The sequence below is a fragment of the Triticum dicoccoides genome, chromosome 5B (assembly GCF_002162155.2).
Source record: "Triticum dicoccoides isolate Atlit2015 ecotype Zavitan chromosome 5B, WEW_v2.0, whole genome shotgun sequence".
Lineage (NCBI taxonomy): Eukaryota > Viridiplantae > Streptophyta > Magnoliopsida > Poales > Poaceae > Triticum > Triticum dicoccoides.
In genome coordinates, this window is record NC_041389.1 from 233,884,138 (window position 1) to 233,956,226 (window position 72,089).

Below are 72,089 nucleotides of genomic sequence, written 5' to 3' on the forward strand. Positions count from 1 at the left end.
CGACCTGTCCTGTGGCTGCGATATAGAGCAGCAGAGGCTCTTTGCTGATTGGAGCAGCAAGCACCGGCTGGGTGGAGAGCAGAGCTTTTAGCTCGGCAAACGCTGCATCAGCTTCTGGAGTCCACTCGAACTTGTCTGCCTTCTTCATCAGTCGGTAAAGAGGCAATGCCTTTTCACCGAGTCGTGAGATGAATCGACTTAATGCGGCCAAGTATCCAGTAAGCTTCTGGACATCGTGCACTCGCACAGGGCATTTCATTCGGAGAATAGTGCCGATCTTCTCTGGATTAGCATCGATTCCTCGCTCGGAAACGAGAAAACCGAGTAACTTGCCACCAGGAACTCCAAATGTGCACTTTGATGGATTGAGCTTGATATCATACCTTCTGAGGTTGGCAAATGTTTCGGCGAGGTCAGCGAGCAGGTCGGAACCTTTTCGTGACTTGACGACGATATCATCCATATACGCTTCCACATTCCGACTGATTTGAGTGAGAAGACACTTCTGAATCATTCGCATAAATGTGGCTCCGGCATTCTTGAGGCCGAATGGCATGGTGATATAGCAGAAGCACCTGAATGGAGTGATGAAAGCTGTTTTTACCTCGTCGGGTCCGTACAGACGGATCTGGTGGTACCCGGAGTAGGCGTCTAGAAAAGACAGTCTCTCGCATCCCGCAGTCGAGTCAACAATTTGATCTACGCGAGGGAGAGGAAAATGATCTTTCGGGCAGGCCCGGTTGATGTGCTTGAAATCAATGCACATTCGGAGCGATTTGTCCTTCTTAGGAACCATGACAACATTAGCGAGCCACTCGGAGTGGTATATCTCTCGGATAAATCCTGCCGCCAACAGTCGAGCCACTTCCTCACCAATGGCTTTTCTCTTCTGGACGGCGGACCGCCGAAGATGCTCTTTGACTGGTTTTGCAGATGAGTCGACTCTTAGGCGATGCTCAGCCAGTCCCCTGGGAACACCTGGCATGTCAGCGGGCTTCCATGCAAAAATGTCCCAGTTCTCACGGAGGAACTGGATGAGCGTTTCTTCCTATTTCGGGTCGAGTGTTGTGGAGATGTGGGTCGGAGCTGCATCGGGGTCGGTCGGGTGAATGTGAACAGGCTTTGTCTCACCGGACGACTGAAATGCAGATTCTGTGGCGGGTTTCTTGGATCGCAGTAAATCACTCGGATCTGCGTTTTGCTTGTATTCTTCGAACTCGACCGCTGTCACCTGGGAATCGGCAATCTTTGAGCCCTTCTGAAAGCACTCTTCTGCCTTTTTCCGATCACCGGTGACAGTGATCACTCCTTTGGGGCCGGGCATCTTCAATTTGAGGTACACGTAACATGGTCGAGCCATGAACCGTGCATAAGCTGGTCTCCCCAAAATGGCATGATATGCACTCTGAAAATCCACGACCTCAAACGTCAACTTCTCTTTGCGAAAATGTTTCGAATCACCAAACACCACGTCTAGAGCTATTTGGCCGAGTGACTCGGCTTTCTTCCCTGGTATAACTCCATGAAAGCTCATGTTACTGGTGCTCAGTCGGGACATCGGAATGCCCATTCCTTTCAGCGTGTCTGCATACAACAAATTCAGCCCACTACCACCGTCCATCAGCACTTTTGTCAGTGGAGTGCCTTCGACAACTGGATCGACCACCAAAGCTTGCCTCCCAGGGGTGGCAATATGAGTCGGGTGATCAGATTGGTCGAATGTGATGGGTGTTTGGGACCATCTCAGATAATTTGCTTTTGCTGGGGCGACCATGTTCACCTCTCGGTTAATGACTTTCAATCGACTCTTGCTTTCCACATCTGCAAAGATCATCAGAGTGGAGTTGATATGTGGATATCCTTCCTCACTGTCCTCCTTGTCTGCGGGCTTGTCCGACTCCTTCTCCTTGTCCTTAGACTGTTTTCCCTGAAACTGCTGGATCAGGAGTCGACATTGGCGAGTGGTATGCTTCGGGTAGATGATATTCCCCTCTTCGTCTTTCTTCGTGTGGATGTGACACGGCATATCCATCACGTTGTTCCCTTCCTTATCCTTTACCTTCTTAGGGTTCCAGGATCCTTTTGGTTTCCCTTTAAACTTTCCCTGAGTTACGGCCAGAGCCTCTCCAGGAGCTGCCGGTTCAGCCTTCCGCTTCTGTTTCCGACTGGTGTTTCCCTTTTCCGACTGACTCGGCTTGTGCTTGCCGCTTCGGAGTCGGTCTTCTTCTTCACCGTTGGCGTACTTGGTAGCAATCTCCATCATCCGACTCAAGGTCATGTCACCGGTTCGACCAAATTTCAAACTCAATTCTCTATTCTTGACACCATCCTTAAAGGCGCAGACTGCCTGATGATCAGACACATTCTCCACAGTATGGTGCAAAGTGATCCATCTCTGAATATACTCCCTGAGAGTCTCATTGTTCTTCTGCACGCAGACTTGCAGCTCCATCAATCCAGCCGGTCGCTTGCAAGTTCCTTCAAATGTTCTGATGAACACTCGGGACAGATCTTCCCAAGTGTAAATGCTGCTAGGAGGTAATTGAGTCAACCATGCCCTGGCAGAACCTTCCAGCATGAGGGGCAAATGCTTCATGGCCACCTCGTCGTTCCCACCACCAATCTGAACCGCCACTCGGTAGTCTTCAAGACAAGTTTCAGGCTTAGACTCACCAGTGAACTTGCTAACTCCTGTTGCCAACCTGAAATTGGGAGGGATAACTGCGGCTCTGATAGCTCTGCTGAAACATTCAGGACCAGAAACATGCACTCGACTGCTTGTGGGCGCATCTCTGTCGAGTCCACCTCGATGGGCTCTGTTCCGGTCGACTAAGCCTTGCACAATAATGGATCGCGCATCAAAGCCTGGTTCTCTGGGGTCGACTGGAACTCTTCGCCCCGCACTGAGCTGACGTCTGTCATCTTGCTGCCGAGGAGCATAAGACCCACCCCTCGGAGGGGAATTGGGCACTCGACGCCTATCATCTCGGTCGAGTCGGTCACCATATTGGTCTCGCCGATTCTCACGCCCTTCACGCCGCGGAGGTGATCTGGGGCTGTGAGCCGACTGAACCGTATTCGCAGCGACGGATCGACTGTGAATTCTGTTGCGCGACTGCGACACGGCCGAATTCTGATCTCCTGCTGCCCGGAGCAGATCCCTGATCTGCATCAAGCCTCTGCCAGCTTCCGACTGAGAGGGCTGGATGGACTCTGCTATACGGGTCGCAGCTGCTAAATTCTGGATTGGGGTTCGATATACCTGAGTCGGCGGGAAGAGTTGACGTCGACTGATGTCGGGAACTCGTTGCCGCGCGCGCTCGTCGAGTGCTCGCTGAAGATTCTCCAGTCGAGTGCGTTCGGCCAAATTGGCTAAACGAGCCTCCTCCAAGGCGCGAGCCTCGGGGGTTCCTCCTGCGATGGGAGTACGCAGGACATCCACGTTCCTGTGGCGAAGTTCCTCTCTTTGCAGAGAGTCGAGTGGCTCGGGTTGGTACTCTTCATGGTCTCGTGCGGGGTCGCCTCCGTCGCCTGCCCCACCATCACGGGCGAAGCCAGGGGGACTGCGAGGCCCATCGACCCTCAGGATTTCCGCCGCTGGATCACTGCTATCGCACTCGGATGCAGTCTCTACGGAGCCAGTCGACAGATCGAACAGGCCGTAGAGAGATTCGTCGGGCTCGATTGCCGCAACTTGGGTGGTGGCCGTCTGGCGAGCCACCGCGTGCCTCACCCACCGCTGAAGCCTCGACCGGCCCGAGTGCTTGCGCTGGCGGGAGACCGGGAGGGTGGTCGATGGGGGAGTCGACCGATACGGAGTCGACGGTTGCCGCAGCAGAACGCCGCGGACACATGCGCGAAAATGCGTCGCACCGCGGACGGGGAGCGCATCGACGTTGAGTGGAGCCTCCTGGAGCCAGGCGGAGTCGTCGGCGACGAAGGTGAGAGCACCGAGACGGATCTCTCGACCCTCAACCAAAACTCCAGCAGTCATCATGATGAAAGTACTCGGAAGAACCGCAACTTCTCCACAAAATCGCTAAAACACCTGCCCCACGGTGGGCGCCAACGGTCGTGGTTCTAAGTCTGACAGTAGAGTAGGGGTAGGTATGGAGAGGCAAGGTCCTAGCTATGGAGAGGTTGTAAACACAAGAGATGTACGAGTTCAGGCCCTTCTCGGAGGAAGTAAAAGCCCTACATCTCGGAGCCCGGAGGCGGTCGAGTGGATTATGTGTATATGAATTACAGGATGTCGAACCCTTCTGCCTGTGGAGGGGGGTGGCTTATATAGAGTGCGCCAGGACCCTAGCCAGCCCACGTAATGAAGGGTTTAAGGTGTATTTAGTCCGGGGCGTTACTGGTAACGTCCCACATAAAGTGTCTTAACTATCATAAAGTCTACTTAACTACAGGCCGTTGTAGTGCAGAGTGCCTTTTGACCTCCTGGTAGTCGAGTGAGTCTTCGTGGTCGAGTCCTTCAAGTCAGTCGAGTGAGTCCCTCGTTGGTCGACTGGAAGGTGACCTCTTCTAAGGGTGTCCTTGGGCAGGGTACTTAGATCAGGTCTGTGACCCTACCCTAGGTACACGACCCCATCACCTAGTATCCCGAACTTGTGCACGGGCAGTAGCAGCACCCCGTGGCAAGGCTTACCGGGCGACCGCCAAGGTCCTCCGTTGGTTCCCTTGGAGCCATTCAAGAACAAAGTGTTTAAGCCGAGAAGACAAGGCCCCGGCAAGAGGAGCTTGCCGGGAAGGACAGGGCCCCGGCGAGAGGAGCTTGCCGGGAAGGCCAACCAAGGCATTTCAAGGAACTTGCCGCGACGCGCCTCGCGTCCCGGCAAGGCTCGGCGAGCGACAAGCTTCCGGACACGACAAGATAACGACCGCGGCAAGGCGCTTGCCGCGGCAAAGCTACCACTTGGCACCCGCGCTTCAGCACATCCACCAACGTGTCGCCCTGGGGGCCTTTCCAGGCACGTGTGGCAAGAAGCTGTGCAGCTAGCGGTGCGAGGTGGCAAGCGGAGATACAAGATGGCCATCGTGGCAAGCGGTGGCGCCCCTAACGGTCGCTTTTCTGCACTGTTTGGGCGACGCGGACGGGCATTTAATGCCTTTGTCCCCTGCCATCAGAGTTAGATAGGGTACACTGTACAAGTAGTTGTACCAACCACATCTTTTACGTTTTTGCCCTTGCCTACGTTGCCACCTGTCGGTGACCCCTTTAGCGTATAAAAGGAGGCCCATGCGCAACGTAGAGGGGGTTCAAAGCATTCAAAACTAGAGAACACTCACGCTTTCAAGCAAGAAGAGAATACAATCACAAAGCAGCAGTAGGAGTTTTATCTCTCCGGAGAGCTCCGAAGCTGGGTAAAACCGCTCGCGTGCTTCACCTCGATCCGCTCTTCGTGCGATCTCCGCTCCCCACCGGACCAAAAAGGGGCCCTGCCCCATAGGTGTTCGTTCCCACGACATCTTTGGTGCGCCAGGTAGGGGGCGTCGAGGTTGCGTGAACCTGATCCGGCGTTCACGCGAGCTAGATCTTCGTCATCTTCATCGACATGCCACCGAAGAAGAAGACTTCGGAGGTGGCTGGTCTGTCCGCGTCGATCCCACCACCACCAGAGCAAACGGGTGGTGGGGTAGACGCCGGCGGAGGAATGGGCGCCGGCGAGGGAGCTCATGATGCTGCCAGGTCCAAGGACAAGGCTGCACAAACCTCGGCGTCCGTACACGCACCGCGCCCATCTCAGGAAGCGCGGGACCGATAGCGTCATGGTGCCCGCAGTACCATACGCGCGTTGGAACAAGGCCAAGCTGGTGGATCTCGGGACGCTCAAGGCCAGCGTGCATGCCAACATGCTGGCACGAGCGCGGCACGGTCGCCTGGACGGGATGCGGCTCCTTCTAACACAGTTAGAAGTTCGAGCATATCCCGCTCCTCGCACCGTTCGCCACCGCCACCCAAGACTCCAGAAGAAGCGTTGGCCCGAGCCCAACTGCTCCTGGATTACCCTCCAACGCCGGATAAGATCGACGATTGGAGGGCCACCATTCAGAGTCTCATCGGCTTCGCCAACGGCGACACTCCCCGGCAACCAAGCACATCGAAGCCGCGGCAAGACGCCCAGGCGCGAGCCGATGGCGACAGGACCGGAGGGGGTACAACTACCGTGCACTCTCCGCCCCGAAGGCCAAGATCGCCGACTCGTCGGGTCAACCTCGACAGCGACTCCACCGCATCGTCGGATCCGCGAGCTCGTCGCGATCAGCGCCAAGTTCTTCAAGAATGGCAGCAAGAGGACGCTCGTACCTGCATCGAGCGCCGAAGAGAAGCGCGGCGTCAATCAGACCAGCGCGCTGGGCCCGCTGTAGACATGCATGCGCCAGGGGAACCAGGCGACTTGCCGTACGCGGTAGGTTGCCCTGCGTTCACTCGTGAGCTGCGGCAAGTCCAGTGGCCCAGTACGAAGAAATTTAAGCCAGATGTACCAGAGAAGTACGACGACAGGTTGCATCCGTCGGAGTTCCTCAGCGTCTACACCATTGCGGTGCAAGCTGCCGGAGGGCGCGACGACAAGATCCTCGCCAACTACTTCCCGCTGGTACTCAAGCCCAACGTTAGGTCCTCGCTCATGCACTTGCCGGACAACTCCATATCCTCCTGGGCAGATTTGTGCCATCAGTTTGTCAGCGCCTTTACAGGCGGCCACAAGCCTCATGGCCAAGAGAGCGATCTTCATCTGCTCGCCCAGAAGGAAGGAGAGCCCCTGCGCAAATACATTCAGAGATTCAGCCAAGTGCAGCGCAACATCCCAGATGTCCACCCCGCCGCGGTCATTAGCGCGTTCCATCAGAACGTGCGAAACCGCAGGATGAGGGAGGAGATGGCGATGTGCAAGATCAGGGACGTCAGTGAGCTGTATGCCCTGGCCGACAGATGTGCGCGTGTGGAGGAGGGGAGGAAACTCCCCGGAGAGAACGCAGGAGCAGGAGGATCTGACAGTGAAGATGCCGCCCCGGCAAGGAAAAACCGGCGGCGGAACAACAAGAAGAGGAAAGGCAAAGATGTGCTAGTCGTTGAGCAGTCCGGCAACGGAGGTGGCGCCGACAAAGCCAAAGCCGCTAGCTCTGGCGAGGCTGTGGCGGCCGCCGACAAGCAGGACGGCTCCGGCAAGCAGTACTGCAAGATCCACCGCACCAAGGGCCATGATCTCCAGAGCTGCAAGAAGGTGGAGCAGCTTGTTGAGCAGCAAAAGGCTGAGTACGAGCGACGCGACAAGGAGAAGGCCCAAGAAGGTGCTGGAGGAGCCGGCAAGAAACGTCCCGGCCGGGGGGGACGCCGCGGCAAGGCCAAGCAACGGCAAGGAGATAGACCTCCCCGCGGCCGCGACAAGGACGAAGATGAAGACATGGATGATGATGAAGCCGATGAGCAGGAGTTTCAGAAAGCCACAGAGGTCTTGTGCGTCGACGGCGGTGCTTCTCTGCATACCTCGCACCGCCAGCTTAAACAGTGGGTGCGGGAAGTCAATGCGGAAGAACCGCCCATCGAGTCACGCAAGCCTCTGAAGTGGTCCAGCACGCCTATCATCTTTGATATTGAGGACCACCCTGATCGCATAACTGCAGTTGGGTGTTTGCCGATATTGGTTTCACCAACTATCCGCAACCTCATAGTCACAAAGATGCTAGTTGACGGCGGGGCCGGCTTGAACTTGATCTCCTTCGCGGTACTCCAGAAGCTCCAGATCCCTGACAGTGAGCTCGAAGAGACCGGTACATTCCAAGGAATCAACCCGGGAAGGAGCAAGCCGAAAGGGAAGATCACGTTGCCGGTAACATTTTGCAGCGAGCTGAACTTCAGGACTGAGAGGGTCACCTTTGACGTTGCTGATTTCCCGTTACCTTACAATGGGATACTCGGCCGTCCAGCACTCGCCAAGTTCATGGCCGCCTCTCACTATGCGTACAACGTGCTGAAGATGCCGGGTCTGATAAGTGTCATCTCTGTCCCTGGCGACAAGAAAGATGCCCTTATCTGCACCAACAAGATTTACCGGGAAGCAGCAGCCGCAGCAGATCGCAAGACACTTGCCGCTGAAGCTCCCGGGGGGAAGACGAAGACCAAGTCCGGCAAGAGCTCTGATGCCCACTCCGGCAAGCGCACCTCTTCGGAGTGCTGCGCTACCGTCGAGGACGCACCATCGAGCTCCACCGGCAAGTGTAAGAAGACAAAGACGGCTTCACCAGAGACCAAGAAGGTGTCCGCCAAGAAGGACGGAACTGGTGGTACCTTCACCATCAGTGCCACGCTTGACCCTAAATAGGAAAGCGCGCTCGTTGCTTTCCTGCGGGTGAATGTCGACGTGTTTGCGTGGCAACCGTCTGACATCCCCGGTGTTCCCAGGAAAGTAATTGAGCACCATCTTGCCATCTGTCCTCACGTGCGGCCCGTCAAGTAGAAAGTCAGGAAACAAGCAGTGGAGCGCCAAGAATTCATTGCGGAAGAAATCAAGAAGTTGGAAGCAGCAGGCCTTGTCAGAGGAGTGCTCCATCCTACGTGGTTGGCCAATCTTGTAGTCGTGCGCAAGGAAAACGGGAAATGGAGGCTTTGTATTAACTTTACTGGTGTTAATAAAGCTTGTCCCAAAGACCCATTTCCCTTGCCGCGCATTGACCAGATTGTTGACTCCACGGCCGGATGTGACTTGCTTTCATTTCTTGCATACTCAGGATATCATCAGATCTTCATGGCAGAAGAGGATGAGGAGAAGACTGCGTTCATTACTCCGTGTGGCACCTACTGTTTTGTACGGATGCCTTTCGGATTAAAGAATGCTGGTTCAACATTTGCAAGGGCAGTCCACGACGCTTTTGAGCCACAGTTGCACAGAAATGTGGAAGCCTACATGGATGACATAGTGGTCAAGAGGAAGGACAAAGCAACCCTGATTCAAGATTTAGATGAAACCTTCACAAATCTGCGCAAGATCAACCTCAAGCTTAACCCCGAGAAGTGTGTGTTTGGAGTCCCCTCCGGCAAGCTTCTCGGGTTCTTCGTGTCTCAGCGAGGGATAGAAGCCAATCCTGACAAGATCAAGGCCATTGAGCAGATTGAAGCACCAAAGCGCGTCAAGGATGTACGAAGGCTTGCCGGTTGCGTGGCTGCTCTCAGCAGGTTTATCTCTAAGTCTGCTGAGCGTGCCCTGCCATTTTTCAAAATATTGAAAAAGGCAGGTCCAATGAAATGGACTCGGGAAGCGGAGGCTGCGCTGCAGGACTTGAAGAGGTACCTGTCCTCCACTCCAATACTTGTCGCACCTAAGCCACAAGAGAAGTTGCTGCTGTATATAGCGGCAACCAATCAAGTGGTTAGTGTTGCGTTAGTAGCAGAGAGGGAGGCAGATGATGAGCCGGCAACCATGGCGGATACATCCAGCGACAAGCAGGGAGCTTCACCGGCAAGCTCTGGTCCCGACAAGAGTGGTTCTGCGCAAGCGCAAGAGGAGGTGCAGAAGAAAATGGTGCAGCGCCCATTTTACTTCGTCAGTTCCCTCCTGTAGGGGGCTAGGTCGAGGTACTCTGGTGTGCAGAAATTGCTTTTCGGCCTTCTCATGGCCTCGAGAAAGCTGCGCCATTACTTCCAAGCACATGATATCACAGTTGTCACTCGCTTTTCGCTGAAGAGGATACTGCAGAATCCAGAAGCAACAGGCAGGGTTGTCGAGTGGGCACTGGAACTGTCAAGCTTTGGCCTCAAGTTTCAAAGCACTTCAACTATCCAGAGCCGAGCATTGGCAGAATTTATAGCAGAATGGACGCCAACACCAGATGAAGAAATTCCAGAAACAAGCATCCCCGTCAAGGAGGCAAGCAAAGAGTGGCTCATGTACTTTGATGGTGCATTCTCGCTGCAAGGTGCCGGTGCAGGCGTGCTGCTTGTCGCACCCACCGGAGAGCACCTCAAGTACGTAGTCCAGATGCACTTTCCCAGGGAGCAAGCAACAAACAATACTGCAGAGTATGAAGGTTTGCTTGCCGGCCTCAGGATCGCGGCAGACCTTGGGATCAAAAAGCTCATAGTCAGGGGTGACTCGCAGCTTGTCGTCCGCCAAGTGAACAAGAATTATCAGAGTCCGTTGATGGAAGCTTATGTTGATGAAGTGAGAAAGTTGGAAGAGCACTTTGACGGCCTACAGATGGAGCATGTTCCAAGAGCTGAGAACGACATTGCCGATGGCCTGTCAAAGTGCGCCGCAACCGTTCGTGACGCCATCAACTGGAAAGAGCAAGAAGAGGAAGTTGATTTCTGGTGACTACTTTCCGGCCGAGCTCCCCGAAGCTGCCGCCGAGAAGGTCCCCAGGATCAACACCAAGAGTGCTAAGGAGCAGTCTGCTCCGACAAGCCCCAGGGTTTGTTTCGTTGAATTAGACGCTCCCGACAAGTTTTGCTCCGGCAAACTTGCCGGGGAACGTCAAGCTCCGGCTGAGCCACAAGTTCTTGCCGTAGAAGCTGATGTTCCCACAGCAGAAGATGTGCCTTTAGTCCTTGTTATCAAGCCGCAAGCTCCAGCATGGGCACAGCAGATTGTCCATTTCCTTCAGATAGGAGAACTTCCCGAAGAGCAAGAAGAAGCGGAAAGAGTAGCCCGGCAGTCAAATATGTACCAGTTTGTTGACAACGCACTATACAGAAGGAGACTCAACGGTGTGAAATTGAAGTGTGTTTGCCGGGAAGACGGACAAAAGCTGTTGGCAGAGATACATGGAGGCATATGTGGCCACCACATTGGCGCAAGAGCACTTGCCGGCAAAGCATTCCGGCAAGGTTTCTTTTGGCCGACGGCCCTCCAGGATGCAACTGCACAAGTAACCAAGTGTGAAGCGTGCCAGTTCCACTCCAAGCAAATACACCAGCCAGCTCAGGCTCTCCAGACGATCCCTTTATCCTAGCCATTTTCGGTCTGGGGGCTCGACATCCTCGGCCCCTTTCCCCGAGCTGTCGGGGGCTTTGAGTACTTGTACGTTGCAATCGACAAGTTCACAAAGTGGCTGGAAGTAGAAGCAGTGAGTAAGGTGACAACACAGTCAGCAGTCAAGTTCTTCAGGTCGATTGTTTGCCGTTTCAGGGTCCCTAACCGGATGATCACCGACAACGGTACACAATTCACGAGCCGCACCTTCATGCAGTACGTCCAAGATCTTGGCGCCAAGGTCTGCTTCACTTCTGTTGCTCATCCGAGAAGCAACGTCAAGCAGAGAGGGCAAATGCTGAAGTGCTGCGCGGGCTCAAGAACAGGACTTTTGACAGGCTGTACAAGTGCGGAAGAAACTGGATTGAAGAGCTACCGGTGGTTCTTTGGTCGATCAGGACGACGCCAAATCGAGCCACTGGCCAAACGCCTTTCGCTCTAGTCTATGGAGCAGAGGCAGTTCTCCCCACGGAACTCGTATACGGATCGCCTCGAGTGCTCGCTTATGATGAGCTTGAGCAAGAGCAACTGCGACAAAATGACGCGCTGCTCCTTGAGGAAGATCGTCTTCAGGCTGCTGTACGAGCTGCTCGATACCAGCAAGCTTTGCGCCGCTATCATAGCCGCAAAGTTAATGCCAGAAGTCTCGAGGAAGGCGACCTTGTTCTTCGGCGTGTTCAGTCCGCCAAGAATTCCAACAAGTTGACGCCGAAGTGGGAAGGCCCTTACCGGGTGAAACAAGTCACTAGGCCTGGCGCTGTCCGCCTTGAGACCGAAGATGGCACTCCGGTGAGCAACTCCTGGAATATCGAGCATCTTCGTAAGTTTTACCCATAAGGCGCGGTTGCCGGAACCTGTTCCGGCAACCACCTTTTGTACAAGTCTTGCTGCTGTTGCATGTAATCCTTTGTACAAAGCTAGGCGCAGACCCTGTGTATAAATAAAGCTCATGTGCTCCGCACATCCTGCCAAGTTCATGCTTTCTATTCTTTTGCATGTGTTATCTGACACTTTGTGCAGCACTTACCCCTAGTAAGCGATAACGAGCCATAAGGCTCCATATCTTTATTTTCTCTTCTTTCTTTTTCTCAAAGAGAAGGAAGGCTCCATCGCGCACAAGTTTGCCGGGGGGGAGAAGATAATGGTGTGGACCAGGCGTCGTTCAAGAAAATTTCGCCCTTACCGGGAAGCAAACGACAGAAAAGCTAAGTGGCCAAAGTTTGAGCAGTCAGTTTTAAAATTTTTAGTTATCTTCCTTGAATGACCGGGCTTTTTATGGAAAACATGTGCGTAGAGGAACCAACTCGTAGCTAGTTGCACCCTTACTTTGTTTCGAGTCCGCTCACCAATTTAAGTGTGTTGCGACTAGTTGCGACAAGGTTTGTTGTCGCCAGCGGCACCACCAGCAGGCTGCTGATGTTCCGCACTCAGCGCTCGCGACAAGGGTGCCTGCGCCGACAAGTCCCCTAAAAGCGTAGGGCAAAAACATACAAAGGAAGGAATCAAGTAAAGGAAATAACATAGTATTCGATACCCAGGATAAAGTTATATTACAAAATAGCTTGTCGCAGCTCTAAAGGAATGTTCTTGTAACATGGTCGGCAGCGACAAGAAAAGGGAAAAGCGGGCGGCCTAATCTACGCGACCGCCGTCAACCCTCTTGACCTCGTTCACCTTGTCCACAATGGGTGCGACAAGGGCCTTGAGCGTGTCCAGATCAGCGTCCGCCGGCAGCTTCTTGAGGACGTTGGTGAGGTTGAGGCCTGGGTTGCGGAAGGCCACCTTCACCAACACCTTCTCCAGAACTCTGGCGCAAATCGTGCGCGACTCGTCGGCCAGCTACTTTGGGATCTTCTCTCGGAGCCGCTGGAGAGCCGTCGCCACGCCCTTGAAGAACAGAGTGAGCTTGGCGCTGGGCTGAAGGTTCTCGTCGGAGGAGTACCCGACATCCTCCACCCCCAGCTGCACCAGCTCCTCGTCGATGACTGCAGCGATGTTCACGAGGCCCTCTGTCTAGAGCTCCACGGTCTCCCTGAAGGTGTTCTGGGTTTCGGCGGCCCTCGTCAGCAGCGCTTCGTTGCCCTTGATCTCCTCCTTCAGGGACACCTCCCGCTCCTTGGCGCTATCCAGTGTCTCGGTCAGGGTGGCCAGCTTCAATTCCAGATCAGCGTTGGAGTCCTTGGCGGCGCTCAGCTCCTTGCCCTTCTCGATGAGTTGACCCTGCAGCTCACCATGGGCGAGGGCGTCCTTCTCGCGCTCACGCTGGAGCGCGGCAAGCTCTTCATCCCTCGCCTTGAGATTGGCCTCCAGCCGCGCCACCTTCGTCTCCAGCTCCTTCTTGGCGGCCTCAGCAGCTGCAGCAGCGTCCTTCGCCTCCTTGAGAGCCCCGCTAAGTGCTTGCTCGCGCGCGGCAAGATCCTCCTCATGGCTGTCAAGATTGACCTTCCGTTGCGCCAGCTCACCCTCCTGCACAGACAGCTCCTCGGCGGCAAGCCGCTGTTGCTCTTCGGCTTCGGCCTTCTCAAGGATGAATGCCTTCCGCACCTCGATGAGCTGCGCCCGCTCCTCTGCAATGGACCGGAGAGCTTCCTGATTGCGTTCCCGGAGCTCCTCCGCACGCTTCTCAATGTCCGCTCCCGCCTGCGCGACAAGCGCTTCCCGGGACTCCACCTTAGCTTGTCGGGCGCGGTAGAGCGACACCAGCTTCCGGAGCAGTTGCTCCTCCTCGGACTCGCCGCTGCTGCTGCTTGGCGCATCAACCAGCGTCAGCCCGGCGGAGGCGAGCACTTCTCCGTCAAAAGTCTCTCCTTCAACCGGCACCCTGGAGCTCGACGCCCAGGGAAGCTTGATGAAGACACCGTCGCCGGCCTTCAAGTAGGCGCCGGGCTGGGGCTCTTCGGAGCCTGGCACTGCATCAGCGGCGGAGGGGTCGGCGGTCGGCGTAGCGCCTTGCGCTCCTGCGCCCTCAGGGTCGCCAGTGCGATCACCGGACCCCTCGCCAGCTCCTGCGCCAGCAGCCTTGGCGGCCTCTTCGTCGACGGGATCATCAGCGCCGGCCTCTTCTTCGGTGGCGGCGGCGTCGTCAGTGTTGCCGCGCACGTCCTCCTCGCCGGTGGCCTCGGTCTCCATCGGCTCCATGGAAGGCGGATCTGAGAGCCAGAAGAGGGAGAAAAGTCAAGCAGATAATCAAAAAGAAAATCAGAAGAAAAACTCAAGGGAAGTTTCGGGCAAGAAGGATTACCTGTGCTGGGATCCACAGTCATGGGCTCCACCACCTGGGTATCGTTGGCGATGTCCCTTGCCGGAGAACGCTCCCTTGCCAGGGAGTCCGCCCTTGGCGGCGTAGTCGAAGCAGATGACGAGTCGGAGGCGGTTTCCAGGCCCTCCTGGTGAAGTTGTTCTGCTCCTACACAAACAAATACTCAGTTGATAGCAAAGAAAGAGCACCCATGCACGGCTAACAGCAGAAAAGAAACCATGTACTTACGCTGGGGGCTGCGCTGGGGGCTGCTTTGCGGAGTAGTGGTCGGGTCCGGCAAGGTGGTCTCGGGCGCGCCTCCTGCTGTCGCGGTGGGCTCGTCCTCGATGACAACCACCGGAGCCTTGGCCCTCTTCGCCGCCCTCTGGGCCAGTGTCCTGAAACGGAATAAGTCCAGAGTAAATCAGATTAGATGCAAGACAAGAACAACAAATTGAAGAACTACAAGTACAACAAGAGGGTCTTACTCTTCTTCTTCTTCCTCGTCGGAGCTGAGTGCGGAGAGGTCGAAGTTCGGCCCACCTTCGGCGCCACGAGGTAGAGGAATAGGATCCCTTGGTCACTTGGCAGGGGCTGCGGCAGCGGCCCGGGACAACCCCGCTCCAGTTGCCGTAGCGACGTGAGGCGCTCCCGCGGCAACAGTGCTTGTCGCGCCGGAGCACGTCGCGCGGCGCTGCGGCTGTTGACCCGTCTGTCGTCCTGCTGTGTCCCCGGCCCTGTGGAGATGCCTTCTTGGTGGAGCTGGGGGCTCCGTTTGCGGCAAGTTGCCTGGAGACGGTGGACTGCTCGCACCCTCGGCGGGCTCGCTCGACTCGGTGTCAGGCGCGGCAAGCTCTTCTTTGCCATCGGGCCACTCTCGTTCAACAAGGCTTGCCGCCGCTGCCGCCTCTGCCTCATCCACGGTGAACCCAAACTCACCCACGGCTGTGGCTGCAGCCGCCTCTTCCGCCCTAGTGGCGATGCGCTGCATCTCCTGCTCAGTGGTGTCGCGGGTGAGGAGCTTATGTTCGTCGGCGTGGACCGCCACTTCCACCAGGCCGTCGAAGAACTGCTGCACAACGTCGTCCGCAGGCTCTTGCCAAGTTGGAACGATCCCGTGCGAATCGCACTGCGGCATCATGGCGCGGATACGATCGAGCGAAGAGTTGTTGCACAACGGAACGACGCCGGCCGGCAACCTGAACCACTCGGGATGTTGAGGGTCGTGCTTGAACAACTCCTTGAGCATCCCGTCCAATTCCAAGACAGTGAAATTGAAGTTGAGGCCCGGGCGCAGCCTCATGATGTCCGCCGGACCCCCAAACTCCCAGGCGGGTCTCCTCCTCTCTTGCAAGGGGCGATGCGGCGGCAAAGGAAATCTGCGCCAACAGCACCCACAGTCAACCCGGCAAGCCTGAGGCGTAAGATCCGAGTGACAGCGATCTTCAGCCTATCGTCTTCCGGGGCCAGGCTGCTCCAATCATTGCCGCGCACTGCTGGGGCTTGGCGTAGAGCGTAAACGGCTGCGGGTTCTCCTCTACGGTCCAGCACCAATCCGCTCTCCACTCCTCCCATTTGCTACGGAGCTCCCCCTCCAGATAGGCCTCCTTCTTGCCGGCTCGCGAGATCCAGGCGATCCCGCTGGCAAGAGGCTCCCCTCTCTCAACACGAGGCATAAAGAAATGGCGGAAGAGGGCTACGTTTGGGTGGACTCCGACAAAGTTTTCGCAGAGATGTGCGAAAACTGCCATGGTCAGAACGGCATTGGGGGTGAAGCCAAGGAGGTGAAACCCATAGGTGTTCATGATATCGCAGAAAAATTCAGAGAAGGGCGGGTAGAGCCCGCAATAGAAGAACAGAGCGAAGAACGGATATCCGGACGGAGCCTTCTTCGAAGCGGCGGCGGAGAGTACCTTTGTGCGCGGATGCGCCCGCGTCTCCGTCGACCAGAAGAGGTAGTACCACTCCCTCAGCTCCTGCGCGGAGAGCTCAGAGGGGAAAGTGGCCTGCTCCTTCCGCAGCGCCTCGAGCCGCTGCGCCTCGGTCGACTTCACGGCCTTCACGGCCTTCCCCTTTCCGGCTTTCGGAGCCATGGCGGGGGTGGTGGGGGAGATCGACGGCGTCGGTGGTGCCGGTGGCGATGGGGGGCGGAGCGCTGCTCTCTTTCAACTGTGGAAGCGGAGGGGAGCGGCGGAGATTTCCGAGATTGGAACAGCAAATGGCGAAGGTGGGGGAACTGCCCCTGTTTCCCCTGCTTATAAAGAGGGAGGAGGTGAACGTTACGCTTTTTCCGAATAAAGAACCACCCACGATCTCTCCCACGACGCCGCGTTCGACGCGTGCCGTTACGGGAGGGCGCGGTGGATACGGAGTTAGATTTGGCATAACCCAGGCCCGCGCATGCCCGTTCCCTGTTTTGGGCCTGGCCCAACAGCGCTCGGCACCGTGTGTGGCCCAGGCCCGGGGGCTCCTGTCGGTGTACTAGAGTAGGGGTACCCTAGTATCCCGAACTTATGCACGGGCAGTAGCAGCACCCCGCGGCAAGGCTTACTGGGCGACCGCCAAGGTCCTCCGTTGGTTCCCTTGGAGCCATTCAAGAACAAAGTGTTTAAGCCGAGAAGACAAGGCCCCGGCAAGAGGAGCTTGCCGGGAAGGACAGGGCCCCGGCGAGAGGAGCTTGCCGGGAAGGCCAACCAAGGCATTTCAAGGAACTTGCCGTGACGCGCCTCGCGTCCCGGCAAGGCCCGGCGAGCGACAAGCTTCCGGACACGACAAGATAACGACCGCGGCAAGGCGCTTGCCGCGGCAAAGCTACCACTTGGCACCCGCGCTTCAGCACATCCACCAACATGTCGCCCTGGGGGCCTTTCCAGGCACGCGTGGCAAGAAGCTGTGCAGCTAGCGGTGCCAGGTGGCAAGCGGAGATGACAAGATGGCCATCGTGGCAAGCGGTGGCACCCCTAACGGTCGCTTTTCTGCACTGTTTGGGCGACACGGACGGGCATTTAATGCCTTTGTCCCCTGCCGTCAGAGTTAGGTAGGGTACACTGTACAAGTAGTTGTACCAACCACATCTTTTACGTTTTTGCCCTCGCCTACATTGCCACCTGCCGGTGACCCCTTTAGCGTATAAAAGGAGGCCCATGCGCAACGTACAGGGGGTTCGAAGCATTCAAAACTAGAGAACACTCACGCTTTCAAGCAAGAAGAGAATACAATCACAAAGTGGCAGTAGGAGTTTTATCTCTCTAGAGAGCTCCGAAGCTGGGTAAAACCGCTCGCGTGCTTCGCCTCGATCCGCTCTTCGTGTGATCTCCGCTCCCCACCGGACCAAAAAGGGGCCCTGCCCCATAGGTGTTCATTCCCACGACATCGGAATACATGCCTACATTACATTGATGAACTGGAGCTAGTTCTGTGTCACCCTATGTTATAGCTATTACATGAGGAATCGCATCCGACATAATTATCCATCACTGATCCAATGCCTACGAGCTTTTCAAATATTGTGCTTCGCTTATATACTTTTCCGTTGCTACTGTTACAACAGTACAAAACTGCTATCTTTACTTTTGCCAATGTTACCATTACTATCATACCACTTTGCTATTAAATACCTTGCTACAGATACCAAGTTATCCAGGTGTGGTGGAATTGACAACTCAACTGCTAATACTTAAGAATATTCTTTGGCTCCCCTCGTGTCAAATCAATAAATTTGGGTTGAATACTCTATCCTCGAAAGCTGTTGCAATCCCCTACACTTGTGGGTTATCAGCTATCACTTTGCTAACCCTAAAAATGGGGAGGAGGAGGTATATTTATATTCTAAGCCATGAAGGGGTATGTGAGGGGGCGAAGTGGGTACATGGGCCTCGGCCCGAGTCATGCGCGCAGGCAAAGGCCAGATGATCTGGATGGGGGTCCGAATGATCCAGGCGTCGGCCCGGATGATCCGGGAGCATGTTTGGATGATCTGGCTACATGGTGAAGCTTCAGGTGTCATCGACGCAGTTATCCGGATGATCCGAGGGGAGGTTTGGATGATCCGGACAGACGTCCGGACGTCCGGCCTGACTCCAACAGCCGCTCCATCTTCTTCTCCTTTCTTCCATCTTCTCTTCCACGCTTCCCTCACGGACGGTGTAGTCGGTCCTTGGCGCTTGCACTCCTCCTCGACATCCGTGAAGCTCCGACAATACCTATGCATGCACACGGGAGAAGTGTCAAGTAGTATACCATCCTCGAAAGGGTCAAGTGAGCACATGTAAAGGAGATGATTCACCTTTGTGTATGTGAAGTAGATGTCATGCGTGTCACTTGCCAAACGGACTCTTGGCATGGTGATGTTCGTAGGATGCTCCGCATCACGTATCAAACCCCGATGACAAGCCAAGCAATTGGTTCATACTTTTTAACGCGCTTTAGCTTTTCCAACTCTCACGCAATACATGAGCGTGAGCCATGGATATAGCACTATGTGTGGAATAGAATATGATGGTGGAGGTTGTGCGAAGAAGACAAAAAAAGGAGAAAGTCTGACATTGATGAGGCTAATCAACGGGCTATGGAGATGCCCATCAATTGATGTCAATGCAAGCAGTAGGGATTGCATGCATCAGATGCACTAGAGCTATAAGTGTATGAAAGCTCAAAAAGAAAACTAAGTGGGTGTGCATCAAACTTACTTGCTCACAAAGACCTAGGGCATTTGAGGAAGCCCATCATTGGAATATACAAGCCAAGTTCTATAATGAAAAATTCCCACTAGTAATATACGAAACTGACAAACTAGGAGACTCTCTATATGAAAAACATGGTGCTACTTTGAAGCACAAGTGTGGAAAAGGATAGTAACATTGTCCCTTCTCTCTTTTTCTCTCATTTTTTATTTTCTTTTTTTCACGGATCAACTGATGCCCAAATATGAATGCATAAATCACAAGATTTTATTTTCATAATTACTGAGGGTGCTCCATATTGTTATCCAACCATGCAATGACAAAAATTAATGGCCATTCAATTACACGCAGAGTACTACAACACTACCCTTATGAATTGAATACCTTAATTAAGCCACTCAACGGAAGAATGCCTTAATTAATTAGCCGCACGGCGACCTCCACCCAACAGACAGAGAAGCGCGATGCGGTAGCACATCGAGACAGCAGGGTCGAGTAGCAAAGCTTAGTGGGGCAACAGCTTGAAGTTCAAGCTCCACTATCCCGCCATCGACCGTGATGGATGTGCTCGAATCATGCCGCCACCGCCCTTGATGGATGAGCTCCTCCTATCTCCCACCACAGACCAAGGATTAACCTCCTATGACACCGCCACCGACCGAGGATTGACCTCTTATCCGGTAGCCGCTGCCTCGATCGTCGCCGCCATCTCTATCTGAAGAGCGACTGTTTTTATTTTTTGACGGGTATCCGCAGAGTGGCTGTTTACCCTAAGTATTATTATAACTCAATTATTGCATCCCCATATGTACAGAGCAGTACATCACATATGGTTATGTCATGACAATGGTGTCTCACCTATGTTGTCTTCTCACACGGTTTGGTGCAGAAATCGTGTGTGAAGTTGTAATACCTAACACAAACGACATGTATAAACCGTGTGCCGTATACTCCCTCCTTTCCGGTTTATAGGGCTTATCTCAAAATTTTAGGTTTCCTATTTTATAAGTCTCAATTTTATTGTTCCCCATCACATGTTCAGATTTCAAGGTGCACTAAATCATTGCATGCAAAAATTAAGAGAAAATTATCCAATGCATGTACTCTATGCATACATGCATTGCAATTAATTATTGGTAAACACAATCTTTTGATGAAAACGAGTGCATTAATTGAGTGCTTTTGCGAACTAAAAGAATTATTCTTCCACTCACCATCTACCTTGGTTGGTGAGATTTCTGAATTGAGCCCTATAAACCGGAAAGGAGGTAGCCAATCCCAAGTGCAACTTTCTCAAATTTAAGCACACGAGTAATAACATTAGCATGATCATGATCTTTTTGCAATTTAGCAAGAACAACGTTGTGTGACTCCTCAAGAGTCAAACGATGTCCTCGCTCTTCCTCAAGAGCAATGGAAAGATCCGCAATCTCATCTGCATAATCACGACTATGCCCCTCCAACTTGGAGATCGTGTCCTCAAGAGACTCAATGACATCATTGGACTCACCAAGTTGTTCCAATAGAGCAACAAAGTGCTTCTTGGTTTCACCCTTGAGCTTGTTCAAGAACTTGTCAAACTCATTCTCATCAACTTTCACCACATCACTATCATCTACATAATCTAACAAGGAGGGAGTAGTAGTGATGGTGGTTTTGATGGTGGGGGTTACCTTTTTTATACCTTTGGCCATGAGGCACTTGGCAATGAGGTTCTCATTGGGGGCTCCGAAGAGAGACACCTTGGAAGGGGAAGATGTGGCAATGGCCACGGTTGCTGTTAACATTCCTTCACCACTTGTATCTTCGTCAGCATCATCGGAGGTGTACTCTTCATGTGCCGCCAGGCCCTTTTGAGGTATCTTCTTGGTGAAGTTGTTCTTGTTTGGAAAGGACTTGGCTTTGTCTTTGCGAATGAGCTTGCCACCATTGTCCTTCCTTTTCTCATAGGGACAATCCGTCATAAAGTGACTCACATTGCCACAGTTGTAGCAAGTCCTCACTCATTGCTTGCTCTATGAATCACTTGACTTGTTCTTGGAGAAGCAGGGCCTTGAGTTCCTCTTGTTGCCCTAAAATTGCCTTGACGCAAGAGCCATGTGCTCGTGGTAAGCATATTTGGTGTCTTCGGGTCAACTCTCTTCTTCTTATTCCTCCTCTTCTTCTTCTAGAATGGCCCTAGCCTTCAAGGCAAGGTTGGGAGAGGCCTTCTTTGACCAAACAAGAGCTAGAGCATTGTTGGCGGTCTTGTTCATGATGCTCATGGCAATAAACTCATCCAACACTTCACTTGAGGACAAGGTGTGGAAATTTGGCCTTTGACAAATCACGGAGGACATGGCCTTGTTGAATGGCATGATGGCCTTGAGAAACTTGTTTTGATCCAATTGTCATCTGTATCCTTGCTCCCATGATCTTGAAGAGCAACCGCGAGAGTTGTCAATCTCCGGTAGAGGTCATGAGGGTCCTCATATTCATTCATCAAAAATTCATCGGCCTCATCAAGAACCACCTCAAAGTTGGATCGTTGAATGCTTGAGCTTCCCTTGTACAAAGTTATGATGTGTTCCCAACAATCCTTTGCATGGGAGAAAGGATGCAAGTGAGATAGGTCTTCGGGAGGCACCACGGATTGAAGGATGAACAATGCGGAGTGATTTATTGATTGTCCGCCTCTTCTCTTGGAGTGAGGTTGTTTGGATCATGCACGTAGAAGCCTTGCTCGATGATTCTCCAAAGATTCATTGAGCTGTGATTCAAATGAGACTTGGTGCGAAAAAACCAATTAGCAAACTCACCCTTTACAAGCTTAGGAGGAGGACCAAGGTTGTTAATATGTGGTGTAGGGACCGGTCCTCCATAGACCGGGGGAGGGAGAACCGAGGCAAAGGTTCCCTTCCCATTCTTGTTTTGAGGGGAGAAGGTTTGAGTACCTTTATCCACTTCCTTGCTGGACTTGGCCTCCGACTCTGATGCGGTGGGATTAACCACAAGCAACGGATCGGGATCAGATTTCAACCCCTCAAGTAATTCTTTTAGCATGGACATGACCTTGGCCGTCATAGACGTCTTAAGTGAAGCCATCACTTCATTTAAGTTGTCTTAGGTGATCGAGTTCAACTCCATGGCCTCGAGCACTTCCTCCTCTTCGCCAACCATACTCTTTGGGTGGTGAAACCCTTAATAAAGATACGAGGCTCTGATACCAACTTAAATGATCGATATGGTTGACTAGAGGGGCGGTGAATAGGCAACTACCAATTTTTAGCTTTTCTTAACAAATTAGAGTTAGCAACAAATAGGTTGTCTAGATATGTAAGCAGGTGAACAACCTATATGATGCTAGCTGAAGGAAATATGCCCTAGAGGCAATAAAAAGTTATTATTTATTTCCTTAATTCATGATAAATGTTTATTATTCATGCTAGAATTGTATTAACCGGAAACTTAGTACATGTGTGAATACATAGATAAAAACTATAGTCCCTAGTATGCCTTTACTTGACTAGCTCGTTAATCAAAGACGGTTATGTTTCCTAACCATAGACATGTGTTGTCATTTGATGAATGGGATCACATCATTAGGAGAATGATGTGATGGACATGACCCATGTATTAGCTTAGCATTATGATCGTGGTAGCTTCATTGCTACTGCTTTCTTCATGACTTATACAAGTTCCTCAGACTATGAGATTATGCAACTCCTGAATACCGAAGGAACACTTTGTGTGCTACCAAACATCACAACTTAAAAGGGTAATTATAAAGGTGCTCTACAGGTGTCTCCGAAGGTGTTTGTTGGGCTGGCATAGATCGAGATTAGGATTTGTCACTCTGTGTTTCGGAGAGGTATCTCTGGGACCTCTCGGTGATACTCATCACTATAAGCCTTGTAAGCATTGTGACTAATGATTTAGTTGCGGGATGAAGTATTATGGAACGAGTAAAGAGACTTGTCGGTAACGAGATTGAACTAGGTATTGAGATACCGATGATCGAATCTCGGGCAAGTAACATACCGATGACAAAGGGAACAACATATGTTGTTATGCGGTTTGACCGATAAAGATCTTCGTAGAATATGTAGGAACCAATATGAGCATCCAGGTTCTTCTATTGGTTATTGACAGGAGACGTGTCTCAGTCATATCTACATAGTTCTCGAACCCGTAGGGTCCGCACGCTTAACGTTCGATGACGATTGGTATTATGAGTTTATGTGTTTTCATGTACCGAAGGTAGTTCGGAGTCCCAGATGTGATCACGGACATGACGAGGAGTCTTGAAATGGTCGAGACATAAAGATTGATATATTGGACGGCTATATTCGGACACCGGAAGTGTTTCGGGTGATTTCGGAGAAAACTGGAGTGCCGGAGTGGTTACCGGAACCCCCCGGGGAAGTATTGGGCCTTAGTGGGCCTTAGGGGAGAGAGAGGGCAGCAGCCCAGGAGGTGCCCCTCCAAGGGGAGTCTGAATTGGACTAGGGGAAGGGGGCGCGACCCCTCTTTCCCTATCCCTCTCCCTCTCCCTCTCCTTCCTTCCCCCTTCCCCCTCCTAGTTGGACTAGGAAAGGAGGAGTCCTAATCCTACTAGGAGGACGACTCCTCCTCTCCTTGGCACGCCCCAAGGGCCGGCCGGCCTCCCCCCTTGCTCCTTTATATACGGGGGCAGGGGTGTCATATCCCTAGTTCTGGTATGCTCAAGGCTAGCTAGTCATGTGTGCATCATGTTTAAATTCCATTTAAATTTGAAATGGGGATATGTGAAACCCTCATAATCATCTCTGGAAATGACCCAAATAAAAAGTGCTCCAAAAAGGTCCAAGAAAATGCTCATGTTGCTCTCTGAAAATATTGGACAGAGATAAAAATCAAACCAATATTTTTAGGAGCTCATAAGTATTTAGTTTGGTTATTTGGAATTAATGCATAATTATTTGCATTGGATTTATATATGTTATATATATAATACATGTCCAAAAGTTATGCCATTTGTCGAGGAGCTCTCGAATAATACCACTAGCTCCAGCAAAAATTGGCATAAGAAAATAAAATGATTTAGTATTTTTATTAAATCAAAACAAATGTCAAAAAATAGAAAAGAAAAAGAAATGGGAAAACCCTACCTGGCGCTTACCTGCAGCCGTCTGGCCCAGCACTGTGCGGCCTAGCCGGCCCAGTTAGCCGGCCCAGCCCACGTGGCCCCCCTCCTCTGTCGTCTTCCTCCTCAACAGGAGGACGGGCGCGCGCACGGGCAGAGCGCCACGCCACTAGCTCGCCGGCCTGCCTCCCCTGCCAGCGCGACGCCGCGATGTCTCTCCCCAACGCCGCCCCGACCTCCCTGGCCTATCCACTCCTCCACTCCTCTCGTCTGTTCTCTCCCTCGCGGCCGCCCAAACGAGCCGTAGTGCCCCGACGAGCACCACCGCGGCCACCGTGCTCCCCTCGCCTCACCGACGTGTCCACGAGCTCCGTCACGATGTCATCGTCCTCCACGCCAAGCCACGTGAGCGAAAGCGCCCTGCAGCATCGTCCCCGACCCCTTCTTCCTCCTCGGGTCACCGGAGATCCCCTTCGCCGCTACGACCGCTTCGGTTCCTCCCAGACCTCGCCGACCAGTTCGTCGTGACCGCTGTGAGCTACTGGCCGTTCTCCCCCTCTCCGTTCTCCTCCTCGCATGCCGTAGCGACTGCACCTAGATCGACCGCACCCGCCGCCGCCTGCGCTTGCCGCCGACGTGCCTCCGGCGACCATTTGGTCCACCGGGCGTGTCCATCGCCCTCGCCGCATCACGCACGCACACACCAGCACTCCAGCTCTCCCGCACGCGCACCACAGTGCCGCTCGCGCCTCACCCGAGCTCCAGCCACCGCGGCCGAGCTCCTCGCTGTCGCCTCCGGCCACCCCAGGCCCGGCTGGCACCACCGCCTGACGCGCGCTGGTCTGGGCTCTCGAACGAGCCCAACCACGCTGCAAACGGGGCACCATAGCCTGTTTCCGCGGCGCTCCACCGTCTCGGGCCTCGCCGGCGGCTTAACACCGGTGGGGTTGACCGCTTTGACCGCGCCGGCCTGTCAGGTGGGTCTGGCTCGTCAGGTGATTAGCTTAAGCTAATCACCACCTAACCTAACCCCCTGACGCTGATAGTGGGCCCTGGCGTCCCTAATCTTTTAATTAGGCTTAAACTAACCCCTGTTTAACCCTGAGTCACTGACGTGTGGACCCCACACGCCAGATTTGACCTGGTCAGCACCGTTGACCTGCTGACGCAGGCATGACGTCATGCTGACACAGTTATCCATTTTCTGGATTTAAATTAAATCAGGAAATTCCAGAAAATGCTATAAACTTCAAAAAATCATAGAAATTCAACCGTAGCTCATATTGAAATAATTTATATATGAAAAATTATCAGAAAAATGCAATCTTTCCATCTATACTAGTTTCATGCATGACAAACCAACTTATACCTACTGTATAAGTGAAAACATTTAAATGGCATTTATAAGAGCTTAAATTGGAGTTGCATTTGAACTCTTGGTTCAAATGAACTTCAATCAAATGAATGCTAGTTGCATTAGCTCAAACAGCATCACATCTACATGCCATGTTCATGCATCATATTGTTGCATATGCTTGTGTATTGATTTCCGACACCGTTCCTTCTTGATAGGTCCTGCTCCGGAGTCCGTTCCAGAGTACTTGTCTGAGGAGCAGTGCCCCCTCTTATGATCTACCAGGCAAGCAAACCCCCTTGTTCATTCCGATACAATCCTACTCTCTCGCTCCTGCTCTCAGTTATTGCATTAGGACAACAATGATTCATCTGCTACTTTGTGTTGCGGTAGTTGAACCCATTCCTCTGCATGACCTGTCATTGCCACAGTAAATAGTTGAAACCCACTAGCATGTGTAGGAGTTGATTGAGCCATGTTGTGTTCCTACCATGCCATGCCTGCCATTGCTTAGAGTTGTGTCAGGTCTGATTCATTGGGAATGAATTGGAGTGCAGTTCTATGTTCTGATGCTGAGAGTGAAGTGTGTGAACACGATTTGGTAAAGGTAGCGGTGAGAGGCCATGTAGGAGTACATGGTGGGTTGTCTCACTGGAGCCGTCCTTAAGCACTGAGTTCTATGTATGTTGTCCAATGACTAGATACTACCACACATTGGGTTCCGGTAACTCACCCCTCTCGACTTATTAACCAACTTGATCTCTGTCCAGGAGTCGCAACTAGTTTCTGGTGTTTGTAGGTAGTGCTATTTTTCTACCAAGTGGCACCCGGCAGGGTGGGCTTGGGACAGACTAGGCACACGTGGCCTGGTGTACCGAGTGGCACCCGGATGGTGGGCTCGGGAACCCTGCACACATCGTTTGGGGCCGTGAGCGACACCCCGGCCGGATCTCCTTGCGGATGGAACCCGAATAGGCGATAAACCTGGGCTAGAGTCTTGTGTGGTTAGTCAGGTCGTGGCCGACACCCTCGCCAGGCTTCCGCTTGAAGGTTGCCAAGATACATGACGTGTACATGGCGGTAAGTGGCGAGAGCGTGTGTGAAGAAGTACACCCCTGCAGGGTTAACATGATCTATTTGAATAGTCGGGTCCGCGGTTATGGACTTCTTGGATGCTTACATGGTACATAGACAACTTGAAGTGGATACTCTAAAATGCTCAAGACAAGTGTGAGTGCTATGGATGGCCTTCTCGTAGGGAGACGGGGACGAATCCATAGTAGTGTATTGTGTGGTGATTAGTGGACTCGTGTGCGCCATATCACCTCAAAGAAGTTCTGGAAGTCGTGGAACATGATAGCCACTAAGTCAAAGCTGGCTTGCTGCAACTAAACCCCGCAATACCCTCTTGATACAAATGCATGTATGATAGGATTTGATGTAAGTCTTGCTGGGTACCTTTGTACTCATGTTGCTTTATTTATGTTTTTGCAGCTAAGACTTCGGTCTTACTAGTTTCCATGGACTTCGACAACTAGCTTGTACCTCAGCTACGATCTTGATCGGATGTTGTAGATAGTCAGGCTCTTCAGCCTTTTTCATTTGTAGATGTCTGTACTCAGACATGTAATGCTTCCGTTTGTTGCTTGATTGCTCTGAATGTTGGGTCATGTGACCCCTGCTTGTAATAAATGCTATGATGGCTCTTCTGAGCCTTTATCTATATGAGTTGTTGAGTTATGTTGTGATGCCATGTTGTACAGCACATACTTGCATGTTATGCGTACGTGTAATGTGTATTGCTATGTGTGGGATCTGACTATCTAGTTGTTTATCCTTAGTAGCCTCTCTTACCGGGAAATGTCTCCTAGTGCTTTCACTGAGCCCTGGTAGCTTGCTACTGCTCTGGAACACTTAGGCTGGTCGGCATGTGTCCTTCTTCGTTCCTGTGTCTGTCCCTTCGGGGAAATGTCACGCGGTGTCTACCGGAGTCCTGTTAGCCTGCTACAGCCCGGTTTACCGGAGTCCTGCTAGCCCAGTTGCTATAGCCCGGATTCACTCGCTGATGACCGACACGTTCGATGTTGGGTCATGTATGCCTGTCCCTGTAAGTTAGTGCCACTTCGGGCTCATGACTAGCCATGTCAGCCTGGGTTCTTGTCATATGGATGCTAGCAACACTATCATATACGTGTACCAAAAGGCGCAAACGGTCCCGGGCATGGTAAGGCGACACACGTGGGAATACCGTGAGTGAGGCCGCAAAGTGATATGAGGTGTTACATGCTAGATCAGTGTGGCATAGAATCAGGGTCCTGATGGCTTTGGTATCAGAGCCTGACTGCTTATAGGATTATCAAGCCAAACTGGTCGAAGTTGAGTCTAGAAATTCTTTAGTTATGTAAGGGAATTGATTGTGGGAAGGAACGTAAGGCTCTTTTTACTCCTTATACCTCATGGCCTTCTGATCTGAGTCATCCTACCTTTCCTACGGGGTTAAGGAACTAGGCTTTCTCTTCCGTCTATCAGGATCACGTGTTACTACTCCGTAGTCCCATAGGATTGGTTGATCAGAGTCATATCCCAGTTTTCGAGTACTTCCGGTATAGCATGTTTAGTATTATCTCAGAACCTTGACTGGTGATGTTGAGTTGTTGTACTACTCCTTTTTAGCAAGATGTCCCATTTTGAGCATTTTACTGCCGTTATGCTGCCGGAATTGCCCTAGGAGTTCGAGAGTTACTAATTTCCTTATCCTACATTCTATAGCCTATAGTTGATGTTGATTCCGTCCTTGGTTTCATTTCTCAGGACGTCATCAAGTTATGTTGCTCGTAGCCAGAACCACGGAGATGGTAGGGATGAGGATCCTCCCGACCAGCCTTTGTTGGCAGAGTTCATGCTAGAGATGGAGAGGAACAAGCATGAGTCTAACCGCCTGTTGGCACGTATTGAGGAGAACACCGCACATCAGTTCAAAGGGTCTGCAACCATTCATGACTTCATTCGCTTGCTCCCACCCACCTTTCATCATTCTATTGAGCCACTCGATGCAGATGATTGGCTCCGTAGCATCACTCATAAGCTGTGTTCCGTGAACGTAGCTGAAGATGATAAGGTCACCTATGCTACATACCACCTGGAAGGTCCTACTAGTCTTTGGTGGCAGAACTATGAGGCTATGCTTCCAGCTGGCCAGATTCCTACCTGGAGGGATTTCATTGAGGCTTTTCGCGAGCATCACATTCCCCAGGCCCTCATTGATCGCAAGAGAGAAGAGTTATGTAGTTTCACCCAGAGTAAGATGGTTGTTGATTCTTACAGTAGAGAGTTTGAGAACCTTGCCCGCTACGCTTCAAAAGAGGTGTCCACGGACGCCAAGAAGCAGGCTAGGTTCCGAAAGGGTCTCAACCCCAAGTTGCGTCGTGATCTCCACCTGCATCATTGTGATACATTCTAGGCCCTTGTGAACAAGGCCATTAATGCAGAGACAGCTCAGCTCACTTACGAGGAGTCTCGTAAGCACACCCGTGATTTGGGATCTTCTTCCGTTTCTAGTTCTCAGAAGCGCCGGATTTGGGTTCCAAACTCCACTCTTCCTTCCGGATATTCACCAAGACCATCTTACATGGTGCCTCCCCCAGCTCAGTCGTATGTTCCACCCAGGCCTACTGGTAGACCGCTTGTCAGTGCGGGACCACGTCCAACCTCAGGGACTTGCTTCACATGCGGGAAGCCAGGACACTATGCACGTGACTGCTCTCAGACTAGTTATGTTCCACCCCAGCCCGAGAAGTCTGTTGGCTGTGTCAAGCCATCAAGCAAGACAATCAGTGCCAAGCCATCTCGCACCAAACGTGGGCGTGTGCATCACGTCTCAGCTAAAGACGATCATGATGATCCGGATGTCGTTCTTGGTACACTCCTTGTCAATTGTCACCCAGCATCGGTTCTGTTCGATACTGGAGCATCTCACTCCTTCATCTCTGAAGGCTATGCTCGTTTGCACGACATGTCATTTTGTGACATGCCAACGCCACTTGAAATCCAAACCGCAGGGTCTAGATGGCAAACTACCAGAATCAGCTATGGTAATGAAATCCTTGTTGATAGACTTGTATTTCTTGCATCACTTGTGGCCCTCAAGTCCTCAGATATTAACACCATCTTGGGTATGGACTGGATGACAGCTCATCATGCCAAGATTGATTGTTACACCAGGTATGTTCAGCTTACAAACCCATCTGGCAAGATAGTCACTGTCTCCACCAAAGTTGCAAAGCGCCAACTCTATTCTCTTAATGCCAGCCCTCTCCCTGACCTTGAAGATATCCCGGTAGTCCGTGACTTTCCGGATGTCTTTCTAGAGGAACTGCCAGGTGTTCCACCTGACAGAGATGTAGAGTTCGTCATAGATCTTATCCCAGGAACCGCTCCAATCTCTAGGAGACCTTACAAAATGGCACCCTTAGAACTAGTTGAGCTTAAGAAACAACTTGATGAGTCCTTGCAAAAGGGTTTCATCCGTCCTTGTTCTTCTCCTTGGGCTTGCCCCGTCCTCTTTGTCAAGAAGAAGGATGGTACGGACCGGATGGTTGTAGATTATCGTCCCGTTAATTTGGTCACAATAAAGAACAAATATCCACTTCCCAGGATCAACGACCTATATGATCAGCTCGCTGGATCCTCAGTCTTCTCCAAGATGGATTTGAGGTTAGGCTACCACCAAATCAAGATTAGAAATGGGGACATTCCCAAGACAGCATTTGTCACTCGTTATGGCCAGTACGAGTACACCGTCATGTCCTTTGGTCTAACCAACGCCCCAGCCACTTTCTCCCGCTAGATGAACTCAATCTTCATGGAGTACTTAGATAAGTTCGTCGTGGTTTACCTCGATGATATCCTTATTTACTCGAAGAACGAGGAAGAGCATGCCGAACATCTTAGACTTGTGTTAGAAAAACTCAGAGAGCACCGCCTTTATGCCAAGTTCTCCAAGTGTGAATTTTGGTTGCCAGAAGTGACCTACCTAGGCCACGTAATCTCTGGTAAGGGCATTGCTGTCAACCCCGAGAGAGTTAAGGCCGTTCTTGATTGGACTCCACCTGAAACAGTCAAACAAGTTAGAAGTTTCCTTGCTCTAGCCAGCTATTGTTGCCGCTTTGTTGAAAACTTCTCCAAAGTAGCCAAACCCCTCACGGAACTTATCAAGAAGGATAAAAAGTTTGAGTGGTCCCCACAGTGTGAGTACAGTTTTCAGGAACTAAAAAGATGCCTGACTTTTGCTCCCATACTTGTGCCACCGGATTTCACTAAAGACTTTGTTATCTACTGCGACGCCTCACGACAGGGACTAGGTTGCATTCTTATGCAGGATCGTCATGTGATTGCCTATGCAACTCGATAGTTGCATCCACATGAGGAGAATTATCCTACACATGATCTAGAGCTTGCAGCCGTAGTCTATGCACTCAAGACCTGGCGACATTACATTCTTGGTAAACGTTGCGAGATCTACACCGATCACCAGAGTCTCAAGTATATCTTCACCCAACCAGATTTGAACCTTAGGCAAAGACGTTGGTTGGAAGTGATCTCAGATTATGATCTAGGGATTACTTACACTCCAGGCAAAGCCAATGTCATGGCTGATGCGCTAAGTCGTAAATCCTATTGCAACAATCTCATGTTGCGGCAGGGCCAACCACTTCTCCATGAGGAATTTTGTAAGCTTAACCTTCACATTGCCCCTCACGGATTCCTTTCTACCTTGGTGGAAAAACCTACCCTCGAGGATCAGATCATTACTGACCAGAAGTTTGATAAGGGTGTTATCCGCATCAAGAGAAACATTAAGAAGGGAGTTGGTGGATGTTTCTCTACGGATAGTCGTGGTGTTGTTTTCTTTGAGAATCGCTTGGTGGTTCCCAAGAATCAACATCTGCGACAATTGATTCTTAAGGAGGCGCATGAATCTCCTCTCACGATTCATCCCGGTAGTACTAGGATGTATCAGGACCTACGCCAGAGGTTCTGGTGGACTAGGATGAAGAGAGAAATTGCTCGGTTCATTGCTAACTGTGACATTTGTCATCGCGTTAAGGCAGAGCATCAAAGACCTGCTGGCACCCTTCAGCCTTTAGCTATTCCTGAGTGGAAATGGGATAAAGTTGGTATGGACTTCATTACCGGTTTTCCCAGGACCAAAAGAGGGAATAATGCTATCTTCGTAGTCATTTATCGTCTCTCCAAAGTGGCGCACTTTCTACCTATTCGAGAGAGTATCACTACTAGTCAGCTCGCTGACTTATATATTTCTCGAATAGTGTCACTTCATGGTGTTCCACTAGAGATCAATTCAGACCGTGGCAGTCTTTTCACTTCTCATTTCTGGGATAGTTTCCAAACTGCCATGGGAACCCATCTCTCCTTCAGTACCGCTTTCCACCCTTAGTCGAGTGGTCAGGTGGAACGGGTCAATCAAATTCTCGAAGACATGCTTAGAGCCTGTGTTATCTCATTTGGTATGGATTGGGAGAAATGTCTTCCTTTTGCCGAGTTTGCTTATAACAATAGCTATCAATCCAGCCTCAAGAAAGCTCCTTTTGAGATACTCTATGGACAAAGATGTCAAACACCTTTGAACTGGTCAGAAACCGGTGAAAGACAATTCTTTGGACCGGACATGATCCAAGAGGCAGAAGAGCAAGTTCGCATCATTCGTGAGAATTTGAAAACAGCCCAGTCTCGTCAAAAGAGCCAGTATGATCGTCATCATAAGGATATGACTTATGAAGTTGGCGACAAAGCTTACCTTCGGGTTACTCCTTTGAAGGGTACCCATCGTTTCGGTATCAAGGGCAAGTTGGCTCCTCGTTACATTGGTCCTTTTAGCATTCTCGCTAAACAAGGAGAGGTTGCCTACCAGTTGGAACTACCCCCACATCTTTCTCGAGTCCATGATGTCTTCCACGTCTCTCAACTCAGGCGTTGCTTCTCGGATCCTATCCGAGGAATGGACCACGAAACACTTGATCTCCAAGATAACCTCACATATCGAGAGTATCCAGTTTGCATTCTTGATCAAGCAGAGTGTGTCACTCGACGTCATAACATCAAGTTTCTCAAGGTTCAGTGGTCTCATCATTCCGAGAGAGAAGCTACTTGGGAGCGAGAAGATCGTCTTCGACTGGAGTACCCCGCTTTCTTTCCATCGACCCCTGAATCTCGGGACGAGATTCTTTCAAGTGGGGGCGAGTTGTCACATCCCTAGTTCTGGTATGCTCAAGGCTAGCTAGTCATGTGTGCATCATGTTTAAATTCCATTTAAATTTGAAATGGGGATATGTGAAACCCTCAGAATCATCTCTGGAAATGACCCAAATAAAAAGTGCTCCAAAAAGGTCCAAGAAAATGCTCATGTTGCTCTCTGAAAATATTGGACAAAGATAAAAATCAAACCAATATTTTTAGGAGCTCATAAGTATTTAGTTTGGGCATTTGGAATTAATGCATAATTATTTGCATTGGATTTATATATGTTATATATAATACATGTCAAAAAATTATGCCATTTGTTGAGGAGCTCTGGAATAATACCACTAGCTCCTGCAAAAATTGGCATAAGAAAATAAAATGATTTAGTATTTTTATTAAATCAAAACAAATGTCAGAAAATAGAAAAGAAAAAGAAATGGGAAAAACCTACCTGGCGCTTACCTGCAGCCGTCTGGCCCAGCACTGTGCGGCCTGGCCGGCCCAGTTGGCCAGCCCAGCCCACCTGGCCCCCCTCCTCTGTTGTCTTCCTCCTCGGCAGAAGGACGGGCGCGTGCCCAACGCGCGCGCACGGGCAGAGCGCCACACCACCAGTTCGCCTGCCTGCCTCCCCTGCCAGCGCGACGCCGCGATGTGTCTCCTCGGCGCCGCTCCGACCTCCCTGGCCTATCCACTCCTCCACTCATCTCGTCTGTTCTCTCCCTCGCGGCCGCCCGAATGAGCCGGAGTGCGCCGACGAGCACCACCGCGGCCACCGTGCTCCCCTCGCCTCACCGACGTGTCCCCGAGCTCCGTCACGATGTCATCGTCCTCCCCGCCAAGCCACGTGAGCGGAAGCGCCCTACAACGTCGTCCCCGACCCCTTCTTCCTCCTTGGGTCGTCGGAGATCCCCTTTGCCGCTACGACCGCTCCGGTTCCTCCCCAACCTCGCCGACCCGTTCGTCGTGACCGCTGTGAGCTACTGGCCGTTCTCCCCCTCTCGGTTCTCCTCCTCGCATGCCGTAGCGACTACACCTAGCTCGACCGCACCCGCCACAGCCTGCGCTCGCCGCCGACGCGCCTCCGACGACCATTTGGTCCACCGGGCGTGTCCATCGCCCTCGCCGCATCACGCACGCACACACCAGCACTCCGGCTCTCCCGCACGCACACCACAGCGCCGCTCGCGCCTCACCCGAGCTCTGTCGACCGCGGCCGAGCTCCTCGCTGTCGCCTCCGGCCACCCCGGGCCCGGCTGGCACCACCGCCTGACGCGCGCTGGTCTGGGCTCTCGAACGAGCCCAACCACGCTGCGAACGGGGCACCATAGCCTATTTCCGCGGCGCTCCGCCGTCTCGGGCCTCGCCGGCGGCTTAACACCGGTGGGGTTGACCGCTTTGCCGCGCCGGCCTGTCAGGTGGGTCCGGCTCGTCAGGTGATTAGCTTAAGCTAATCACCACCTAACCTAACCCCCTGACGCTGATAGTGGGCCCTGGCGCCCCTAATCTTTTAATTAGGCTTAAACTAACCCATGTTTAACCCTGAGTCACTGACGTGTGGACCCCACACGTCAGATTTGACATGGTCAGCACCGTTGACCTGCTGACGCAGTTATCCATTTTCTGGATTTAAATTAAATCAGGAAGTTCCAAAAAATGCTATAAACTTCAAAAAATCATAGAAATTCAACCGTAGCTCAGATTGAAATAATTTATATATGAAAAATTATCAGAAAAATGCTATCTTTCCATCTGTACTAGTTTCATGCGTGACAAACCAACTTATACCTACTGTATAAGTGAAAACATGTAAATGGCATTTATAAGAGCTTAAATTGGAGTTGCATTTGAACTCTTGGTTCAAATGAACTTCAATCAAATGAATGCTAGTTGCATTAGCTCAAACACCATCACATCTACATGCCATGTTCATGCATCATATTGTTGCATATGCTTGTGTATTGATTTCTGACATCGTTCCTTCTCGATAGGTCCTGCCCCGGAGTCCGTTCCAGAGTACCTATCTGAGGAGCAGTGCACCCTCTTATGATCTACCAGGCAAGCAAACCCCCTTATTCATTCCGATACAATCCTACTCTCTCGCTCCTGATCTCAGTTATTACATTAGGACAACAACGATTCATCTGCTACTTTGTGCTGCGGTAGTTGAACCCATTCCTCTGTATGACCTGTCATTGCCACAGTAAATAGTTGAAACCCACTAGCATGTGTAGGAGTTGATTGAGCCATGTTGTGTTCGTACCATGCCATGCCTGCTATTGCTTAGAGTTGTGTTAGGTCTGATTCATTGGGAATGAATTGGAGTGCAGTTCTATGTTCTAATGCTGAGACTGAAGTGTGTGTGAACACGATTTGGTAAAGGTAGCGGTGAGAGGCCATGTAGGAGTACATGGTGGGTTGTCTCACTGGAACCGTCCTTAAGCACTGAGTTCTATGTATGTTGTACAAGGGGATAATTAGTTTTGATGAAAAGTTTCTGTAATCCAGATTCACAAAGTTTCCGAGAGCATGAACAAAGTTCAAGGAGCTCTCCCACTTCAACAATGCTTGTCTTTCTCACTTTCACTTTCCTTTTTGAAAAGTTTTGGGTTCCCCTCTTTATTTTTTTTGTTTTTAAACTATATAAAAGCACTCAACAGAAATAAATGACTCTCTAAAACTTCTGGGTTGTCTCCCTGTCAGCACTTTATTTAAAGCCATTAAGCTAGGCATATAGTGCTCAAGTAATGAATCCACCCAGATCCCAAGGTATATCAAAGCCAATTTTAATTAACAGTGATTTATATTTTAGTAGTGAGCACAAAGTAACATATACCATGCAACAACGAAGTCTAACTCTCTTCCTATGCATCGGCATGTCGTAAAAGAACAACTCATGCACACATAGTAAAGGCCAATGCATAGTATAAGCAGTTTCTTGCAATTCTATCGTATTGGAAACATAGAGAGGTGGAGATATAGTTCCTATCTCATAATAATTGCAAGTAGGAGTAGCAAGCACATGCATATTATATCTATCAAAATCATCATGTGTAGTAGTAAAACGCAACCCATCAATATAATCCTTAATAAGGGCAAACTTCTCCGATATAGTGTCATCGGGAGAATTCAAAAAGATAATAGTACTATCATGCGTGGGTGCAATAGCAACAATTTCATTTTTAACATAAGGAACTATAGCAAGTTCATCTCCATAAGCATAATTCATATTGGCATATTGGCCACAAGCATAGCAAGCATCATCAAAAAGGGATATTTTAAGAGAATCAACGGGATCATAACAATCATCATAGCAATCATCCTTCGGTAAGCACAAAGGGGAATTAAACATTGTATGAGTTGAAGAGTTACTCTCATTAGAAGGTGGGCACGGGTAGCTAATCCGCTCTTCCTCCTTTTGTTCTTCACTCTCCTCATCATCTTTTTAATCCAATGAGCTCACAGTTTCATCAATTTGTTCTTCCATAGACTCCTGCAAAATATTAATCTCTTTTTGGACAGCGGAGGAGTCCTCAATATATGGTTTAACATAGGCATTAGAATCATAATTATCATAACAATATTTAAATATGGCAAAATTTCCAGATTTGTAGAGAGTAGCATCATACTTTTCAATCAAAGAAGCAATTTCATAAGCACCCTTAAAAGAAACAAATTCTTCAATCTCTACTCCTAATGGAGCAGTTGGTGAATAGTCTCCACGGTTTATTTTCATTGGTTTTTTTCCTTCTCTCCTCCCACCACCCCCTCCCATCCTGGTCCATCGGTTTATTTTTCTCTCCACTCTTTATTACAACCAGGACTTTCCTAACGTATAACAAATCACGGATCTAACTTCCTTAAATTATTCATATCAATCGATTCCTTTTATTGGTTCAATTTGTCTTAGGGAACAAATAACAAACTTTTAAGAAACAAACAATAGATTTGAATCTAACTTTCCTAACTTATCTAAATCAATCGATTTCTCTCATTAGTGAAATTTGTTTTAGGAAACAAATAACACACACGTCACAAACTTTCCTCCCAATAAATAGTTTCTTAACATTTGCAAACTTTCCTAATCAGACACGTCACAAACGGGCAGGTACTGATATCATGTTACCAAACAATAAAACCCCATTTGCATAGAAATCAGTTCAAAATCCTAACTTTCCTAAATTTTTACCTTTCCTTGATAACATCAATATTTTCTATGTTTTCCACCTATTGAAGGAAATCACCCCTCCATCGATATTACCATTTTTTGGAATGAGATCTCAGGATTATGATTTTTTTGTGATTCTTTCCAATTATGACCTCTCCTTCCGCTCCGGCTCCTTCTCGCATAATCACCTCCACCACAGCCAACTGATGCCACCCTAGACTTCTTGCCTCTCCACACCTTCTCCGCCACCTCCTCCTCATACTCCATTGACAATCCCTCAGCCACGTTTGTCCATGCGGTGTCGAGGGCATGGCGCAACAGCGTACCAGTGGTAGAGCAGCGCATAGCAGCAGGAAGAAGCACGCAGCAGGCGAGGCGAGCGGCCGACGGTGGAGGGCAAAGATGCAAGCCGGCGTGGCTGAGGGGGCGGCCGACATAAGATGGCCGCGACAGGAGGCGGCGTGAGGCAGGGGTGTGACAGCGGGGCGAGCGAAGGGATAGGCGGCAGCAGACGGGGCGAGCGCAGCCAGCAAGAGTGTGACGCGCGACCAGGGTGTGCGTCGCGCAGGGCACAATGGTGCGGTGGTTGTGGCGAGCGTGATGGCAACGGCGGGCGCGACGAACACGGTGTGGCACGTGCATGGGCATGGAGAGACAGAGAGGGACTGGCCCCGCGGGCGCGGAAGAAGAGTGATACGTCTCCAACGTATCTATAATTTATGAAGCATTCATGCTATTTTATTATCTGTTTTGTATGATTATGGGCTTTATTATACACTTTTATATTACTTTTGGGACTAACCTACTAACCGGAGGCCCAGCCCATATTGCTGTTTTATTGCCTGTTTCAGTACTTCGAAGAAAGGAATATCAAACGTAGTCCAAGCGGAATGAAACCTTCGGCAGCGTGATTTTTGGGAAGATTATGACCTAGGAGACTTGGAGTTGAAGTAAAGGGAGCATCGAGGAAGCCACAAGACAGGGGGGTGCGCCCACCCCCTGGGCGTGCCCTACCCTCTCGTGGGCCCCTCGAGGCTCCCCCGACCGACTTCTTTCGCCTATATAAGCCTACATACCCTAAAAACATCGAAACAGAAGATAGATCGGGAGTTCCGCCGCCGCAAGCCTCTGTAGCCACCAAAAACCTCTCGGGAGCCCGTTCTGATACCCTACCGGAGGGGGGATCCCTCACCGGTGGCCATCTTCATCATCCCGGCGCTCTCCATTATGAGGAGGGAGTAGTTCACCCTCGGGGCTGAGGGTATGTACCAGTAGCTATGTGTTTGATCTCTCTCTCTCTCTCTCTCGTGTTCTCTCTATGGCACGATCCTGATGTATCGCGAGCTTTGCTATTATAGTTGGATCTTATGATGTTTCTCCCCCTCTACTCTCTTGTGATGAATTGAGTTTTCCTCTTGAAGTTATCTTATTGGATTGAGTCTTTAAGGATTTGAGAACACTTGATGTATGTCTTGCCGTGCTTATCTGTGGTGACAATGGGATATCACGTGCCACTTGATGTATGTTTTGGTGATCAACTTGCAGGTTCCGCCCATGAACCTATGCATAGGGGTTGGCACACGTTTTCGTCTTGACTCTCCGGTAGAAGCTTTGGGGCACTCTTTGAAGTACTTTGTGTTGGTTGGATGAATCTGAGATTGTGTGATGCATATCGTATAATCATGCCCACGGATACTTGAGGTGACAATGGAGTATCTAGGTGACATTAGGGTTTTGGTTGATTTGTGTCTTAAGGTGTTATTCTAGTACGAACTCTTGAATAGATTGATCCGAAAGAATAACTTTGAGGTGGTTTCGTGCCCTACCATAATCTCTTCGTTTGTTCTCCGCTATTAGTGGCTTTGGAGTGACTCTTTGTTGCATGTTGAGGGATTGTTATATGATCTATCTATGTTATTATTGTTGAGAGAACTTGCACTAGTGAAAGTATGAACCCTATGCCTTGTTTCCTACCATTGCAATACCGTTTACACTCACCTTTATCATTAGTTACCTTGCTGTTTTTATATTTTCAGATTACGAAAACCTTTATCTACCATCCATATTGCACTTGTATCACCATCTCTTTGCCGAACTAGTGCACCTATACAATTTACCATTGTTTTGGGTGTGTTGGGGACACAAGAGACTCTTTGTGATTTGGTTGCAGGGTTGTTTGAGAGAGACCATCTTCATCCTACGCCTCCCACGGATTGATAAACCTTAGGTCATCCACTTGAGGGAAATTTGCTACTGTCCTACAAACATGTGCACTTGCAGGCCCAACAACATCTACAAGAAGAAGGTTGTGTAGTAGACATCAAGCTCTTTTCTGGCGCCGTTGCCGGGGAGGTGAGTTCTTGAAGGTATATCATTAGATCTTGCAATCAAATATTTTTGTTTCTTGTTTTATCACTAGTTTAGTTTATAAAAGAAAACTACAAAAAAATGGAGTTAAGCTTGTCTCATATGCTTCATCTTTTTAATATCTTTCGTGAGTATGATGGAAAGGAAAATTGTGCTCAAGTGCTAGAGGAAGAATTACATAGAATGCTTGGCATGAATTATGTGAATGATGAGCATGATTGCAATGTTGTTAGTATGAATTCCTTGAATATCCATGATGCTAATGATATGCAAAGCCACAAGCTTGGGGAAGCTATGTTTGATGAATATGATATGTTTAGTCCCCCAAGTTTTGATGAGAAAATTTATTATGATGAAAGCATGCCTCCTATTTATGATGATTATATTGATGAAAGTGGGTTTGGAAGAGTGTCAACTTTAGGAAGTAGTGATCCCACTATTTTGGAGGATGTTGAATCTTATTGTGATGAACATGAAAGTGGATTTGGAAGAGTGTCAACTTTATTTAGTGATGATTCCACTATTTCGGAAGAGGTTCCAATTGATTATGAGAACAAAGTTGCTATCTATGATGATTATTGTGATGACTTGTATGCTATTAAGAATAATGATAACCATGAAACTTGTCATCATGATTTTAGTTTTCAATTGGATTATGCCTCACATGATAATTATTTTGTTGACTTTGCTCCCACTATTATTCATGAGAAGAATTTTGCTTATGTGGAGAGTAGTAAAAATTCTATGCTTGTAGATCATGAAAGGAATGCTTTAGGTGCTGGTTATATTGTTGAATTTATTCATGATGCTACTGAAAATTATTATGAGGGAGGAACATATGCTTATAGGAATTGCAATAATATCAAGTTTCCTCTCTATGTGCTTAAAGTCTTGAAGTTATGCTTGTTTTACCTTCCTATGCTAGTTGATTATTGTTCCCATAAGTTGTTTTCCCACAAAATCCCTATGCATAGGAAGTGGGTTAGACTTAAATGTGCTAGTCATATGCTTCATGATGCTCCCGTTATGCTTCAATTCTTATCTTTTATGTGAGCATCATTGCCATTATCATGCCTAGCTAGAAAGGCATTAAAGAAAAGCGCTAGTTGGGAGACAACCCATTATTTATCCTTACTGTTTTTGTGTGTCCACATGATTATGCTACTGTAGTAATCATGTTTTATATCTTTTGTTACAATAAAGTGCCAAGTAAGACCTTTAGGATAGCTTACGGTGATAGTTGTGTTGATCCTGCTGAAAATCAGAAACTTTTGCACCCAGTAAATTAGTTTTGTTAATTCACAGTAATGTGATTATGATCTGATTCTTTTTGCTCTGGATTGGTACACAAATTTCTTAGGACTTCCTAATTTGGTAGCATTTTTGGAGTTCCAGAAGTATACGTTTGATATAGATTACTACAGACTGTTCTGTTTTTGACAGATTCTGTTTTCTATGTGGTGTTTGCTTGTTTTGATGAATCTATGAGTAGTATCGGAGGATATGAACCATAGATAAGTTGGGTACAGTAGATATTACGCCAATATGAATTTAGAATGAGTTCATTACAGTACCTAAGTGGTGGTTTTATTTTCTTATACTAACGGAGCTTACGAGTTTTTTGTTGAGTTTTGTGTTGTGAAGTTTTCAAGTTTTGGGTAAAGATTCAATGGACTATGGAATAAGGAGTGGCAAGAGCCTAAGCTTGGGGATGCCCAAGGCACCCCAAGGCAATATTCAAGGATGGCCAAGAGCCTAAGATTGAGGATGCCCCGGGAGGCATCCCCTCTTTCGTCTTCGTCCATCGGTAACCTTACTTGGAGCTATATTTTTATTCGCCACATGATATTTGTTTTGCTTGGAGCGTCATTTTCTCTTGTTAGTATTTGCTTGCTGTTATTTAGAATAATGTTTTGCATCTTTAGTTTCAATAAAAAAAAGTCAGGGATAGCCTTTGCCATGCTTATTTTGCTAGTATACATGTTGCTGTTTGAAAACAGAAAGTTTACCGCTGTTGCAAAAATTCCCTAGAAAAGTCAGAGAATGATATAATGTTGAAACTTATTTTATAATGAGCTCTGATAAATCTTCTACAGCGTAATATTTTTCTCATAATTTTTGGAGTTAGGGAAGTATTGATACTCTTGCATTCTTTACAGACTGTACTATTTTGGCAGATTGCTGTTATGTTTGCATTGTTTGCGTATGTTTGCTTGTTTAATGATTCTATTTGAGGATAGGAGTATTAAATATGCAGAGGAATTTAGTATGCAATGTTGAATAATAATTTTAGTGATTTGTTACAGTAGAAAATGATAAGGTTTTGCATTGGTTTATACTAACCTATTTCACGAGTTCTTGTTGAGTTGTTGTGGATGAAGCTTTTGATAAAAAGAGAAACCATGATATGAGAGGAATTAAGGAGACACAAAAGTTCAAGCTTGGGGATACCCAAGGCACCCCAAGACAATATATCAAGAAGTCTCAAGCATCTAAGCTTGGGGATGCCCCGGTAGGCATCCCACCTTTCTTCTTCAAGAACTATCGGTTAGTATCGGTTGAACCTAAATTTTTGCTTCTTCACATGAGTTGTGCTATCCTTGCAATGTCATTTTATTTTGCTTTGCTTGCTGTTTGAATGAAATACCAAGATCTGAAATTCTTAAATGAGAGAGAGTCTTCACATAGTTACATAATTATTTAGCTACTCATTGATCTTCTCTTATATCTTGTTGGAGTAGTTTGCCATTTACTCATGTGCTTCACTTATATCCTATGAGTAAATTGTTGAATGAGTTGATTGTCATAAATCTGAAATTATATATGTCTCATTTGCTTATCCCATGGGGAGTAATGACTTCACATCTAAGAAGTAGAGGTTGTAAATTTATTGAAGGTTAGCAAGCATTGTATTGGTCATTTGAACAATTCATGAAAGAATATTTAAGGAAGAGAGATTCCACATATAAATATACTACCCTAGACATCTTTTATAATTGTGAGCACTCATTAAGTATGGCATGCTAAAGAGTTGATGTTGGACAAGGAAGACAACATAATGGGTTATGTTTTCTCACATCCCAGTTAAAGTATATTGTCATGGATCATTCAAACATGTTGAGCTTGCCTTTCCCCTCATGCTAGCCAAAATTCCATGCACCAAGTATAGATACTACTTGTGCTTCGAAATATCCTTAAACCCAGTTTTTGCCATGAGAGTCCACCATACCTACCTATGGATTGAGTAAGATCCTTCAAGTAAGTTGTCATCGGTGCAAGAAATAAAAGTTGCTCTCTAAATATGTATGATCTTTTGGTGTGAAGAAAATAGCTTTATACGATCTTGTTATGGAAGCAATAAAAGCGAGGACTGCATAATAAAGGTCCATATACAAGTGGCAATATAAAGTGACGTTCACTCGCATTAAGATTTTGTGCATCCAACCCTAAAAGCGCATGGCAACCTCTGCTTCCCTCTGCGAAGGGCATATATTTTACTTTATGTCTTTTACTTTATGCAAGAGTCAAGGTGATCTTCACCTTTCGCTTTTTCATTTTATCCTTTGGCAAGCACCTCGTGTTGGGAAGATCCTGATATATATATCCAATTGGATGTAAGTTAGCATGAACTATTATTGTTGACATCACCCAAAGGTGAATACGTTGGGAGGCAACACTATAAGCCCCTATCTTTCTCAGTGTCCGATTGAAACTCCATAACCATTAGTATTGCGTGAGTGTTAGCAATTGTAGAAGACTATATGATAGTTGAGTATGTGGAGTTTGCTATTCTAGAAAATAAGATGAATTGCAATTGTTTGATGACTGAGAATGAAGTTTGCTAGTTTTCAAGAAAGTTTATGGTCTATGCTTTAACATGTGAATAGCTTGCTACTTGATCGTGAGAAGTTTTATGAGATGAACTACTGTTATGACATATAATCTTGCTTGAAAAGGTGATTGAAATCATCATTGATCAAACTTGTGCATCTTCTAGCATTCACACTTCATAAATTCTTTTTTATCATTTACCTACTCGAGGACGAGCAGGAACTAAGTTTGGGGATGCTGATACGTCTCCAACGTATCTATAATTTATGAAGCATTCATACTATTTTATTATCTGTTTTGTATGATTATGGGATTTATTATACACATTTAAATTACTTTTGGGACTAACCTACTAAACGGAGGCCCGGCCCATATTGTTGTTTTATTGCCTGTTTCAGTATTTCGAAGAAAAGGAATATCAAACGGAGTACAAACGGAATGAAACCTTCGGCGGTGTGATTTTTGGGAAGATTATGACCTAGGAGACTTGGAGTTGAAGTAAAGGGAGCATCGAGGAAGCCACAAGACAGGGGGCGCGCCCACCCCCTGGGCGCGCCCTACCCTCTCGTGGGCCCCTCGAGGTTCCCCCGACCGACTTCTTTCGCCTATATAGGCCTACGTACCCTAAAAACATCGAAACAGAAGATAGATCGGGAGTTCTGCTGCCGCAAGCCTCTGTAGCCACCAAAAACCTCTCGGGAGCCCGTTCCGGCACCCTGCCGGAGGGGGATCCCTCATCGGTGGCCATCTTCATCATCCCGGCGCTCTCCATGACGAGGAGGGAGTAGTTCACCCTCGGGGCTGAGGGTATGTACTAGTAGCTATGTGTTTGATCTCTCTCTCTTGTGTTCTCTCTATGGCACGATCCTGATGTATCGTGAGCTTTGCTATTATAGTTGGATCTTATGATGTTTCTCCCCCTCTACTCTCTTGTGATGAACTGAGTTTTCCTCCTGAAGTTATCTTATTGGATTGAGTCTTTAAAGATTTGAGAACACTTGATGTATGTCTTGCCGTGCTTATCTGTGGTGACAATGGGATATCACGTGCCACTTGATGTATGTTTTGGTGATCAACTTGCGGGTTCCACCCATGAACCTATGCATAGGGGTTGGCACACGTTTTCGTCTTGACTCTCCGGTAGAAGCTTTGGGGCACTCTTTGAAGTACTTTGTGTTGGTTGGATGAATCTGAGATTGTGTGATGCATATCATATAATCATGCCCACGGATACTTGAGGTGACAATGGAGTATCTAGGTGACATTAGGGTTTTGGTTGATTTGTGTCTTAAGGTGTTATTCTAGTACGAACTCTTGAATAGATTGATCCGAAAGAATAACTTTGAGGTGTTTCGTACCCTACCATAATCTCTTTGTTTGTTCTCCGCTATCAGTGGCTTTGGAGTGACTCTTTGTTGCATGATGAGGGATTGTTATATGATATATCTATGTTATTATTGTTGAGAGAACTTGCACTAGTGAAAGTATGAACCCTATGCCTTGTTTCCTACCATTGCAATACCGTTTACGCTCAACTTTATCATTAGTTACCTTGCTGTTTTTATATTTTCAGATTACAAAAACCTTTATCTACCATCCATATTGCACTTGTATCACCATCTCCTCACCGAACTAGTGCACCTATACAATTTACCATTGAATTGGGTGTGTTGGGGACACAAGAGACTCTTTGTTATTTGGTTGCGGGGTTGTTTGAGAGAGACCATCTTCATCCTACGCCTCCCATGGATTGATAAACCTTAGGTCATCCACTTGACGGAAATTAGCTACTGTCCTACAAACCTGTGCACTTGCAGGCCCAACAACGTCTACAAGAAGAAGGTTGTGTAGTAGACATCAAAGAGCTGAAGGCTCGGGCATGGGCGCGCATAGGAGTGGGCATGTGCCACGGGGTGAATCCGAGGAGCTCGGTGGCTACTCCTGCAATGGCCATGGCGGATGGCGGTTCTCGGCCACAGCGAAATACCTAACGAGAGCAAAGGAGAGGGGAAACTGGGGAAAGGCAAGAGGAGATCACGGCGTTGTCAATGGCACCCTAGGGGAAGATAGGGGAGCTCGGGGTGGTGCGGATCGAACGGCAATGTCGCGGTGGCCAAAGGTTGAGGAAGACAGCAACAACGTCGGTCTGGGGGTGCTGGACTTGATCTCGTTGGCGCAGACGAAGTAGCGGAGGCATTCGGAGCTCCTCGACAAGCTCCTAGCCAGCAGGGAGGGCAGTGGCCGTGTGGACAGGGTCGGTCATGGTGGTCGTGGCATCTGACTTCGTCCAGATCGCCGGGATCGAGCGAGCGAGGATGAGAAGAGGATCTGGGAGGGGGCGTCGAGGAGGAGTGAGGCCATGAGGGCAGGGGAGGCAGGGCATCACCCTTATCCATTCCCCTTCGATGCCGGCGAGGTGGTCAGGCGGGAGCCCGGCTCTGTAGCGACGGGCTCGAGGAACAGGAGAAGACGACCGTGCGAGGACTGGACCATTGGGCCGGTTCGGTGGCAAGGCCCGGGGGGTAGGGGGAATCCCCTTTTTCATCGTCCTTTTGGTTTTTAATGTGTTCTAATCCGTTTCTCCTTTTTAACACCATTTTCTATTTATTCTTATATCAACTAAATGGATTTTGTTAATTGTGAAACTATGCACACAATTCGAGCACAATATTTTTAGGTGGCACAAAAAGTTTGGGGCCAAAAGGAAATACATAAAATTACGTTTATATTTAATTGGTTATTTTAACTACTGTTGGACCTCTTATTAATTTGACAAGATTTAATTTTTGGGTCAAATAATGTTGGGCTCAACATGTCAAAGATCAGTGGAATTTATAGAATATGGTGAACATTTTAGTTTTACTGTTTGACGAAATAATTTATTTGACTTTATTTTAAATTTGAATTGGGCTTTGATTTTTATCAAGTGGCGGTTTGGCTTAGCAAGCCTGATGACATGGCATTATTAGGGGGAGGTCACTGTAGCTAACGACTTGAGGTGTTACATAATCTTCCCATTTCTGAAATTTTATTGTTAAATGATTGGGGAATATATCACACTATTCATTAGTTCAGTCAAGCTCACCACAAGTCCACACATTATTGCCAATTGAGTAAGTCTTATTGGCGGGGAGAATAGGTGATACGTCTCCGTCGTATCTATAATTTTTGATTGTTCCATGCCAATATTATTCAACTTTCATATACTTTTGGCAACTTTTTATACTATTTTTGGGACTAACATATTGATCCAGTGCCCAGTGCCAGTTCCTGTTTGTTGCATGTTTTATGTTTCGCAGAAACCCAATATAAAATGGAATCCAAACGGGATAAAAACGGACGGAGAATTATTTTGGAATATTTGGGATTTTCTGGATGAAGAATCAACGCGAAACAGTGCCCGAGGTGGCCACGAGACAGGGGCGCGCCTGGCACTCTCGTGGGCCACCCGTAAGGTGGTTGATGCCCTTCTTTTGCCGCAAGAAAGCTAATTTATGAGAAAAATCTGGGTGAAAGATTCACTCCAATCAGAGTTACGGATCTCTAGATATAAAAGAAACGGTGAAGGGGAAGGATCTGAGAACGCAGAAACAGAGAGATAGATCCAATCTCGGAGGGGCTCTCACCCCTCCCACGCCATGGGAGCCAAGGACCAGAGGGGAAACCCTTCTCCCATCTAGGGAGAAGGTCAAGGAAGAAGAAGAAGAAGAAGGGGGGCTCTCTCCCCCTTGCTTCCGGTGGCGCCGGAACGCCGCTGGGGGCCATCATCATCACCGCGATCTTCACCAACACCTCCGCCATCTTCACCAACATCTCCATCACCTTCCCCCATCTATATTCAGCGGTCCACTCTCCCGCAACCCGCTGTACCCTCTACTTGAACATGGTGCTTTATGCTTCATATTATTTTCCAATGATGTGTTGCCATCCTATGATGTCTGAGTAGATTTCCGTTGTCCTATCGGTGATTGATGAATTGCTATGATTGTTTTGACTTGCATATTTTATTATTGGTGCTGTCCTATTGTGCCCTCCGTATCGCGCAAGCATGAGGGATTCCCGCTGTAGGGTTTGCAATATGTTTATGATTTTCTTATGGTGGGTGGCGTGAGTGACAGAAGCACAGACCCGAGTAAGTAGGTTCTTTGCGTATGGGATAAAGGGGACTTGATGCTTTAATGCTATGGTTGGGTTTTACCTTAATGAATCTTTAGTAGTTGCGGATGCTTGCTAGAGTTCCAATCATAAATGCATATGATCCAAGTAGAGAAAGTATGTTAGCTTATGCCTCTCCCTCAAATAGAATTGCAATAGTGATTATCGGTCTAGTAACATAGTCAATTGCTTAGGGACAATTTCACAACTCCTACCACTACTTTTCCACACTCGCTATATTTACTTTATTGCTTCTTTATCTAAATGGCCCCTAGGTTATATTTACGTGCTCTTTATTATCTTGCAAACCTATCCTATCACACCTACAAAGTACTTCTAGTTTCATACTTGTTCTAGGTAAAGCGAACGTCAAGCGCGCGTAGAGTCGTATTAGTGGCCGATAGGACTTGAGAGAGTATTTGTTCTACCTTTAGCTCCTCGTTGGACTCAACACTCTTACTTATCTAAAGAGGCTACAACTATCCCGTATACTTGCGGGTTATCAAGACCTTTTTCTGGCGCCGTTGCCGGGGAGTCATAGTGTGGGGTGAATATTCTCGTGTGTGCTTGTTTGCTTTATCACTAAATAATTTTTATTTGCTGTTCTAAGTTGTTTTCTATCTTTAGTTATGGATATGGAACATGAAATACCAAAAAAATTAGGTGTACTTGCTACTCATGGAGATGGGGTAACTCCTAAAACCCTGATCATCATGTGAGAAATATTTTGTACTACTTTGATAATCCTGAGAAAACCCAACTCAACTTTATAATGGGAGACACGTTGGATCAACGTGAATACTTTAGGGATTATCGCTTGACACAAAAAGGGAAACTATTATGGGATCAAATTAATATGTTGCGTTGGTATGCTCGGGATCTATGCTTGAGATATGATATTACTTGTTGCTCTAGGATGAAGGCTCCACACCTTCCCTTTTCATGCAAATTTAATGATAATGAAACCTTAGCTTCTTATGCTAATGGTATCTATGATTACTATGATGTTGAACAAATTGAAGAATTTATTGCTTTTAAGGCTGCTTATGAAATTGAATCTTTGTTTGAAAAGTATGAAGCTTTTGATGATGATGTTTATAGGCCTGAAAATCTTGCTATACTTAGATATTGCTATGAAAATTATGAATACAATTACAATATAAATGCATTTATTTAGAAAGTCTCCGCTGTCCAAGAAGAGACTAATATTTTGCAGGAAGCTATGGAACAAGAAATTGATGAAACTATGAGCTCATTGGATGAAAAAGATGATGAGGAGAGCGAAGAACAAAAGGAGGAAGAGCGGATTGATCACCCGTGCCCACCTTCTAATGAGAGTAACTCTTCAACTCATACATTGTTTAATTCCCCTTCGTGCTTACCGAAGGATGATTGCTATGATCCCGTTGATTCTCTTGAAACATCCCTTTTTGATGATGCTTGCTATGCTTGTGGCCAAGATGCTAATATGAACTATGCTTATGGAGATGAACTTGCTATAGTTCCTTATGTTAAACATGAAATTGTTGCTATTGCACCCATGCATGATAGTCCTATTATCTTTTTGAATTATCCCGACTACACTATATCGGAGAAGTTTGCGCTTAGTAAGGATTATATTGATGGGTTGCCTTTTACCGTTGCACATAATGATTTTGATGAATGTAATATGCATGTGCTTGCTGCTCCTACTTGCAATTGTTATGAGAGGGGAACTATATCTCCAGCTCTCTATGTTTCCAATGCGATAGAATTGCAAGAAACTGCTTATACTATGCATTGGCCTTTACTTGGTGTGCATGAATTGCTCTTTTATGACATGCCGATGCATAGGAAGAGAGTTAGACTTCGTCATTGCTTGATATATGTTACTTTGTGCTCACTACTAAATTACAAATCATTGTTAATTAAAATTGGCTTTGATATACCTTGGGATCCGGGCGGATTCACTACTTGAGCACTATATGCCTAGCTTAATGGCTTTAAAGAAAGTGCTGCTAGGGAGACAACCCGAAAGTTTTAGAGAGTCATTTTATTTCTGTTGAGTGCTTTTATATAGTTTTTTAAAAAAGAGGGGAACCGAAAACTTTTCAAAAAGGAAAGTGAAAGTGAGAAAGACAAGCATTGTTGAAGTGGGAGCTGGCCTTGAACTTTGTTCATGCTCACGGAAACTTTGTGAATCTTGATTACAGGAACTTTTCAACAAAAATAATTATCCCCTTGTACAATTCCATTGTATTATAAAAATAATGTGCCAAGGTTTGCCTTTAGGATGTTTACAATGCTTGTTGGTTTGTACGGTGCAGGACAGAAACTTTGGCTGTAGTGAGTGATTTTGCATTTTTAACTGGAACATCAAACGGTTCTGATTCCTTTTGCAATGTCTTTCTGTACAAATTTTTTATTTTTCCTAAGTTTTGTAGAATTTTTGGGGTAACAAAAGTATGGTGAATGTTCATATTGCTACAGACTGTTCTGGTTTTGACAGATTCTGTTTTTGATGCATAGTTTGCTTGTTTTGATGAATCTATCAATTTATATTAGTGGATTAAGCCATGAAAAAGTTATATTACAGTAGGAACAATGCAAAAACAAAATATGAATTGGGTTGCAGCAGTACTTAGAGTGGTGATTTTCTTTATTATACTAACGGATCTTACCGAGTTTTCTGTTGAAGTTTTGTGTGGATGAAGTGTCTAATCGAGGAAGTCTCGATATGAGGAAAAGGAAGAGAGGCAAGCGCTCAAGCTTGGGGATGCCCAAGGCACCCCAAGTAAATATTCAAGGAGACTCAAGCGTCTAAGCTTGGGGATGCCCCGGAAGGCATCTCCTCTTTCTTCAACAAGTATCGGTATGTTTTCGGATTCGTTTCGTTCATGCGATATGTGCAAGTCTTGGAGCGTCTTTTGCATTTAGTTTTCATTTTTCTTTTATGCACCATGCTGGTATGAGATAGTCCTTGGTTTATTTATAGAATGCTCATTGCACTTCACTTAAATCTTTTGAGTATGGCTTTATAGAATGGTTCATGTGCTTCACTTATATCATTTGAAGTTTGGACTGCCTGTTTCTCTTCACATAGAAAACCACCATTTGTAGAATGCTCTTTTGCTTCACTTATAATTGTTAGAGCGTGGGCATATGTTTTGTAGAAAGAATTAAACTCTCTTGCTTCACTTATATCTATTTAGAGAGATGCAGGAATTGGTCATTCACATGGTTAGTCATAAAATTCTGCATAAACTTGTAGATCGTTGAATATGATATGTTTGATTCCTTGCAATAGTTTTGCATATAGTGATGATAATATGTGGGAGGTACTAGTAGATGGTTGCGTTCAGTAAGGATGTTGGTGTTAAGGTTTGTGATTCCCGAAGCATGCACGTATGGTCTACTAACTATGTAACCAAATTGGCGCGCATTGTATTTTGATTGTTTATCTTTGCGTGAAGGTCGGGGGCGCGTGATGGTTAACTCCTACCAACCTCCCCCCTAGGAGTATGCGTGTAGTACTTTGTTCGATGGCTAATAAATTTTTTCAATAAGTATGTGAGTTCTTTATGACTAATGTTGAGTCCATGGATTATACGCACTTTTACCTTTCCATCATTGCTAGCCTCTTTGGTACCGCGCATTGCCCTTTCTCACCTTGAGAGTTGTGCAAACTTCGCCGATGCATCCAAACCCTGTGATACGATACGCTCTATCACACATAAGCCTCCTTATATCTTCCTCAAAACAGCCACCATACCTACCTATCATGGCATTTCCATAGCCATTCCGAGATATATTGCCATGCAACTTCCATCATCATCATATACATGACTTGAGCATTTATTGTCATATTGCTTTGCATGATCGTAAGATAGCTAGCATGATGTTTTCATGGCTTGTCCGTTTTTTGATGTCATTGCTACGCTAGACCATTGCACATCCCGGTACACTGCCGGAAGCATTCATATAGAGTCATATCTTTGTTCTAGTATCGTGTTGTAATATTGAGTTGTAAGTAAATAAAAGTGTGATGATCATCATTATAGAGCATTGCCCCATGAAAAAAAAAGAAAAAAAAGGAAAGGCCAAAGAAGCCTAAATAAAAAGGGGACCAAAGAAGCCCACCCAGAAAAAGAAAAAGAAAAGGGGCAATGTTACTATCCTTTTACCACACTTGTGCTTCAAAGTAGCACCATGTTCTTCATATAGAGAGTCTCTTATGTTGTCACTTTCATATACTAGTGGGAATTTTCATTATAGAACTTGGCTTGTATATTCCAATAATGGGCTTCCTCGAATGCCCTAGGTCTTCATGAGCAAGCAAGTTGGATGCACATCCACTTAGTTTTAGTTTGAGCTTTCATACACTTATAGCTCTAGTGCATCCGTTGCATGGCAATCCCTACTCCTTGCATTGACATCAATTGATGGGCATCTCCATAGCCCGTTGATTAGCCGCGTCGATGTGAGACTTTATCCCTTTTTGTCTTCTCCACATAACCTCCACCATCATATTATATTCCACCCATAGTGCTATGTCCATGGCTCACGCTCATGTATTGCGTGAAAGTTGAAAAGGTTTGAGAATACTAAAGTATGAAACAATTGCTTGGCTGACACCGGGATAGGCATGAGGGGTACCTTGTGTTAAGAAAAGGGAGCATACAAGACTATATGATTTTGTAGGGATAACTTTTTGAAGCATTGATATTTTGAAAGACATGATTGTTTGTTGGGATGCCCCAAGTATTATTGTTTTTATGTCAAATGATAGACTATTGCTTTGAATCACTCGTGTCTTAATATTCATGCCATGATTAGACTTATGATCAAGATTATGCTAGGTAGCATTCCACATCAAAAATTATCTTTTTTATCATTTACCTACTCGAGGACGAGCAGAAATTAAGCTTGGGAATGCTGATACGTCTCCGTCATATCTATAATTTTTTATTGTTCCATGCCAATATTATTCAACTTTCATATACTTTTGGCAACTTTTTATACTTTTTTTGGGACTAACATATTAATCTAGTGCCCAGTGCCAGTTCCTGTTTGTTGCATGTTTTATGTTTCGCAGAAACCCAATATCAAACGGAATCCAAACGGGATAAAAACAGACGGAGAATTATTTTGGAATATTTGGGATTTTCCGGAGGAAGAATCAACGCGAAACAGTGCCCGAGGTGCCCACGAGACAGGGGGCGCCCACCCCCTAGGCGCGCCTGGCACTCTCGTGGGCCACCCGTAAGGCGGTTGATACCCTTTTGCCGCAAGAAAGCTAATTTTATGAGAAAAATCTGGGCGAAAGATTCACCCCAATCGGAGATACGGATCTCCAGATATAAAAGAAACGGTGAAGGGGAAGGATCTGAGAACGCAGAAACAGAGAGATAGATCCAATCTCGGAGGGGCTCTCGCCCCTCCCACGCCATGGGAGCCAAGGACCAGAGGGTAAACCCTTCTCCAATCTAGGGAGAAGGTCAATGAAGAAGAAGAATAAGGGGGGCTCTCTCCCCCTTGCTTCCGATGGCGCCGAAACGCCGCCGGGGGCCATCATCATCACCGCGATCTTCACCAACACCTCCGCCATCTTCACCAACATCTCCATCACCTTCCCCCATCTATATTCAGCGGTCCACTCTCCCACAACCCGTTGTACCTATACTTGAACATGGTGCTTTATGCTTCATGTTATTTTCCAATGATGTGTTGCCATCCTATGATGTCTGAGTAGATTTCCGTTGTCCTATCGGTGATTGATGAATTGCTATGATTGTTTTGACTTGCATATTTTATTATTGGTGCTGTCCTATTGTGCCCTCCGTGTCGCGCAAGCGTGAGGGATTCCCGTTGTATGGTTTGCAATATGTTTATGATTTGCTTATGGTGGGTGGCGTGAGTGACAGAAGCACAGACCCGAGTAAGTAGGTTGTTTGCGTATGGGATAAAGGGGACTTGATGCTTTAATGCTATGGTTGGGTTTTACCTTAATGAATCTTTAGTAGTTGCGGATGCTTGCTAGAGTTCCAATCATAAGTGCATATGATCCAAGTAGAGAAAGTATGTTAGCTTATGCCTCTCCCTCAAATAGAATTGCAATAGTGATTATCGGTCTAGTAACATAGTCAATTGCTTAGGGACAATTTCACAACTCCTACCACCACTTTTCCACACTCGCTATATTTACTTTATTGCTTCTTTATCTAAACAACCCCTAGTTTATATTTACGTGCTCTTTATTATCTTGCAAACCTATCCTATCACACCTACAAAGTACTTCTAGTTTCATACTTGTTCTAGGTAAAGCGAACGTCAAGCGTGCGTAGAGTCGTATTAGTGGCCGATAGGACTTGAGAGAGTATTTGTTCTACCTTTAGCTCCTCGTTGGGTTCGACACTCTTACTTATCGAAAGAGACAACAACTATCCCGTATACTTGCGGGTTATCAATAGGCTATGTGTGTGTGTTAGAGAGAGAGAGAGAGAGAGAGAGAGAGAGAGAGAGAGAGAGGAAGACGGAGGGGGGAGAGTGTGTGTGTGTGAGGATTTGGTGGTAAAAAAGGTCGCCGATGTCGTAATATTGAACTCTTAAAGTTAATATGGCCCCGTTGCAATGCACGGGCGTTCTTCTAGTTTGTTGAACATCATAGTAATTATAAACACCCTTAGCATACGAAGATACGATTCCATTATCACTAAACTCACATTGGTAGGGAAGGTGTTTCTTAGGGTTTTCAGAACAACAAGTAAAATCATATATTTCACATAAATTCCAAGCATAACATTGCAAACGATGAATTTGATCAAGTAAAACTTTCCCTTTTCAGATATACGGTGTCGCACATAACAAGCATGCTCATCTAAAGATTTGCCCTCAACTAAGCTAGTGGGGGTTTCAGCACGAGCACAAAGGGATCGAACATGATCCAAGTAAAAAGCTTCAGGAGTGTGATAGATTTTGAGTGGTTCTTCAACCATTGGTTCAGTAGGTACAACTAATTTTTTTGGTATTTTGCGTTTCCTACCCATAACTAAAGATAGAAAACAACTAAGAACAGAAAATAACAATTACTTAGTGATAAAGCAAACAAGCACACATGAGAATATTCAGCCCACGCTATGACTCCCCGGCAACGGCGCCAGAAAAAGGTCTTGATAACCCACAAGTCTAGGGGATCAATTGTAGCCTCTTTCGATAAGTAAGAGTGTCGAACCCAACGAGGTGCTAAAGGTAGAACAAATATTCCCCCAAGTTCTATCGACCACCGATACAACTCTACGCATGCTTGACGTTTGCTTTACCTAGAACAAGTATGAAACTAGAAGTACTTTGTAGGTGTTGTTGGATAGGTTTGCAAGATAATAAAGAGCAGGTAAATAAAATCTAGGGGTTGTTTCGATGAAGACACAACTAAGTTAATTTTAGTAGAGACCTTTTTATCACAAGAAAGTTATTTGTCCATAGGCAATCGATAACTAGACCGGTAATCACTATTGCAATTTTATTTGAGGGAGAAGCATAAGCTAACATACTTTCTCTTCTTGGATCATATGCACTTATGATTGGAACTCTAGCAAGCATCCGCAACTACTAAAGATCATTAAGGTAAAACCCAACCATAGCATTAAAGCATCAAGTCCCGTTTATCCCATACGCCACAACCCCCTTACTCGGGTTTATGCTTCTGTCACTCAAGCAACCCACTATAAGCGAATCATGAACATATTACAACACCCTACAGCTGGAATCCCTCACGCTTGCGCGACACGGAGGGCACAATAGGACAGCACCAATAATAAAACATGCAACTCGAACCAATCACGATCATCAATTAACCCATAGGACAAAACGGATCTACTCAAACATCATAGGATAGCCATACATCATTGGGAAATAATATGTAGCGTTGAGCACCATGTTTAAGTAGAGATTACAATGGGTAAAAGAGAGGTTACACCGCTTCATAGAGGGGGGAAGAGTTCGTGATGAGGGCGGTGAATTTGTTGGTGTAGATCGCGGTGATGATGATGGCCCCGGCGGTGTTCCGGCGCCACCGGAAGCGAGGGGGAGAGAGCTCCCCTTCTTCTTCTTCTTCCTTGACCTTCTCCCTAGATGGGATAAGGGTTTCCCATCTAGTCCTTGGATCCCATGGCGTGGGAGGGGGAGAGCCCCTCCGAGATTGGATCTGTCTCTCTCTGTTTCTGCGTTCCAGGATTCTGCCCTTTCACTGTTTCTTTTATATCCGGAGATCTGTAACTCCGATTGGGTTGAAACTTCCGCCCAGATTTTTCTCCAAAAATTAGCTTTCTTGCGGTAAAAGAATAGCGTCAACCGCCTTATGGGGTGCCCATGAGGGTCAGGGGCGCGCCCCCCTGCCTCGTGGCCCCCTCGGGCACCGTCTCACATTGGTTTTTCATCCCAAAAATCATAAATATTCCAAAAACAATCTCCGTCCATTTTTATTCCGTTTGGACTCCGTTTGATATGGGGTTTCTGCGAAACATAAAACATGCAACAAATAGGAACTGGCATTGGGCACTGGATCAATATGTTAGTCCAAAAAATAGTATAAAAAGTTGCCAAAAGTATATGAAAGTTGTAAAATATTGGCATGGACCAATAAAAAATTATAGATACGACGAAGACGTATCAGTTACAAGGTGTGAAGTTGAGTCGGACTCAAAGCCTGACCACCGCAGAAGATAGAGAGAAAATGAAAGTCATTCCCTATGCTTCAGCCATAGGTTCTATCATGTATGCAATGCTATGTACCAGACCTGATGTATGTCTTGCTATAAGCATAGCAGGGAGGTACCAAGGTACCAAAGTAATCCCGGAGTGGAGTACTGGACAGCGGTGAAGAACATCCTGAAATACCTGAAAAGGACTAAGGATATGTGAGGGAGTCCTGGACTAGGGGGTGTCTGGATAGCCGAACTATCATCATTGGCCGGACTCCAAGACTATGAAGATACAAGATTGAAGACTTCGTCCCGTGTCCGGATGGGAATTTCCTTGGCGTGGAAGGCAAGCTTGGCAATACGGATATGTAGATCTCCTACCATTGTAACCGACTCTGTGTAACCCTAGCCCTCTCCAGTGTCTATATAAACCGGAGGGTTTTAGTCCGTAGGACGAACAACAATCGTACCATAGGCTAGCTTCTAGGGTTTAGCCTCCTTGATCTCGTGGTAGATCTACTCTTGTACTACCCATATCATCAATATCAATCAAGTAGGAGTAGGGTTTTACCTCCATCGAGAGGGCCCGAACCTGGCTAAAAACATCGTGTCCCTTGTCTCCTGTTACCATCTGCCTAGACGCACAGTTCGGGACCCCCTACCCGAGATCCGCCGGTTTTGACACCGACATTGGTGCTTTCATTGAGAGTTCCTCTGTGTCGTCGCCCATAGGCCCGATGGCTCCTTCAATCATCAACAACGACGCGGTCCAGGGTGAGACTTTTCTCCCCGGACAGATCTTCGTATTCGGCGGCTTTGCACTATGGGCCAATTCGCTTGGCCATCGGGAGCAGATCGAAAGCTACGCCCCTGGCCATCAGGTCAGATTTGGAAGTTTGAACTATACGGCCAACATCCACGGAGACTTGATCTTCGACGGATTCGAGCCATAGCCGAGCGCGCCGCACTATCATGATGGGCATGATCTAGCTCTGCTGCCGGACAGTGCCCTGGAGGCCGCACAAGAGTCCGCTCCGACCCTTAACTCGGAGCCGACTGCGCTGATCGAGGATGGGTGGCTAGACACCGCCTCAGGGGCTGCTACCTCCACGGCGATGGAGCCGAATACCGACCCTGTCCCTTGTGAAGCTCGTGACTCCGAGGTGCCGGACTCCTTGCCGGACTCCGGACCTCCCGCGCCCCTTCCAATTGAATCCGATTGGGCGCCGACCATGGAGTTCACCCCTACGGACATCTTTTAGCACTTGCCATTTGGCGACATCCTAAACTCGCTAAAGTGTCCTCTTTATCAGGAGAGCCCTGGTCGGATTATGGCCAGGACGGTTGGGACGCGAACGACGAAGAAATTAAAAACCCATCCACCACCCACTTTGTAGCCACTGTCGACGACTTAACCGACATGCTAGACTTCGACTCCGAAGATATCGACGGTATGGACGACGATGCCGGAGACGACCAAAAACCAGCGCCCAGAGGGCACTGGAAAGCCACCTCAACACACGATGTATACATGGTGGATACACCAAAAGGAAGCGATAACGAGGAACAATGGGACGCGGCGAAGGATAGTTCCCCCGAAAAACAGCCAAAACGGCGACGCGAGCGCCGCCTGAAGTCCCGCCTCGATAACAACAGCACCCATACAGACCCAGCCGTAGAGCAGGGCGAACTAGTGGACGACGAACATGCCACCAAGCAACCGTCCGAACAGGATGAATTGAACGAGCAACCCATCCCCGGCGAAAACAACAGTCCAGATGATCTCACGCCAGACACATCACCAGAGCATAAGAACCTCCACAAAAGGCTCGTCGCCACTGCAAGAAGTTTGAAGAAGCAGAAGCGGAAGCTCAAAACAGTGGAAGACGTACTCAGAATGAGATGGAGCAAAGTACTCAAGACCGCAGATAAATACGGCGATAGTCACCAAGCAAAGAGCTACCCGAAGCGCAAGCTGTTGCCCGAATTTGACGAGGAGGCCGTAGAGCCCCCACAGTCAAAAAAGAAAGAGGCCGCCTGGCCGGATAGACGACCACATGACAAGCAAAGAGCGGCAAGCGGCGCCGCACACAAGCCGGCACATGATCCACATAAGGATCCTCGCAAAAAGGATGGCCCGGTCAGGTCCATCTATGGGCCAAGAAAGAAGGCTCCAGGGAGCAAGACAACACGTCGAGTGTTTGAAAATAACGGTACACCTAAATACAGGGGCGCCGCACACCCCCTATGTTTCACTGATGAGGTACTGGATCATGAATTCCCAGCGGGATTCAAGCCCGTAAACATAGAGGCATACGACGGAACAACAGACCCCGGAGTCTGGATTGAGGATTACATCCTACACATACATATGGCTAGAGGAGATGATCTCCATGCCATAAAATACCTACCCCTCAAGCTCAAAGGGCCAGCCCGGCATTGGCTCAAAAGCCTCCAAGAAAATACCATTGGAAGTTGGGAAGAGCTCGAGGATGCGTTTCGGGCAAATTTTCAGGGGACTTATGTCCGCCCTCCGGATGCAGACAATTTAAGTCACATAACTCAACAGCCCGGAGAGTCAGCCCACAAATTCTGGAACAGGTTCCTCACCAAAAAGAACCAAATAGTCGACTATCCGAACGCCGAGGCCTTAGCAGCCTTCAAACATAACGTTCGAGACGAATGGCTCGCCAGACACCTCGGCCAGGAAAAGCCAAGGACAACGGCCGCACTAACAAGCCTCATGACCCGCTTTTGTGTGGGAGAAGATAGCTGGCTGGCAAGATGCAGCACCAGCGACCCGAGTACATCCGAGGTCAGGGATGGAAATGGGAAACCACGACGCAGAAAAGACCAGCGCCGGACTAAGGAAAATGGCCCAAAGAACACGGCAGTCAACGCCGGGTTCAAAAGCTCTCGACCGAACAACAAAACACTGCCTCTTAAGGACAACAGTGACAAGCTATCCAACCTAAACAAAATCTTGGACAGGATATGTCAAATCCACAGTACCCCCGGGAAGCCTGCAAACCATACCAACAGAGATTGTTGGGTCTTCAAGCAGTCCGGCCGACTTAACGCCGAACACAAGGGGCTCGACACACCAAGCGAGGACGATGACGAACCCCACAAGCAGAGCGCCGGAAAACAAAAGAACTTCCCATAAGAAGTCAAAATAGTGAATTCACTTCAAGTGATGACAAGGAAAAATAGGGCGGCACCTACTAAAGTACGCGCCGCACGGTCCACCCTAGCGGAGTCCCGAAACTGGATGTCAAAACCAATTACTTTCGACCATCAGGATTACTCCAGAAGTATTCGAAACGCAGGATGGACTGCTTTGATATTGGATCCTATAATCGACGGACTACAATTTACACAAGTCCTAATGGATGGCGGCAGCAATATAAACCTACTATACCAGGACACAATCCGCAGAATGGGGATAGACCCTACCAAAATTCGCCATAGCAACACTTCCTTTAAAGGAGTAACGCCAGGCCCTTATGCCAATTGTACGGGCTCCTTACTACTAGAAGTCGTGTTCGGTTCATCCGACAACTTCTGTCGCGAAAAGCTAATCTTCCATATCGCCCCATTTAAAAGTAGCCATCAAGCACTATTGGGACATGAAGCTTTCGCCTGCTTTAACGCAGTACCGCATTACGCGTCTCTTACACTTAAAATGCCCAGTCCACGCGATATCATCTCATTAAAGGGAAACTTCGAAGTTCCTCGACCGCGGAAGAACGTGAGACTGCCTTGACAGCCACACACTAATCCGGCTTTGCTGATCAAAGCTCCTACAACAGGTCATTCAGACCCCGGACACGGTTAGGCGAGTCCGGTATAAATAAACAAGGGGCTTACTAGCCGCGTACCCCTTTACAAGGGGCTGCACGCATGAACAATGAGAGCCAATAAAGCTCAATTTTATTCATTTTTTAAATCATACTCTGTTTTAAATACATTTTTCGCATGATATTTTTCCAAACTAAGTTCTTCTCTTTTTATAGATGAACAACGTGCTACACCCGTCCAGGATACAGCACAACGGAGACACAGGCGCAGACGTGCAGCAGGGACCCGTTACAAGGATTCTTTTCAGATTAAGACCCTGCGTAAACCTTTTTTACTGTCTCTTGTTGATACACATCCCCCGGTTTCTTACCATAACCGAGGAGGAGGCTGGCATTTTGGCACCGGCCGCGTCAGAAGTTTTCGCGCGTACCCGGACACTAGGGGCTTAGGGCATTGTTCTGCCCGTTATTATAAAGACCGAATACCTCAGGGAGTGTTCGGCGTCTCGAGTTAGGCCTTATATGCATTAGCTCCGAATCATGTCTTTGGTCAAATGTTGGGTTTGCCCGGCTCCTGTGTTTTGCTGCCTTATGTTCTGCTCTATCGGCTAACGCGGCACCAGGAGAACTACTGCGATTGTGCCCCGGTTCGGCCGGGTGAGCACCTCAGTAGAGAAAGCCGAAAACTGACTGTCATGATATAGCGAGAGACTGGTCAACCACTCGATCGACTACCGGAATGTTTAGAATTCCTCCGCTTTGACAAAGGACCGTTTCCCGGTCAGGCACACACGCGCCCCGAGTTCGGAGAGCGCGGTGCCCCTAGGGGCTATATAGTAGCCCCACCATCGAACTCCTATGGCTAAGTGAAAGTGATAAAGCATTATAGTCCGGTTGCCTAGTTTGCTACGCTATCACCTCCTTTTTGTTTGACTGTGAACTGTGGGGCAAAATCCCCACAGCATTTCAAAACTTTATTAAAACCAGACAACAGTTACAACAACATGATTACAAGAGGTAACCAAAGGTAAAGAAGAAAACAAAATAAAGAGAAGGCTAAAACTTAAGGTGGCAGGAAAGAAATCCACTTGAGAAAGTCATCCTTGTAAGAAGATTTGCTTCTGTGCTGCATCAGAGTTAAGTCATGCCTGAAAGCTCCTCTCCATTTATTAAAACTTGCCCTCTCACCTCTGAAGACCTTGGCATTTCTGATGATCCAGATATTCCAGCAGGCAATAAACACTACTTCAGTGAAAAAGGGCTTATCAAAACTTCTCCTTGCCTGGATGACCAAATCAGACATTGAGTTTCCAGCCGACCAATCAATCTGCAAATAATTCCAAACTCTGACACTGAAATTGCAGTTGAAAAAGAGATGGTCTCTGGTTTCTCTTACTTGAAGGGGGCAGAGCCTACAAGTAACACCATCATCCATGTGCCAGTGCCTCCTATCAACCATATCCTTAGTGTTGAGTCTGTCCATGATGAGCATCCAAGCAAAAACCTTGATCTTAATAGTGCAAGAGGATTTCCAGATCTAGCACAGCAAGTGGTTGAAAATTTCATTCTGAAAAGCATGACCATAGAACAGCTGATGAGGACATCAATACCATTGTTACACCCACAGCCCCTGCTGCTATACATACTGGACCAATTACTAGAGCTCGCGCACGCCAACTAAATTACCAGGTACTTTCGTTTCTTGGTAATGATTCTAATGTTCATGAGAATATGATGCTGCCTAAATTGGATACATTTGTTTTGCTTACAAATGAAGGGCCTAGCTTGGAGAAGGATGAACATTGGAGCAAGAACAAGCATGGAGATGATGGCATGCACAAGGGGAACAAGAACGGAGTTACAAGTGATGATTTCAGGACTTTGAAGCCACCATAATGGGTGCATGAAGCCTTGGAAGAAATATACAAGATGCCACTTCATAAATTTCGTCCCGAGGCTATTCTAGGTGCTGCGTCACCTTATTATTGGGCCAGGCCCATGTAATTTCGAAATACATAAGTATAGGCTATTTTTAGAGTCCGTATGTGTGGGGAAACAAGAGATAGGGTTGATTTCGGACCCCTCCACCAAGGGCCACGAAATTCCCCCCTCTTCCTCCATATATACAGCCCTTAGGGCACCGTTTAGACTTTGGGTTTTGTTTAGATTAAAAGTTCGCCATAGCTGCAACTTCGCGTACTTCGTTTGTGTTAAATGACCAAACAAAGGCGTCATAGAACCCCACCTTGATCAATAAAGCTTTCATCTTATATTCACAATATCCAGATTGCAATCTCAATTTCTTGCTTGTTCTTCGTTTGCTCGCAGGAAACAGACCCTCGTGGTCAGGTTGATCGTGCTCTGGCGTGGTCAATAACCTCTCGGAGTTGGTTTACTGATTGCTAAGGCACGACGTCCTCGCACGTTCGTAGTCGGATCGTCAAAGTCGACTTCCACCAAAGCGAAATCCACCATCTCATCGAAAGACGGGACACCTTTGCCTCTATCAAGTGGTATCAGATTTCCAGGTTGCTCGGTGAGATTTTACAGTTTTTCGTAGTTTAGATCGAGTCTGTTCTTCATACCTATAGTCCACGAAAAAGCCAAAAAAAATTAGGGTTAGTTCATCCCATCCGAACCAATCTGAGCCTTTGCATAATCTTTTCTGTATTTGCTTTGTTGAATTTGCGGTTGCATCGTCGTGTCAAGTTGCTAGTCTTAGCGTCTAGTCTTTTAGAGTTTCGAGTTCTGTTCACAGGTTGTCACATCGCCGCTGCCATATACCACCACCACATATTCACCGCCAATCGGAATCCATATACGCCACGACATATCCGCCGCCATCACGCCAATTCGAGTCCACCTGCAACATATATCCGCCACCTGTCCGAGTTCCACCAGATTCATCTCCGCCACCAGTCCGAGTTCCACCAGATTCATCTCCGCCACCAGTCCGAGTTCCACCAGTTTCATCTCCGCCACCAGTCCTATTCCGAGTCCAGTATTTTGTTACTCTGTTTTGGTTTTCCAGATCACGCCATACTCCGAGTCGGGACAGAGAAGGACTCCCCAATTTCCGTGCTACCTGCAGTAGAGAAATAGTTCCAAACTCAAAAAAAACTAAGTCTGGAAAATTCTGGCTAGGCAGTTTTTAGACCATTTGTAGACTTCTTCGGAAAAAAATTCTTGCGGAGCAAAAAAAAAGAGGAAAAAATAGTGCAAAAAAAAGAGAAAAAAAATTCAGAGTGTGCTCCTCCCTTGTTTACGTGCCGCGCTGTGATTTTGTTGGTGTTCTAGGCTCGCGTCTCTAGCACAGTCTAGCCTAGGACCAGCACAGTACCGTCGTTGAGCGTTTATTCAACTTTGCATCTCTGAATTGATTATTGCTGACCCTTTTTGCTACCATATTATAAGCCTTCCCAGCTCCACATACATCTACGTCGTGCGTTTGAATCTCCCTGGTAATCGCTCTATCCAAGCTTTGAGAGTTTTGACTACAACGGTTGCCGATCACCGCCTGTTGCTGGGTAAGAACTGGTAAGAATTTGAGTTTTGCTTGACGGATTTGTGACACCCACCACCACCACTTGTTCGTAGTCTGTAGGATCATATTCTTGTGTGTTTCTATTGCTGCTAACCATGCCAGGATCACAAGCCGACGAGATTGACTGGGAGAATTTATCGAACAAGGAGCTTCATGATAAGTTTCAGCAAATGAAGATTGAACAGGTGCAAGATGTACTGAACAATTTTGAAGAGGCCATGGAGAAGATCACTGGCCTTGAGAAGACGTTCGAAACAAAGCTCGATAACAGATTTAATGAACTGCTTGCGTGTCTTCCGCCACCGGCTGCACCTGCCGCACCTCTGCAACAACAACAAAAACAATTACCTCCAAGCCGCGAAACAGCCCTCCGCCGAGCGAGCCGTGTACTTCTTCAGCCTGGCCAAACTGTTGGTGCTACTGTTGATACTTCTGTGGCTCCTGCTACTGATGCGGAGGATGATGAATATGCGGGCGATTATGAGGATGAGGTTGATCAAAATCAGAACTACGTGCAGCCACCAGCACCACCACCAGCAGGTCGACCTCAGGTATATATTCGTAATGGTAGGCCTGCACCACCACCTCAGGTACGAGATGATGTCCATATTCCTAAACTAAAATTGAATATTCCACCATTTGAGGGTAGATATGTTCCTGATATATATCTTACTTGGGAGTTAGAAACTGAACAACGTTTTACATGTTTACAATATCCCGAGGAGAGATGGGTTGCTGCTGCTGTTTGTGCTTTCACTAGTTTTGCATGTGTATGGTGGTCTGAACATTGTAGATTATATCCTATTCCCGCTACTTGGGCTGCTTTGAAAACTGCTATGCGTACTCGTTGGGTTCCACCATATTATCAACGTGAATTGCTTCAAAAATTGCAGCGTTTAAGACAAGGAAAAAATTCTGTAGAAGAATATTATCAGGAATTACAAACTGGCATGATTAGATGTGGTATTGTTGAGGAGAATGAAGCTATGCTTGCACGTTTTATAGGTGGATTAAATAGAGAGATTCAGACCATTCTAGAGTATAAGGAGTATACTAATATCACTCGTTTATTCCATCTTGCTTGTAAAGCTGAACGTGAAGTGCAGGATCGATAGGCATTGGCGCGAACTAACTTTTCTGGAGGTCGACTTTCATCATGGACACCGCGTGCATCCTCTACTTCCACTACACCAGCAACTCCAGCAGCTGCTACCTCCAGCCGTGATACAAGAAAGCAGGCACAACCTCCACTATCTGCCAAGAGCGCACCTGCCGGGCCTACGCAGAGCTCTTCTTCTTCCATGGCATCAACTGGGCACACAAGTGATATTATTTGTCGTCGTTGTAAGGGAAGAGGTCATTATGCGAGAGAATGCAAATCTCAGCGTGTGATGATTGCTACTGAGGATGGTGGGTATGAGTCCGCTAGTGACTATGATGAGGAGACGTTGGCTCTTATTACACGTGAAGAACATGGTGGAGATGATTCTGATCATGAGACGCAATACATGGCTCCTGAAGACGCTGACAGGTATGAATGTTTAGTTGCTCAACGTGTTTTAAGTGTGCAGGTCACACAAGCTGAGCAAAATCAGAGGCACAATTTATTCCATACCAAGGGAGTTGTGAAGGAACGTTCTGTGCGCGTCATCATAGACGGAGGGAGCTGCAACAACTTGGCTAGCATGGAGATGGTGGAGAAGCTTTCTCTCTCCACAAGACCACATCCACATCCTTACTACATCCAATGGTTCAACAACAGCGGCAAGGTTAAGGTAACACGTACTGTTCGTGTGCATTTTAGTATCTCTACATATGCTGATTATGTTGATTGTGATGTGGTACCTATGCAAGCATGTTCCTTATTACTTGGTAGACCATGGCAATTTGATAAAAATTCTGTACACCATGGTAGAAACAATCACTATACTCTTGTTCATAAGGATAAAAATATTACTTTGCTTCCTATGACTCCTGATTCCATTTTGAAAGATGATATTAGTAGAGCTAATAAAGCAAAACAGGAGAAGAATAAGAGTGAAAATCAGATTGTGGCAAAAGAATTTGAGCAACAAATGAAGCCTAATAATAAACCATCTAGTGTTGCTTCTGAAATTAAATTGAAAAGTGCATGCTTATTTGCCACCAAATCTGATATTGATGAGCTAGATTTCAGCAAATCTGTTTGCTATGCTTTTGTGTGCAAAGAGGCATTATTTTCATTTGAGGACGTGCCTTCCTTTTTGCCTCCTGCTGTCACTAACATTTTGCAGGAGTTCGCTGACGTATTTCCACAAGACGTGCCACCGGGATTACCGCCTATTCGAGGGATTGAGCATCAGATTGACTTAATTCCCGGTGCTTCACTGCCAAACCGTGCACCATACCGTACCAATCCAGAGGAGACGAAGGAGATTATGCGTCAAGTACAAGAGCTTCTCGACAAAGGTTATACACGTGAATCCCTTAGTCCTTGTGCTGTTCCTATTATTCTAGTGCCGAAAAAGGATGGTACATCACGTATGTGTGTTGATTGTAGAGGCATTAATAATATTACTATTTGTTATCGTCATCCTATTCCTAGGCTAGATGATATGCTTGATGAATTGAGTGGCTCTACAATATTCTCCAAAGTTGATTTGCGTAGTGGATACCATCAAATTCGTATGAAATTGGGAGATGAATGGAAAACAGCATTTAAAACTAAGTTTGGATTATATGAGTGGTTAGTCATGCCTTTTGGGTTAACTAATGCACCTAGTACTTTCATGAGATTAATGAACGAAGTTTTACGTGCTTTCATTGGACGATTTGTGGTAGTTTACTTTGATGACATATTGATTTATAGCAGATCTTTGGAAGAACATTTGGAACATTTACGTGTTGTTTTAATTGCTCTATGTGATGCACGTTTGTTTGGTAACCTTGGGAAGTGCACCTTTTGCACCGACCGAGTATCTTTTCTTGGCTATGTTGTTAGTCCACAGGGAATTGAAGTTGATAAAGCCAAGATTGACGCTATAGAGAGTTGGCCGCAGCCCAAAACGGTCACACAAGTGAGGAGTTTTCTTGGCCTCGCTGGATTCTATAGGCGTTTTGTGAGAGATTTCAGCACCATTGCTGCACCTCTCAATGAGCTTACAAAGAAAGATGTGCCTTTTCTGTGGGGTACCGCATAGGAAGAAGCCTTCATGGTATTGAAAGATAAGTTGACACATGCTCCTTTACTCCAACTTCCTGATTTTAATAAGACTTTTGAGCTTGAATGTGATGCTAGTGGAATTGGATTAGGAGGTGTGTTATTACAAGATGGCAAACCTGTTGCATACTTTTCTGAAAAATTGAGTGGGCCTAGTCTGAATTATTCTACTTATGATAAAGAATTATATGCTCTTGTTCGGACTTTAGAAACATGGCAACATTATTTATGGCCCAAAGAATTTGTTATACATTCTGATCATGAATCTTTGAAACATATTAAAAGTCAAGCTAAACTGAATCGTAGACATGCTAAATGGGTTGAATTCATTGAGACTTTCCCTTATGTCATTAAACACAAGAAGGGAAAAGAAAATGTTATTGCTGATGCATTGTCTCGTCGCTATACTATGCTTTCACAACTTGACTTCAAAATATTTGGTTTGGAGACCATCAAAGATCAATATGTGCATGATGCTGATTTTAAAGATGTAATGCAGAATTGTAAAGAAGGAATAATGTGGAACAAGTTTGTCGTTAATGATGGATTTGTGTTTCGTGCTAACAAGCTATGCATTCCAGCTAGCTCCGTTCGTCTTTTGTTGTTGCAGGAGGCGCATGGAGGAGGATTAATGGGACACTTTGGCGTGAAGAAGATGCAGGACGTACTTGCTACACATTTCTTTTGGCCAAAGATGAGACGGGATGTTGAGCGCTTTGTTGCTCGCTGCACTACATGTCAAAAAGCTAAGTCACGACTCAATCCTCATGGTTTATATATGCCTTTGCCTGTACCTAGTGTTCCTTGGGAGGATATATCTACGGACTTTGTTTTAGGTTTACCTCGAACAAAGAAGGGGAGGGATAGCATATTTGTTGTCGTGGATAGATTTTCGAAAATGGCACACTTTATACCATGTCATAAAAGCGATGATGCTGTTAATGTTGCTGATTTGTTCTTTTGTGAAATTATTCGCTTGCATGGTGTGCCAAATACTATTGTTTCAGATCGTGATACTAAATTTCTTAGCCACTTTTGGAGATGTTTATGGGCTAAGTTGGGGACTAAACTGCTTTTTAGTACTACTTGTCACCCCCAAACTGATGGACAAACTGAAGTAGTCAATAGAACATTGTCTACTATGCTTAGGGCTGTTTTGAAGAGTAATAAGAAAATGTGGGAGGAATGCTTGCCTCATATTGAATTTGCTTATAATCGTTCATTGCATTCTACTACTAAGATGTGCCCTTTTGAAGTTGTGTATGGTTTCCTACCTCGTGCACCTATTGATTTGTTGCCTCTTCCATCTTCGGAGAAGGTTAATTTTGATGTTAAACAACGTGCTGAATTGATTTTAAAAATGCATGAGTTAACTAAGGAAAACATTGAGCGTATGAATGCTAAATATAAACTTGCTGGAGATAAGGGTAGAAAACATGTTGTATTTGCACCTGGAGATCTTGTTTGGTTACATTTGCGTAAAGATAGATTTCCTGATTTGCGCAAATCAAAGCTAATGCCACGTGCTGATGGTCCCTTTAAGGTGTTAGAGAAAATAAATGATAATGCATACAAACTTGAGATGCCTGCAGATTTTGGGGTTAGTCCCACTTTTAACATTGCAGATTTGAAGCCTTATTTGGGTGAGGAAGATGAACTTCCGTCCAGGACGACTTCATTTCAAGAAGGGGAGGATGATGAGGACATCAATACCATTGTTACACCCACAGCCCCTGCTGCTATACATACTGGACCAATTACTAGAGCTCGCGCACGCCAACTAAATTACCAGGTACTTTCGTTTCTTGGTAATGATTCTAATGTTCATGAGAATATGATGCTGCCTAAATTGGATACATTTGTTTTGCTTACAAATGAAGGGCCTAGCTTGGAGAAGGATGAACATTGGAGCAAGAACAAGCATGGAGATGATGGCATGCGCAAGGGGAACAAGAACGGAGTTACAAGTGATGATTTCAGGACTTTGAAGCCACCATAATGGGTGCATGAAGCCTTGGACAAAATATACAAGATGCCACTTCATAAATTTCGTCCCGAGGCTATTCTAGGTGCTGCGTCACCTTATTATTGGGCCAGGCCCATGTAATTCCGAAATACATAAGTATAGGCTATTTTTAGAGTCTGTATGTGTGGGGAAACAAGAGATAGGGTTGATTTCGGACCCCTCCACCAAGGGCCACGAAATTCCCCCCTCTTCCTCCATATATACAGCCCTTAGGGCACCGTTTAGACTTTGGGTTTTGTTTAGATTAAAAGTTCGCCATAGCTGCAACTTCGCGTACTTCGTTTGTGTTCAACGACCAGACAAAGGCATCACAGAACCCCACCTTGATCAATAAAGCTTTCATCTTATATTCACAATATCCAGATTGCAATCTCAGTTTCTTGCTTGTTCTTCATTTGCTCGCAGGAAACAGACCCTCGTGGTCAGGTTGATCGTGCTCCGGCGTGGTCAATAACCTCTCGGAGTTGGTTTAGCGATTGCTAAGGCGCGACGTCCTCGCACGTTCGTAGTCGGATTGTCAAAGTCGACTTCCACCAAAGCGAAATCCACCATCTCATCGAAAGACGGGACACCTTTGCCTCTATCAACAGCTTAGGTTTGTAAACCTTTGAAGAGCCCTGCCATAACCATAAATCCTTACAAGTATCATCTCTTCTATGGGAGACTAACATATCTCTTATTAAGTTTAACTCATCAAAAGCTTGAGCAGACAAAGGTAGGTGGAAGTGTTGGTACAAGTCCAGTGAACTGAAGATATCCTTAACAGAAATCCCTGGATCCTTGGCAAAAGAGAATAATCTAGGGAACCTAGACTGCAAGCTAGAAACTTCATTGCCAAGATTCCAATTGTCAGACCAGAAAAGAGCAGTGTCACCAACATTGACTTGCACCCAGGAGCAGTCCCTAAAATTCTGCAAGACCTTGCAAATATCCTTCCACCAAAAAGAGCCACAAGAAGTTGTTCCCTGGGGCATTCCATCATAATAATATGAATCCCAAATTAAGGACACCCAAGGAAGGTCTTTCCTGTTGAGGAAATTACTACCATGCTTGAGAAGCAAAGCCACATTTTGAACACCTAGGTTCAAAATACCAAGACCACCCTTGTTTTTTGGTCTACAAATCAGATCCCAATCAGCAAGAGATGGTGCAAGCTTCTCCCTATTTTTTCTCCACAGACATTGTCTTTGAATTCTTTCCAGCTGCTTGAGGATTCCAGCAGGAACAGCCAGGCTTCCCATAAAGAAAATTGGCATGGAAGACAAAGCAGAGTTTAAGAACTGCAGCCTCTCACCTTGATTAAGGAAGGAGGAGCTGGCAGTCATTCTCCTCTCCATACAATCCACAAGAGGCATAAAGTCCACCATCTTCGGCCTTGTAGTACCCACAGGCAAACCAAGATAAGTAAAAGGCATCTTTCCAATTTGGCATCCAAAAGCAGTAGCAAGATCTGTCATGACTGCATTTTCAACATTTATAGGAATGATAAAAGATTTATGGTAGTTGATATCAAGACCTGTGGACTGAGAGAACACCAACAGCATATCCTTCAGGGCTAGAAGTTGCTGCCTGTCAGTAGGAAGGATGATCAGAGTATCATCAGCATATTGAATGACAGGGTAGTCTTGATCATGACAGGGAATAGGTAGCTTTAGGATACCCTTGCTGAACATATCATTAATCACTGTTTGCAGAAGATCAGCAGCTATCACAAAAAGTAGAGGAGAAACAGGGTCCCCCTGCCTTACTCCTTTTTTGCAAATAAATTTCCTCCCAGGGACACCATTCAGAAGGACAGAAGAAGTACCAGTGGCAAGTAGCTGCTTCATCCATAGGATCCACTTTTCATTAAAACCTTTGTGCCTGAGAATTTGGAAGATAGCTTCATGCTCAATAGAGTCAAAGGCCTTCTCAAAGTCCAATTTGAGAATCACAATTGGCCTCTTTGACAGATGGCACTGATGCAGATACTCAAAGGTCCAACCAATGCAGTCCTGGATTGTTCTGCTCTTAATGAAACCATATTGATTCTTATGGATGCATTTCATGATTATCTTCTGAAACCTATTGGCAGCCATCTTAGAAAGGAATTTCAGACCCATGCTTGTGAGTGAAATAGGCCTATATTCTCCCACTTCCTCAGGTGAAAGTTTCTTGGGTATCAGAGTAATGAAAGAACTATTAATGTTCTCCAGTACTGCAGTCCCCTAATGAAAAGCATGAGCCAGATCATAGAAGTCATTTGAAATTATGTGCCAGCACCTCTTGAAAAATAGACCATTAAAGCCATCAGGTCCAGGTGCTTTATCCACAGGCATATGCTTGACCACATCATCCATTTCCTCCTTTTCAAAAGGTTTAGTAAGCACATCCAGGCCATCCACTGGAGTTATTAGAGATGATAAATCAAAACCCATTACAATCCCTCTAGAAGTGCCCATTCTGTTCTTGAAGCGGCTCCAAATAATTCCAGCCATTTGATCATGATCAGAGACACTATCACCTCCTTCAAAGGACCAAGACGTTGGATTAAGTGTGAAAATGCGCCCTTTTTGCAAACACCCCCGCACTCCGTGCGTGGGGGCTGAAGCCGAAGACTGCCATCTTTCAGGTTATATATACATATACAATAACGGCCGCACGGGAGATATTTCAATACTTGAACGCACAAGTGTAAAAAGCCCTTATATTATAAATATGGTTTTACAAATCATACATATCATTTGAACATAACGTTTTTCGAGCACTCCGACTCTATTAAACGAGCGCCCTGCAGGACTTCCTCAAAATAGTGCTCGGCGGGTAATCGGCTTTTGTCCGCATCCCGAGATGCAACGTCGGTGGCATCCATCTCTGCATAGTATGTTTTGACACAGGCGAGAGCCATCCGTGCACCCTCTATGCATGTCGACCGCTTCATCGCCTTGATATGCAGCACCGCATCAAGGAACTATTGCACTAAGCCAAAATAACTCTTCGTCTCGGGCCTTTTCGGCCACAGATGAGCCACGACATCCTTCATGGCAAGTCCGGACAACCTGTTCAGCTCAGCCCACTCAGCCAACCGATCGGTTCACGGAAGTGGACGCTCTGGATTATGGAATTGAGACCAAAAAAGCTCTTCCATCCCGTGATCCTTTTGGCTTTGGAAATGCACGACTGCGTCTACCGCACTCGCCGCCAAATCCAGATAAGCATCCTCCGCACCCCACAACTGGCCCAACTGAGCATACTTCGGGTCCGTGAACTTCCTACGCAGCAGAAAGGGCTTTCCGGCCGCAATATCCCCGGCCTGACGCAGCTCCTCCTTTATAGCCCTCATCGCGGAGCGGGCATCCTTGGCTTCGGCAGTGGCCTTTTTCAGGTCCTCTCGCTCTGCTCGGTGTTCTCTTTCAAGAAACTCATAGCCATCGGCAGCATCCTTCAGCTTCATGGCCATTTCGGCCATTTCCTCCCTGCTTCGGCAGTGAGCAGCCTGTTCGGCTTTTAGCTCTTCGGCCGCCTTCAAGGCGGACGCATTACTTTTTCTGGCTTGCTCCTTGGCTCGGGCAAGCTCTGCCCGAAGGTCCTCCATAGCAGCAGCACCATCTGCATTAAGCATACATGTAGTAAGGCATGGGCGTCAAGCTCCCTTACCAGGTGTTTGCAGAAAAGCCACATACCTTGTGACTCGTCAAGTCGCTTATTGACCAGCGCGATGTCCGCATCCGCAA